The 60,948-nt window shown below is 42.9% G+C and overlaps 1 protein-coding gene across 1 annotated transcript; it reads right to left on the bottom strand.

Moving 5' to 3' along the window:
• Window positions 1-2,077: 2,077 nt before the first annotated feature.
• Window positions 2,078-53,775, bottom strand: ALPK2 (alpha kinase 2). Its single transcript, XM_075847591.1, has 9 exons — window positions 53,729-53,775; window positions 53,053-53,142; window positions 52,553-52,680; window positions 52,179-52,214; window positions 42,052-42,326; window positions 40,232-40,320; window positions 16,909-17,126; window positions 10,313-10,361; window positions 2,078-2,861 (listed from the first exon to the last, which is right to left on the bottom strand). Exons 1-9 carry the CDS (start codon window positions 53,773-53,775, stop codon window positions 2,648-2,650), a joined length of 1,146 nt encoding a protein of 381 aa, XP_075703706.1. The 3' UTR covers window positions 2,078-2,647.
• Between the last annotated feature and the right edge of the window lie 7,173 nt (window positions 53,776-60,948).

The raw sequence follows: 60,948 nt of genomic DNA, 5'->3' as shown, positions 1-60,948 counted from the left end.
TAACAAGTATGAGAGAGCTCTATGACTGCAGCAACAGGAACGAGAGAGCTCTATCACTGCATCAACAGGAGTAAGAGAGCTCTATCACTGCAGTAACAAGTACGAGAGAGCTCTATGACTGCATCAACAGGAGTAAGACAGCTCTATCACTGCAGTAACAAGTATGAGAGAGCTCTATCATTGCAGCAACAGCACAAGAGAGCTCTATCACTGCAGCTATGAGAGAGCTCTAACACTGCAGAAACTAGTATGCAAGCTCTATCACTGCAGAAACGTGTGTGAGAGAGCTCTATCGCTGCAGACAAGTATGAAAGAGCTCTATCACTGCAGCAACAAGTATGAGAGAGTTCGATCACTGCAGAAACAAGTAGGAGAAAGCTCTAACACTGCAGAAACTAGTATGAGAGCTCTATCACTGCAGCAACAAGTATGAGAGAGCTCTATCACTGCAGCAACAAGTATGAGAGAGCTCTATCACTGCAGCAACAAGTATGAGAGAGCTCTATCACTGCAGCAACAAGTATGAGAGAGCTCTATCACTGAAGTAACAAGTATGAGAGAGCTCTATCACTTAAGTAACAAGCATGAGAGAGCTCTGTCACTGGAGTTAGGCATCATTTACATGAGTGTAATATATGCGCGTGCGACGCGCGTGCTTTTCACGCGTGTCGTACGCACCTATATTAGTGTATGGGGCAGTGCAGACAGTCCGTGAGTTTTGCGCAGCGTGAGTCTGCTGTGTAAAACTCACGACATGTTCTATATTTCGCCGTTTTTCGCGCATCACGCACCCATTGAAGTCAATGGGTGCGTGAAAACCACGCATGCCGCACGGAAGCACTTCCGTGCGAACTGCGTGAATCGCGCAACAGCTGTCAAACTCTGAATGTAAACAGAAAAGCACCACGTGCTTTTCTGTTTACAAACATCCAAACGGAGTGTCAATGATGGCGGCTGCGCGAAAATTATGCAGCCGCGCATCATACACTGATGGCACACGCAGCTATTAGGTGCCTTTTGCGCACGTAAAACGCAGCGTTTTTTGGGTGCGCAAAACGCACACGCTCGCGTAAATCAGGCCTAAAAGTATAATAGAGCTCAGGAATAAGCTGAGCTTTATCACTGCAGCAACAGGAGAAAGGGGGCTGTATCACTGCAGCCAGGTATAAGAGAGCTCTTTCACAGGAGCAATAAGAGTATAAGCCCTATCACTGCAGTAACAGGAGTAAGATACTACTACAGTAGATATATCAGAGCTCTATTACTACAGTAGTTATAATAGAGCTCTATCACTGCAGCAGATAAAATAGAGCTCGATCACTGCAGTTGATATAATAGAGATGTATCACTGCAGTAGATATAATAGAGCTGTATCACTGCAGTAGATATAATAGAGCTGTATCACTGCAGTAGATATAATAGAGCTCTATCACTGCAGCAGATAAAATAGAGCTCGATCACTACAGTAGATATAATAGAGCTCTATCACTACAGTAGATATAATAGAGCTGTATCACTGCAGTAGATATAATAGAGCTGTATCACTGCAGTAGATATAATAGAGCTCTATCACTACAGTAGATATAATAGAGCTCTATCACTACAGTAGATATAATAGAGCTCTATCACTACAGTAGATATAATAGAGCTCTATCACTACAGTAGATATAATAGAGCTCTATCACTACAGTAGATATAATAGAGCTCTATCACTACAGTAGATATAATAGAGCTCTATCACTACAGTAGATATAATAGAGTTGTATCACTGCAGTAGATATAATAGAGCTCTATCACTGCAGTAGATATAATAGAGCTGTATCACTGCAGTAGATATAACAGAGCTGTATCACTGCAGTAGATATAATAGAGCTCTATCACTACAGTAGATATAATAGAGCTCTATCACTGCAGTAGATATAATAGAGCTGTATCACTGCAGTAGATATAATAGAGCTCTATCACTACAGTAGATATAATAGAGCTCTATCACTACAGTAGATATAATAGAGCTCTATCACTACAGTAGATATAATAGAGCTCTATCACTGCAGTAGATATAATAGAGCTCTATCACTGCAGTAGATATAATAGAGCTGTATCACTGCAGTAGATATAATAGAGCTCTATCACTGCTGTAGATATAATAGAGCTGTATCACTGCAGTAGATATAATAGAGCTCTATCACTACAGTAAGTATGATAGAGCTCTATCACTATAGCACCCGGTACGATAGAGCTCTTTCATTGCTTTTTACTCTTTACATTTAAAGTTTTCTCGATAACACCCTTGAAATGTATCATAAAATGAAAATAATATGGAATTTACATTCACCCACCAGCAATCATCACAGCTATACATCAGTATCAGAACACCACTTACTATACAGTCACTAGTCTAATGCAGCAATGTCTAGTGGGGCAGAAATGTTCAATACATTTCATATGTCCATCTCCTTATTCTATATATGACATTGATCAGTGCATAATACTTATTGTAATAGTTAGCAGACAGCACTACATCCATTCAGTTACTGTATAAGTGATTTAGAAGTGTCCTCTCCACTTCTTCGGTGTCCTGCAGGAAATGAAAGTCACGTAGTAGAGGACAGTATGAATAGACCGCAACGTCCAGGTACAGGCGCTGCTATGTCTTCTTTGCTTTGGTGATTTGGCGATTTTTTCGAGAGCTGGGCGGGTTCGGCTGGGCTTTCTCTTTGACAGGATTCGGTTTCTTCTGCTTTGAAGTGTTGGGCCTTAAAGATTTCAAACTGAGTATTTCGCAAAACTTGTTGCACTGGTGCAAGGCCTTGAATTGATCAATGAATGATACAGAGCAGTTTCCTCTAAATCCTTTGTATCTAAAACATATAGAAACAATGTGGTTACAAAAATTGGTCATGAAACAGTTAATAGTCTTCATTTATTAAAATTGTCCAACAAAAAAACCTTTCCTTGTTGACCATAGCAAGCAATCACACGGCAACTTTTTTCCACCGCAGGCTATTCACCACGCGTTTTGGCCTACATTTTAACATATATGCCAGGAAAAGCTCTCTAACATCTGTCCCCTATAGACTATGAATGTATCCATTCAAGTGAAACATCATAAAATCTCATGACCCCTTTTTATGATGTATACATTAGACAGATACCACTATAGCCAAAGGGTGACGGATGCCAATGTTCATAGGTTATAATGCCATCCGTTTCACTGATTCTTCATGAAAAGCTATTGAAAAGCTCATGGCATCCATCACCCATAGGCTACCATATTAAAAAAAAGTATGTTTTTAATGCGGGATGGAATAGCGTAGTATTCTATTCTATAACTTTTTTTTCACATTTCAGCCATACAGAGGCCAAAAGGACACTCTTTTGGCCTCCGTCTGACAATAAAGCCATATGGACATGTTTAATGTGTAAATCGAGAGCTATACACGCTAAGCGTAGAGCCAAAATGTGATATAAACAGCCCCAAGAAATGAAAGCTGTGCTCTGACTGGTTGCTATGGCCTACCGAGGCCCATCATGTAGAACAGAATCTGTTTGCTTCCCAAAATTTTGGCCAAATTTGGCAAAATTTTGGAACAATTTTAGGTGCAATTTTTTAAACTGTGCAATTTCTGCTAAAATCTGGCGTAAACGTAGTGATATATACAGTATGTGGGTCATTGGGTCTCCTGCCTCTTTATAGATTGCTTCTAGCAATGACTTACAAAAAGAAAATCTAATGTATAATGATGTCTTTATAGGTCATGGCAATCTCACATAAAACACATTAGACAGAGATATATTTGTCTTAGATAGAATCATAGGCAGTCGGACATCTGTTGACAACATGTAAAAAAAAACAACAATTTTAACAGGGTTGTCTGGGATTAGAAAAATAAGTTTGATTTTTTTGATTGCCTGAAACAGTGCCACACTTGTCCATGGGCTACATTTGGTATTGCAGCTAATTCCCATTTAAGTACGCACTGCAATACTTTGTAGAGCCCAGAGACAAGAATGGCAGTGTTTCTGGAAAAAAAGCTGTCGCTTTTTTCTAAATTTGGACAACCCCTTTAAGAATATGCAATATTATTAATTCCATATTAATTCCCAATGTGAAGATGTACTACAGGTCTGCAGGTTGTATGTAGTGATCTTCCAGCACAGGACTAAAGCGTAAAAAGTCCACGCCTCAATGGGTCAGAGCTATTCTTGCGGCATGAGGGAGACTTACACAATATTAGACGGGTGGTTTTGATGTTATTGCGGTATGTTTATATATGTATGTATATATATATATATATATATATATATATATATATATATATATATATATATATATATATATACATATGTATATACAATTTATTTATGTGAGGTCCATACTTTACCTTATTTTATTATGGAATGCTCTAAAATAATATTTTTCTTATATATTATACACCGGCATAGTGTGTGTTTTTCATAGGAGAATGGACTGTGAGCTCCACTAGAGACCGGGACTAATGAGACTATAATCTATGTACAGTGCTGCTGAATATAGTGGCGCTATATATATAAAAAAAAAATATTCCATACCTTATAACGTACTCGTCAACAGTTATGAGTTTCGTGGGACAGTCTTGCGAACCAGGTCGTATAAGGGCAGAGTTTATGCAAATGTTTATTTAATAGGGGGCGCTCCCAGGTGAAACGGGGTCCCACAACTTTTGGTTTTAAAGTTGGTAAGTATGTTATAAGGCCACTATCCCTTCCTTACTCTCCTATGCTAAATGCTTAGAAATTAATTATATAGAACAGAATTTCTAAAAGCCTCTGATGGATGTCGGGGGAGGGAAGGGGCTGAGATTGTAGTTTTAGTGTTTATGTAAAACAAAATAGGAATTTAATTGACCAACAAACTGATCATCAATGCGTCAGCTAAAAAGCCTGTGAATAGATAACATTACGTTTTAGTGGTTCTGATAATTGTCAGCCGTGTTTAGCGAGCGTTCATTAAACCCTCGCAACCGCTCAGTATTAGGAGACTTGAACATTTAGGGCTGGAGCAATTACACAGTCGTGAATCATAATCTGCTGCTTACATTAAAAAAAAATCATCAAATACCCTGCATTTCGCCCTTGGGGTTCACCTGAGCGATAAATCTCCACTTTTTATCATCATGTCGTTTTTAGATCGAGCGTTCTTTGCGGATTTATTTCTTAATATATCTTTATAGCAGTCAATACATCGCTTTTCTGTTATGAAGCTCCAAATCCTCTGCATTGACAGTTGCCACTAGGGGGAGTACAGGAGCTGACTGTTTTATTGTTGAATTCAATGTATAGACAGTATGAAGTCAGATCTGTATAATAAATTTAGCGCATCTTTAGAGACTTTTGTCTAACTTTAAGCCACCTTTGGATGTGCTTATTTTAGACCTACTTTTTTGTGCCAAAATGTTGGCGCAATGAGCCACATTTAAGCCACACCCCTTGTCAAGCGAGAAGCAAAAAGTGTCTAAAATGGTTAATAAACATGGCGCACAGATTCTGCGCTAGAATTCCGGCACATTTTGATTAGTAAATCTGCCCCTTTGTCTATACAGGGGAATAGAAATATCTGCGGCTGGCACTTTATAGATATATCTGTGGCCGGCACTTTATAGAGATATCTATGGCTGCCACTTTCTAGAGATATCTGTGGCTGGCACTTTATAGAGATCTCTGCGGCCGGCACTTTATAGAGATATCTGCGGCCGCCACTTTATAGAGATCTCTGCGGCCGGCACTTTATAGAGATCTCTGCGGCTGGCACTTTATAGAGATATCTGCGGCCGGCACTTTATAGAGATCTCTGCGGCCGGCACTTTATAGAGATATCTGAGGCCAACACTTTATAGAGATATCTGCGGCCGGCACTTTATAGAGATCTCTGCGGCTGGCACTTTATAGAGATATCTGCGGCCGGCACTTTATAGAGATCTCTGCGGCCGGCACTTTATAGAGATATCTGAGGCCAACACTTTATAGAGATATCTGCGGCCGGCACTTTATAGAGATATCTGCGGCTGGCACTTTATAGAGATATCTGAGGCCGGCACTTTATAGAGATATCTGCGGCCGCACTTTATAGAGATATTTGCGGCCGGCACTTTATAGAGATATCTGCGGCCGGCACTTTATAGAGATATCTGCGGCTGGCACTTTATAGATATATCTGAGGCCGGCACTTTATAGAGATATCTATGGCTGCCACTTTCTAGAGATATCTGTGGCTGGCACTTTATAGAGATCTCTGCGGCCGGCACTTTATAGAGATATCTGCGGCCGCCACTTTATAGAGATCTCTGCGGCCGGCACTTTATAGAGATCTCTGCGGCTGGCACTTTATAGAGATATCTGCGGCCGGCACTTTATAGAGATCTCTGCGGCCGGCACTTTATAGAGATATCTGAGGCCAACACTTTATAGAGATATCTGCGGCCGGCACTTTATAGAGATCTCTGCGGCTGGCACTTTATAGAGATATCTGCGGCCGGCACTTTATAGAGATCTCTGCGGCCGGCACTTTATAGAGATATCTGAGGCCAACACTTTATAGAGATATCTGCGGCCGGCACTTTATAGAGATATCTGAGGCCGGCACTTTATAGAGATATCTGCGGCCGCACTTTATAGAGATATTTGCGGCCGGCACTTTATAGAGATATCTGCGGCCGGCACTTTATAGAGATATCTGCGGCCGCACTTTATAGAGATATCTGCGGCCGCACTTTATAGAGATATTTGCGGCCGGCACTTTATAGAGATATCTGCGGCCGGCACTTTATAGAGATATCTGCGGCCGGCACTTTATAGAGATATCTGCGGCTGGCACTTTATAGATATCTCTGCAGCCGTCACTTTATAGAGATATCTGAGGCCGGCACTTTATAGAGATATCTGCGGCTGGCACTTTATAGAGATATCTGAGGCCGGCACTTTATAGATATCTCTGCAGCCGTCACTTTATAGAGATATCTGAGGCCGGCACTTTATAGAGATCTCTGCGGCCGGCACTTTGGAAACATTTGTGGATCAAACTGTATAAGGCATCTGTGGCAAACACTAAATAGAGCATCTGGAGCAGGTACTTTTGGAGCATCTTAGTGCTCATTCAGATAACGTCCGTTCGCTGCGCAGGGAAATCACGCGCAGCACACATACCCATTGATTTCAATGGGGCCGTTCACACATGCAAGAGTTTTCACGTAGCGTGTGTCCGTTGCGTAAAACTCATTGCATGTCCTATATCGGTACGTTTTTCACGCACCTACCGCCTATTGAAGACAATGTGTGCAAAAAAATCACACACCACACACGGATGCACATCCATGTCCTGTGCGTGATTTATGCATCAATTCAATTGAAAATAATAATTTAAAAAAAAAGATGTGATGTGCGAGTGCATGAATAAAGCCTGCCCCTCGCAAGCACACTGATGCATAACAGATCAGATTCATGCGCGTTTTTCACGCGGGTGAATCTGATACGCTCGTGTGAATGTAGCCTAAGGATGGCACTCTATGGTTGGCATATGTAAAAGGCGTTTTATGGTGGTATCTGTGGCTAACACTGTATGGGGGCATCAGTGGATCACACTTTTTGTGGGTATCTGTGGCAAGCACTGAATGGGGAGGCAGCTGCAGGATCCAAACATTATCAAGGAACCCACAATGTCTTACTCGCAGGAAAATCAGGTTAAAACACCTGTTTTATGTAGCTGTTATATTTAGCAGGTGGCGACCCTACTCCTGGATGGTGCACTGGTATGCCAGAGATTATTCATAAGGAGTTTGTGGCTTAAAGAGGCTCTGTCACCAGATTCTCAAATCCCTATCTCCTATTGCATGTGATCGGCGCTGCAATGTAGATAACAGTAACGTTTTTTTTTTTTAAAACGTTAATTTTTGGCCAAGTTATGAGCTATTTTATATATATGCAAATGAGGTTTGAAATGGACAACTGGGCGTTTTTTTTTCATTATATCCAACTGGGCGTGTATTGTGTTTTTAACTGGGCGTGTTTACGTGTATGTCGCTGACCAATCAGTCAGCATCATACACTCCTCTCCATTCATTTACACAGCAGCGATGTGCAGCCACATACACAGAGATTAACGTTAATCAAGTGTCCTGATAATGAATACACATGAAATCCAGCCTGGACGTCATGTGTATTCAGAATCCTGACACTTCTGACTCTTTTCTTTGAGATTTCTAGCAAGGGAAACGAAATCTCGCGAGATTACGGAGGTAAACGAGATTTCGTTTCACTTGCTGGAAATCTCACAGAAAAGATTCAGAAGTGTCCTGATAATGAATACACATGATCATCCAGCCTGGACGTCATGTGTATTCAGAATCCTGAGACTTCTGAATCTTTTCTGTGAGATTGCAGCAAGTGAAACGAAATCTCGTTTACCTCCGTAATCTCGCGAGATTTCGTTTCCTTTGCTAGAAATCTCAAAGAAAAGAGTCAGAAGTGTCAGGATTCTGAATACACATGACGTCCAGGCTGGATTTCATGTGTATTCATTATCAGGACACTTGATTAACGTTAATCTCTGTTTATGTGGCTGCACATCGCTGCTGTGTAAATCAAAGGAGATGAGTGTATGATGCTGACGGTCACTGATTGGTCAGCGTCATACACGTAAACACGCCCAGTTAAAAACACAATACACGCCCAGTTGGACATAACGAAAAAAAAACGCCCAGTTGTCCATTTCAAACCTCATTTGCATATATATAAAATAGCTCATAACTTGGCCAAAAATGAAAGTTTTTAAAAAAACAAAACACGTTACTGTTCTCTACATTGCAGCGCCGATCACATGCAATAGGAGATAGGGATTTGAGAATCTGGTGACAGAGCCTCTTTAAAACGATACTTTTAATATTCGTTCCATGTAGTCCCAGTGCCATAACTATAGGGGGTGCAGAGGTAGCAACTGCACCCAGGACTTGGTGCCTCAGGGGACCCAAAGGCCCATCAGCCACATAAGAAGACACTGGTATGTATGTCACATGGTAGGTACGGGGCCCTGTGATAGATAATGCAGTGGGGCTCAGGATCTTTTGGTTATGATTCTGAAACCTGAGCCCAATCCTGACATAGACACCAAGTAAGACCCCAATACATTATTAGATTTTTGTCATTTCCAATTTAAATAAATGTAATATTCAGAAGTTTGAAAAAAAAAAACAACAACTTGCTGCGGCAATGATTCACCCCGAAGACGTGCTCAAGAATAACTTGTATAAAATGTTAAATACGTTTTATTCTATTATGTGCTGTGATGATTTGTGGAAATTCTCACTTATAGAAGAAAGAAATGTTCCTTGCGTTAATGAATCATTAGGAGAGTCACGATTTCCAGATTTAGAATGAAACATCTCGGATGGTGGAAGTGCATATAACATCCTGACAGGGAGGATGAGGACATAATGAAAGCGCTATGAGAGACGTCTCAATAAAGACGTGAGAGAAGGAAATGAACTCTCCTTACTGTAGATGTGGCAATTACGAAGAGTAAAATTTGCCTTTCTGCACCTTACGGTATGTGGGGACTTAGATTACCGGCGTCTGTTTGCTTACAGCAGCTGGTACTCCGCCTGGTCAAAGCAGATGACAGACGTGTGCCCAGTCTTTCCCAGTATAATATTTCCAGACATTACCTGCCGATAATATTCTGCCTTCTCTAAAGGTTAGCAAGCCATTAATTAGAAATTTTCATTGGATATAATAAACCAAGAAGCTACTTATCTGAATCACTTACCAGGGAGGGAAAAGGGCCAAATGCCCTCTTAAAGTAACCTGTCACATTAAATCGGGTGTCAGATCTGCAGGCAGCAATTTATAGAGCAGTAGGAGCTGAGCAGATTGATATATAGTTTTATATGGGGAAAGTTTCAGCAGAACTTGTAATTTATTGATTACATTTATTAATTTACATCCCTGCTTATTATGGCCGAAGGAGTCCAGTGGGCGGCCCAAATTAGCCCACTTACTCACGAAAGGCTGTCAATCATTGAGTGAGACCGCCCACTGGGCTCTTAATCATAGAAAAAGCATTTCAAATCACATGGATTTCAATCAATAATTTACAAGTTCTACTGAATCTTTATAAACCAAACTATATATCAATCTGCTCTGCTTGTCCTCCTCTATAAGATACTGCCTGTAGATTTCAGCTGGATATGTAGAGCTCAGTTTTGTGTGTGTTTGTATATGATACAGGTAAACATTGGTGGAACTCTGCAGAGCAGAATGATTACCAATGATTACTACTCACCCCTTGCCCATGGTTGCTATGCCAACATCGGTCAGCTTCATTCCAACACCTGCGGGATAGAAAAAAAAAGGTTTTATATTAACAGATTCCTATTGCATCGTATCTGCACCAACCTCATTGTTGTCAATCTACTGCCATTAAAGGTGAGGAACAGTTCCTGGATGGAGGTTTCTTCACAGATTTCTGTGAATTTGGCCAAGGGAACAGTCTGCAAAGCTTTGCATTTTATATATATATATATATATATATATATATATATATATATATATATATATATATATATATATATATATATATATATATATATATATATATATATATGTGTGTATATATGTATGTGTGTGTGTGTGTGTGTGTGTAACAGCTAATTTTGGCATTTGATCATTTGAAATAACTCTTGCCTCCCATAGGCAATAATGGCATCCATATAACGTGTCCATCATGAAAAACTATTGAAAGCTTATTAGGTATACGTTATTTTGTATCCAGGGGCACATTATGGGGAATTTTTTTTATTCAGGGACACAGTATAGTGCATAATTTTTCTTCAGGGCGCACATTGTGGGGCATTTTTATACAGTGGCGCGATATGTGATCTTGTTATTTTCATGGGGAAAATTGTGAGTATTTGCAGCAAAAGTGAGGAGCAGAAGACATCTAAGAGGTAAACTCTACAGAGAAGAAGTCATGGTTGGGACTAGATGGGGAAGCAAAGGAAAGAGGACGACATCAGTCAGAGAAGACGTCACCTGTAAGTCACTTAATGTAAATATTTATTCTGCCTTCTGACCTTTGCTATGGGGCACTATGATTTCTATATACACCCATGCCCTAATGTGTATGTGTGTTTGAGATACTAATTATATTGTGAGCCCCACTGGGGACAGGGACTGATGTGAATGGTGACTCTCTTTGAAAAGCACTGCAAAATATGTTGGTGCTATATAAGCAACAGAAATAAAGTATTTTGATTTGTATAATATAATACTAAACTATAACTTCTTATTGTACTTATCTTCCAGTCTGTCAGTCAATGATCTATGCGAAGATAATGATTTATGATCTTTCTGTCTGGCAGGAGACCTAAAGATTCTGTAATTTATTAAATACATTTTGCTAGTCACATTTAATAGCACACAGATGGCTGAATGGTGACGATGTCTCTGGTGCCAGTGGTTTCTTTAAACTGATTTCAGAATGTTCCCCTGCTGTGAACATTATGTACTCAAATCCTCGTCTCTGCCTGCCAGATCACTCATTGCACTGATATAGTGGGTCCAGTACAAGCAGATTCCAAGAAGTAAGCCAGAAGGACTCCTCCATATGAGGGTAGGCAGGGCCGCCATCAGGAATTTCAGGGCCCCCTACAGCTACATTTTCTGGGCCCCCCTACCGTGGCACCGCCTGTTAACGGTACTCCGTCCAGTACTATATCATGGTACCCAGGGCCGCCATCAGGGGGGGTATTATGGGTACTGATGTGAGAGGCCCGGCCAAACCTAATTGAAAGGGGGGCCCGGCAAACTGCCGCGACTTGCCTTTGGTAGAAAAAAAACAGGCCCCTGCAATGGGGCCCGTTTTTTTCACCAAAAGAATGTCATGAGCTGCGGGCCCCCCTTTCAATTAGGTTTGGCCGGGCCTCTCACATCAGTACCCCTAATACCCCCCTCATGGCGGCCCTGGGTAGCATGGGGGCCGTCAAACACCGCCGCCTGTGCGACCGATCACGCGCACCCGCAAACTCCCGCGCATGCGCACCGGCGACCGCCTGGAACCGCGCACCGAATTTTGAGGCAGATTTTGACCTGCCCACACTATCTTGCCGCGTTTTTTGCCCACGGCGATTGAGGACAGCAGACAGAAAACGCAGCGAAAAATGCATTTTCTGACTCTTATTGATTTCGATGGCAGGTCAGAGGCAGAACCGCGGCAAGAAAGGACGTGCTGCTTTTTCTTTTTTCCGCGACTGGCTCCCATTGATTTCAGATTAAATCAATGGGAGGCGGTTTTGGAAGTTTTTTGGTGCTGATTCTGACGCAGTGTCCGAGTCAATATCAAGGCCCAAAAACTCTGTGAACTGGGCCTTATTGTTAGGGCTTATTCAGACGAACGTGTAATACGTCCGTGAAACGTGTGTGATTTTCACACGCCTTGCACGGACCTATGTTACTCTATGGTGCCGTGCAGACTGTCAGTGATTTTCACGCAGCGCGAGTCCGCTGCGTAAAACTCACGACATGTCCGATATTTGTGCATTGTTCGCGCATCACGCACCCATTGAAGTCAATGGGTGCGTGAAAATCACGCCCAGCGCTTCCGCAGCCGTATAAACTATGAATGAAAACAGAAATGCACCACGAGCTACAAACATACAAACAGAGTGTCATAATGATGGCGGCTGCGCGAAAATCACGCAGCCGCGCATCATACGCTGCTGACACACGGAGCTGTTATGGACCTTTTGCAAGCGCAAAACGCCACGTTTTTGCGCGCGCAAAAAGCACACGCTTGTGTAAATCCGGCCTTAGGGTAGGAACACACTAGGCATGAACGCTGCGGATTTTACATTTTATTGTGTAAAATCCGCAGCGTATTACAGTCGCAGCAGAGTGGATGAGGTTTGAACAAATCTCATCCACACGCTGCAAAAATAATGGACCTGCAGTGTGGCTTTTTGGCTTTTTAAGTCGCATGTCAATGTATTCTGTGGAATCGCCGCTCCTCTGTTGCAGAAATGCTGCGGTTCTGCCGCAAAAATCACAAATGAGAAAAAAAAAAAAAGGCACTTTTTTAAATTTATAAAAAAGTTTAGACTTGCCCCGGCCGTAGTCCTGGTGACGCGATCCTCTATTCTTAGCGTAGCCCCGCCTCCTGTCATGACGTTTCATCCCATGTGACTGCTGCAGCGGTCACATGGTCTACAGCGTCATCCCAGGAGGCGGGGCTACGTTCAGAAGAGAGAGATGCGTCACTTAAACTACGGCCGGGGTAAGTCTAAACTTTTTTTTCCCTGCAGGATTCCCGCAGCGGACACGCCTCACCAAACCTGCGCCACTATTTGGTGCGGTTTTGCTGGCGGAATTCCCTGTGGCTCCCGGGATAAGCTGTGTCGTTTTACTCAGCATATCCGCCTAGTGTGTCCCTTATGCTGTCGCTCCTGGAGCTGCTGCCGGTCTCTAAATAGGCAGTTGGTTCAGTAGAATTTGGAATTATTTTTTTTTGTGAACCAGCTTAAAAAAATACAAAACTTTTGTGTTAGGGCCTGTTCACATCACCGTTCGCTTCCGCTCCGGGGTTCCGTCTGAGGTTTCTGTTGGGTGAACCCCGCAACGGAAAGTTAAAGTGATAGCACAGCTTCCGTTTCCATCACCATTAGCGCAGTCGACTGCGCTATTAATTCCGTCCGAAAACCAGCCGGAATGGTGACGAACGGAAACCATTAGCGATGTTTCCGTCACCATTGAGATCAATGGTGACTGAAACGGAGGCTGTGCTGTCACTTTCACTTTCCGTTGCGGGGTTCACCCGACAGAAACCTCAGACAGAACCCCGGAGCGGAAGCGAACAGTGATGTGAACAGGCCCTAACACAAAAGTTTTGTATTTTTTTAAGCTGGTTCACAAAAAAAAATAATTCCAAATTCCACTGGACCAACTGCCTATTTAGAGACCGGCAGCAGCTCCAGGAGCGACATCATAAGGGACACACTAGGCGGATATGCTGAGTAAAACTCCACAGCTTATCCGCCCCGGTAGCCGCAGGGAATTCTGCCAGCAAAACCGCACCAAATAGCGGCGCAGGTTTCGTGAGGCGTGTCCGCTGCGGGAATCCTGCAGGGAAAAAAAAGTTTAGAATTGCCCCGGCCGTAGTCCTGGTGACGCATCTCTCTCTTCTGAACGTAGCCCCGCCTCCTGGGATGACGCTGTAGACCATGTGACCGCTGCATCAGTCACATGGGATGAAACGTCATGACAGGAGGCCGAGCTGCGCTAAGAATAGAGGATCGCGTCACCAGGACTACGGCCGGGGCAAGTCTAAACTTTATCAATTTAAAAAAGTACCTTTTTTTTCTTCTCGTGTGATTTTTGCGGCAGAACCGCAGCATTTCTGCAACAGAGGAGCAGCGATTCCACAGAATACATTGACATGCGACTTAAAAAGCCAAAGCCACACTGCAGGTCCATTATTTTTGCAGCGTGTGAATGAGATTTGTTAAAACCTCATCCACTCGGCTGCGACTGTAATACGCTGCGGATTTTCCACAATAAAATGTGTTGAATAAAATCCGCAGCGTTCATGCCTAGTGTGTTCCTACCCTAAGGCCGGATTTACACGAGCGTGTGCTTTTTGCAAGCCCAAAAAACGTGGCGTTTTGCGCATGCAAAAGTTCCATAACAGCTCCGTGTGTCAGCAGCGTATGATGCGCGGCTGCGTGATTTTCGCGCAGCCGCCATCATTATGACACTCTGTTTGTATGTTTGCAGCACGTGATGCTTTTCTAATTTCATTCATAGTTTATACGGCTGCGGAAGTGCTGGGCGTGATTTTCACGCACCCATTGACTTCAATGGGTGCGTGATGCGCGAACAATGCACCAATATAGGACATGTCGTGAGTTTTACGCAGCGGACACACGGACACACGCTGCGTGAAAATCACTGACAGTCCGCACGGCACCATAGAGTAACATAGGTCCGTGCGAGGCGCGTGAAAATCACGCGCGTTGCACGGACGTATTACACGTTCGTCTGAATAAGCCCTAACAATAAGGCCCAGTTCACAGAGTTTTTGGGCCTTGATATTGACTCGGACACTGCGTCAGAATCAGCACCAAACAACTTCCAAAACCGCCTCCCATTGATTTAATCTGAAATCAATGGGAGCCAGTCGCGGAAAAAAGAAAAAGCAGCACGTCCTTTCTTGCCGCGGTTCCGCCTCTGACCTCCCATCTAAATCAATGGGAGGCAGAAAATGCATTTTTCGCTGCGTTTTTTGTCTGCTGTCCTCAATCGCCGCGGGCAAAAAACGCAGCAAAAAAACGCGGCAAGATAGTGTGGGCAGGGCAAAATCTGCCTCAAAATTCTTTAAGGAATTTTGAGGCAGATTTTTTTTTGCCTGCAAAATACTGTGTGAACAGGGCCATACATAAACAACACTTTGAGATAATTTACTCACTGTCAGAAGAGCTGCTCCCACTCCAGTCCTCTTCCGGCGATGTCTTCCAGGGGAGGTCTTCGGTCCAGACGTCCAGTCCTTCACCTCCAGCCAGGCTCCAGGTAAGTTTTGTCCATGTGGGTCCGCGGCTGCGCGCGCTCCGTTCGCGGGTGCGCGGGCGGCCGGTCGCGGGTGCGCGGGCGGTCGATCGCGGGTGCGCGCGCGGGCGGTCTCCAGTGCGGGCGTTCGTGGATGCGCGCTCGCGAGTGCGCACGCGCGGGATTTTCATTGTGCGCGCGATCGGGTGCGCGCGCGGGCGGACGGTTTGACGGCCCCCCATGACGAGGGGAGGGGGCCCGCAGCAGCAGCAGCAGCTCACGACATTCTTTTGGTGAAAAAAACGGGCCCCATTGCAGGGGCCCGTTTTTTCCTACCAAAAGAATGTCGAGGCAGTTGCCGGGCCCCCCTTTCAATTAGGTTTGGCCGGGCCCCTCACACCACTACCCCTAATACCCCCCTGATGGCGGCCCTGAGGGTAGGTATCAATCACTTAATTCAGTATGTAGTTCTTAAAGGGAATAGCACCAAAAATCAGCTGAGATGTAATATAGACACATTAGAAGATATCAGTGGCCATCCAGACTAGACCTCCATTGATTTCCAAAATGGGAGGTATCTACAGCACTGCAGAATATATTGGCACAAAATAAATAATAAATACAGGGTTTTCCAGCTTCTGACAACTGATGACCTATCCACCGGAAAGGTCATGAGTACATGATCTGTGGGGGTCTGACACCCGGGCCCCGCAGAGATCAGCTGGTCCGGTGACTCCGTGCACCGGATATACAAGCCAGAAGCAGTTAGCTCCTGCCACTGAATAGCGGCCGAGCTGCAGTACTGCAGATCTGCTCCTATTGAAGTGAATAGGAGCGGACTTGCAGTTCTGCAGCACGGCCGCTGTGCTATGTACGGAGCCAACTGCTTCCGGGCTCCATACATAGCATCATGTGCCACAACATCCGGTGCCCGCAGGCCACCGGAGTGGCTTAACGGTGCTGGGTCCGATTGTCGGACCCACGCCGATGACATACTGATGACCTGTCCGGTGAATAGGTCATCAGTTGTCAGAAGGTGGACAACCCCTTTTGGAAAATAAGAAATTGACTTTAAAGGGAACCAATTATCATAAATTAATACGAATTAACTTTTTGTTTTAAGATTTTGTTGACTAGTCATATAAAAACGAAAAATAAAATATTGCAGTTTTAAGAATGACCACCAGATGTCAGCACAATAGATTTTAGTCTTTGAAAGCATCTCGGTTTACAGTCTACAGCAAAATGTATGCTATAATCTCATTATTATATATTGATCAGTAGATAATGCAATAAAACAAGACATTGACTGATGACACGGTCGGCAAGATCACCTCATCTCACCTTGCATATCTGTGACAAGCAAGTTTCCGTTGGTCCTCTCAAATACCCAGTGCTGAAAAGTGCAGCATTTCTGTCCAGCTTCAGAATCGTTTCTTAACACATTAATCTCCTTCCCGTCTTTGATGGAATACTTCACAAAATCTCCTATCAGTTCCTCCTCCACTGTGGCATATGGGATATTATTTGCAGGGCGGTGAATGAGAAAAATTGGGATGATTCTGAAAAAAGATTGGAGAATTAAAGTCGCATTGTAAATGAATTTCACTGACTGCTTTTTGCCCTTGTGGCCACTACTTGCCCAGAAATATAATGTTTCTCCAGGTGGGTTCACAAGGGGTTTACAAGGGTCTCACACAGCAGTATATTATAATGATCCCCTGAAGACATGTGTCTACATTTGAAATGAATAGGGAAACTAAACTAGGCAAAGGTTTTAATCTTGAGCTGCCATTTTCAGGGTGAATACTTACAAATGATGGCATATACAAGCTAGAATGTGCCATTACTTTTTGATCATTGGGGGTTTAATCAGTTGGATCCCCACCGATCCCCAGAATTTAGGCTTTGCAGCACTAGATTAGTACTACTGCTCCTTCAAAGTTTTCCCTTCATATCAGCACTGCCAGCAACCTTCGTTCTTGGGATTGGTAGGGTTCCCAGAGGTTGAACCACCACAATTTTTAAAGGGGATGTACAGGATTACGAAAACATGGCTACTTTCTTGCAGAAATAGCACCACAACTGTAAATGGGTTGTGTCTGGTATTGCACCTCAGCACCATTGAAGTGAATAGGGCTGAGCTGCAATACCACACACAACCTATGAACAGGTGTGACCCTGTTTTTTGAAGAAAGCAGCCATGTTTTTCTAATTCTGGACAATCCCTTTACTGTTGTGACAACCTAGAAATACGCTGTAACATTATGTTATGGGAATACCCCTTTAGCTTTACAGGGAACTTCTATATATGTATAAGGATTTAATAACACTGGATAATATACAGACTTGAGAAACATTATGCCTCCTGTTAATGGGTACTACAGGATGTGGCAATGGCGGATCATCATAGGGCATTTTGGGTGGCCGCCCAGGGCCCGAGGCTCCCGGGGGGCCCATGGCAACCCAAAGTACAATGTAGTTTTGTCACATTATTGCCGCGACAAATCGACATTGTATATGTCCTGCAAAAGGACCTTTAGACATAAGGTCACATGACCTCATCTCTGAAGTTCTTACTACTATTTAGAGACCTTCTGGTCACATGACCGCAGCAGCAGCAAGATTCCGCAGAGAAGACTGAGGAGAGTTGCTATGTAAGTATAAGGGGATGAATTTGTTTAAGGGGTCTGTATTTGGGGGTCTGGTTTGGGGACTGTATTTAGGGGGTCTGGTCTGTATTTAGGCAGTTTGGTGTCTGTATTAGTTTAAGGGGTCTGGGGTCTGTATTTAGGGTGTCTGAGTTCTGTATCAGTTTAAGGGGTTTAGAGTCTGTATATTTAGGGGTCTGTGTTAGTTTAAGTGGTCTGGGGTCTGTATTTAGGGGGTCTGTATTAGTTTGACATCTGGGGTCTGCATTAGTTTGTGGGGTCTATTTAGGTGGCCTGTTCTAGGGTCTGTATTAGTTTAGGGGTCTTTATTTAGGGGTCTGTATTTAGGGGTCTGGTCTGGGGTCTGTATTAGATTAGGGGATCTGTATTACTTGAGGCAGTCAGGTCTGGGGTTATTATTAGTGTAGGGGTCAGGTCTGGGGGTCTATATTTAGGGGGTCTGTATTAGTTTGAGGTCTGGGGTCTGTAATTAGGGGGTCTGTATTTAGGGGTCTGGGGTCTGTATTAGTTTATGGGGTCTGTATTTAGGGGGCCTGGTCTAGGGTCTGTATTAGTTTAGGGGTCTTTATTTAGGGGATCTGTATTAGGTTAGGGGGTCTGGTTTGGGGTCTGTATTAAGGGAGTCAGGTTTGGGGTCATTATTAGTGTAGAGGGTCGGGTCTGGGGTCTGTATTTAGGGGTCCTGTTTGAGGTCTGTATTTATTTAGGGTGCTTGTTCTGGGGTCTGTATTTGTTTAAGCTGGTCTGTTCTGGGGACTGCAATAGTTTAGAACGTCTGGGGTCTGTATGTATTCTATGATCTAGTCTGGGGTCCAAATTTATTAGACTGAGTAAAAGGGGTTGTCCGGGCACATCGATAGGTCACCAGTATAAAAACCGGTCCGTGCCCGGACAACCCCTTTAATGTATGGTTCTGGGCCTTGGTGTCTAAATTTGTGTGTTTCTATAGGGGCTGGAAATGGCTGCAGAAGTGATGGGCAAAGATGTCTCATCAGGAGAAGTCGCCATAACGGTCTGCAGAAGAAAAAAACGACTCCTATCAGAGAAGACATCACCTGTGAGTCACTGGATCTATAGGGGATCTGTCCCCTCTCCTGACATGTGTGTTGTAGGAAATCCTTGTATTCTACATATCTTTGTGTACCCAGGACTAATAGACAAATGCGTGTTACCATTCCCATTTTCAAGAGGAAGTGTGATACTGTCAGCGACGGTTGGAGACTGTCAGAATGTATGGACACAGCCCTTTGACAAGGGGAATCGTAACGCCCATTTGTCAATTCTCGCACAAAAAGGGGGTGTTCACTATAGACATGGCAGAGCGGCGGTGGGGAAGGGGGGCCCAAGTTTGGGGAACAGCCCAGGGCCTATGGTCTACTTAATCCGCCACTGGGCGGTGGCACTATTAATGAGAACCATTGCAATTAATTAGCACTAGCATTGGGCACCATTGTAGGGCATCCCTAGGCACTCCAGTATAACATTAACCAACGTATGGCCAAGGAGGTGTGGCCAAAGTATTCAGGGTTGTGGTTTATGTCTAGAAAAGTTTATATAGATGGCTCTTTCTTTTTATCAATCTCCAGAGGTAAGTGAATGGCATGACTGTACCATGTGTATCTAGCTTAAGAGGATTCATGAACTAGTATTAGCCTCCATTGAAGGGCCTCCCTGGGCCTGAGCATTGCAGTATAACATTGACCAGGGTATGGCCAAGGAGGTGTGGCCAACATATTCAGGGGTGGGGTTTATGTCTACAAAATTTGATACAGATGGCTGTTCCTTTTTTTTTATCAATCTCCAAAGTAAGTGAATGACATGACTGTACTATGTGTATCAACTTTAAGAGGATCCATGCAGTTTAAGAGGATCTCTGGCAATTAAAGGTGTTTTTCCAATTTGATGAAAACAAAGCATAACTATTCTATAATGAAAAGTTCTGCAATTTAATAATATATTTAGTATTTCAATTTCTCACCATTTTCAAGATTGCTGCTTGCTATCAGTGAATGGGAGCATTCTTGTTTACATCCAGAGGCTGAAATTTAATACTACTCTACTTCGCTGCTACAATAGTATCCACTCTAAAAAAAATAAAAATCTGTGAGTTAAATATATCAGATACAAACCTTTCTTCTGCCCTGAGTTTGCTACAATGCATCAGTGCAGACTCCTGTAGTCTAGTATAATTAGCTATACTTGATACAACTGTAGCAAACCCTTTACAGCACCTCAATGTAAACAAGAATGTTTCAATTCACTGACAGGAAGCAGTGATTTTGAAAATAACAAGGTATATTAGAAAGCGGCTGAACTTTTCATTACACAATTATTAAGACTCATTTTCCGAAAGTCTTATATAAATAAATCAGCGAATTAAAGGGAAAGCCCTGCTCGCGGCCTCTGCTATTTCAGTGCACAGTTGAGTGACAGCTCTCTATTCATGTGACCTTGGCTGGATAACTATGATTTTTCCTTCCTTTCTATAATAACTCACTGGCATAGAATTCTATTCCTGATTTATATTTTTTTAAATGCTCTGGAAAATTAAGAAAATAAGAATCTGACTGCAGCATGACAACTGTGACATCTGCAGGACGCAATAAGTACTGCGCGCCATAATAATACCAAATAGTAGAGATGGAAGGGAATAGAAATCACATCATGTCTGTCTCCTGTTGTTTACAATCTTCTAATTGGCACTAACTACTCATTGGTTATATTTAAAGACACATGCCAAGGGCACTACATGGATATCGGCTATGTATTTCCCCTTTAGAAAAAAATAGAAAAAAAAACCTCAGTAAATGTTTCTTTTATTCCAGTTGTAATGTTTTGGGTGAAACCAATATGGCTGCTATTAAATCTCTCACAGGTGTTGTTGACATGGGGCAGGGTTTGCCAGAATATAATTTTTTTTGCAAGAATTTTCCCTGTATAGTGTCCACTTTATAAGGACCTTACAGTAAAAACAGTATAGTGGGAGAGGAATGGGTGCAACAGTGATCTCAGATGCAATTTTCTGTTAAAGTTAAAAATTTGTATCAAGCTTGAATGACCCCTTTAACCCAGAGCAGACCCCAAAATTATTCCAAACCCCAAAATTCAGACCCCAGAATTTAGACCCCCAAATATATACCAGACCCCCCTATTCATACCACAGACAATACCCCAGACTGTCTACACTGAATATAACTGTAGCAAACCATCAGCTGTCAGAAGTATCAGATCTGTACAGGTTTTCAGCCTCTGAATATATACAAGAATGTTTCCATTCATTAACAGCAAGAAGAGATCTTCCACAAATATATTAGAAAGTTGCAGACCTTTTTGTACTACAATAATTATGTTTTATTTATATTAAATGAACAACCCTTTAGGGTACAGTCACATTTGACGTAAAAAGTATTTTTGCAAATTTTGGGGCATATTTGTGTTGCGTATTTCAGTGCGAATTTCACAAAGCATTGAAGTCTATGATTAAATTCTGCATCCAAAATTCGCAACACATACAGAATACTGTGGAAAGTATTTTCGCAGCGGAAAAGTTCTGCGCAGAAATTGAAACCATGTATGTGTTGTGGATTTTGTTTCCACCCATAGAGATACATGCTGTAAATTTCTGCAGCTTACTTTTCCGCTATGGAAAATTATGCCACGTGTGACTGCACCCTTAGGGTACGTTCACATGGCTTATTTTCGGCAAAAAGATCGGAAGCAGAACGCCTCCAAACATCTGCTTATTGATTTCAATGGGAAAAATGGTCGTTTTGTTTCGACGGGGCGTTTATTTTAAAAAAGCCTGTAATAAAGACATACATGTCACTTCTTGAGCCGTTTTTGGAGATTTTTTCATTGTCTCTATGGAAGAACAGCTCTGAAAACGGCCGTGAAACACGCGAGTTTGATTAAAAAACGGCTGAATATCAGGAGCTGCTTTCGCTTGGAAACAGCTCCGTATTTTCAGAAGTTTTTTGCTAAGCGTGTGAACATAGCCTAACAGGGGTTGTCTCATCGCATACAACCCCTCTAATCTGAAAGCCGCCGCAGCAGTCAGCTGTTCACAAACCGCTGATAATACCAGGGGATAATGTGGTCGCTGCAGGGAAAATGTAGTATTACATGGCGGCCATTCAGATGTAATAATTGGACGGCTCGATCCCTCCAGAGCGAGAGCCATTGCTTGTCAGTGGCTTTCCTCTTTACCTCATAGAGGGTGTCTAAAACAGGGGACCCCACTCTAAGATGTCTATAACAGGGGCGTAACTAGGAAAGACTGAGCCCCATAGCAAACTTTTGACTGGGGCCCCCCCTCCCCTGGGTGTCACACAACCCCCCCTTGTAGATAGTGCCTTTTTTACAGCCCCCCCTGTAGATAACGCCATACAGCCCCCCTGTAGATAACGCCATACAGCCCCCCTGTAGGTAACATCATAAAACCCCCCTGTAGATAACGCCATACAGCCCCCTCCTGTAGATAACGCCATACAGCCCCCAATGTAGATAACGCCATACAGCCCCCCCTGTAGATAACGCCATATAGCCCACCCTGTAGATAGCGCCATACAGACCCCCCTGTAGATAACGCCATACCGCCCCCCCTGTAGATAATGCCATACAGCCCCCCCTGTAGATAGCGCTATACAGCCCCCCTGTAGATAACGCCATACAGCCCCCCTGTAGATAACGCCATACAGTCCCCCCTGTAGGTAATGCCATACAGCCCCCCCTGTAGGTAACGCCGTACAGCCCCCCTGTAGATAACGCTATACAGCCCCCCCTGTAGGTAACGCTATACAGCCCCCCCTGTAGGTAACGCTATACAGCCCCCCCTGTAGGTAACGCTATACAGCCCCCCCTGTAGGTAACGCCATGCAGCCCCAACCCCCCAAAAAAATCCGACCTGTAGTGTGTCCTACAAAAAACATGTATCCCCTATCCACAGGTTAGGGGATACATGTGTGATCGCTGGCAGTGATAAGGAGAACGGGGGACCGAAAGTCCCCTTAAGTTCTCCATGACAAACCTCTGACTTCTGGAGTTTGCGCAGCTCAATAAAAATGAAAGGAGTGCTGGTCACGCATGCGCACAAGCACGACCAGCGCTCCATTCATGCCGACACAGACCCCGGAAGTCAGAGGTTAGTCATGGAGAAGTTCAGGGGACTTTCGGTCCCCCATTCTCCCTATCGCTGCCAGCGATCACACATGTATCCCCTATCCTGTGGATAGGGGATACATGTCTTATGTAGGAACAGCCCCTTTAATGGCAGAGCGGGGAGATATCTCCCTTCTCTGCGCGCTGTAGTAGCCATAGCGGCAGCTAGTGGATCCTGCGGCCATGGTGGGGGCCCGTGCCGGTGGGCGACACGGGCCCCCTCATGCCGCTGGCCCCGTAGCAGCCGCTACGGCTGCTCGGCTGCTATAGCGGTAGATACGCCACTGTCTATAACATATATAGACTATATGCCATATATATACATTTCATATATATATATATATATATATATATATACACACACACACACACAGAAATATATATATATATACACACACACACACACACACACACACACATGTATATGTATATATATATACACACACACACACATACACACACACATATGTATATATACACACACACACACACACACACACACACACACACACACATATGTATACATACACACACACACACACACACACACACACACATATATATATATACATACACACACACACACACATATATATATATATATATATCCACATATATATATATATATATATATATATATATATATACATATACACACCCATATATATGACTACATATGGACAGGAGTTGTCTCGATGGGATATCCCCTGTGTAGAGAATAGGCTTCACTGTCAGCCAATCAGATGTCCCGATGAATTGACCATCTCAGAAGAAACGTCCGCATGTGTATATATGTTTATCTGTGTGTTTGTCTATGGCGATAAGGAGGCCATGATAAAATACACAAAATGTATATGGTGGTCACAATGAGCTCCATATTTATCATTATCATGCACTGCGCAATTTTTCCCTGAAATACCAACAACTCCAATCATTTTCTGTTTTTGCACAACCCCCCTCGTGAGCAGATGTCGGTTCCCCCAATAGAGGGGGATTCTACACCCTTCGTCCTTCAGATCACTCACTGAAATGTTAGAAATTTGTTCTAACGCTTCGCTGCGATTTCCAGTAGCTTCATGTTGCTGATAAACAGGCGCAGGTGCATGTCCCACAGGCGAGTCACACACAGACTGAATTTCAACCAACCTTTACACATCTGTCATCTAAGAACAGCAAATCTTCCATGATCCCTCGGCAAAAAAAACAAGTCCTTCTACTATAGACAGATCTTTCCTGGATCAGCCGGCAATAAAAAACGCGCTACTGTGTACAAAGATCAAGGGCCTGCAGTATTACAGGGAGACTCACCCTGGAATCATCATTAACCGCTTAAGGTCGCCGCTATTTTGGACCTTAATGTCCGAGCAATTTTTTTAAAAAAAAATTATAATCGCATTCCAAGAGCGACAACTTTTTTATTTTTCCCTCAATGTCGCTGTATGTGGGATTTGTTTTTTGCAGGACGAGTTGTGTTTTTCAATCGCACCATTTTGGAATACATATCATTTATTGATTAACTAATTATTATTTTTTATTGGGGAAATGTAAAAAAAAATACCTATTCTGACAGTGATTTTTGTATTTTTTTTAATGCCGTTTACCTTATGGGATAAATAATGTGTTAACTTTATTTTACAGGTCGTTACATTTACAGTGATACTAAATATGTGTAGCTTTTTTATGTTTTGCTACTTTTGCAAAATAAAAGCTGGTCTTAGGGAAGAAAATATAATTTTATGTTGGTGCTTTCTGAGAGCCATAGCAATTGTATTTTTCAGCGATGTACATGTATGTGTTTTTTGCAGGATGATTAGTAGTGCTCAAATAATACCAACATAAAGTTCTCAAATAATACCAACATACAGTGACCAAATAATACCAACATACATCGCTCAAATAATACCACCATACAGTGCTCAAATAATACCACCATACAGTGACCAAATAATACCACCATACAGTGCTCAAATAATGCCAACATACAGTGACAAAATAATAACAACATACAGTGACCAAATAATACCAACATACAGTGACCAAATAATACCAACATACATCGCTCAAATAATACCACCATACAGTGCTGAAATAATACCAACATGTGGTGACCAAATAATACCACCATACAGTGACCAAATAATACCAACATGCGGTGACCAAATAATACCACCATAAAGTGCTCAAATAATATCACCATAAAGTGCTCATATAATACCACCATAAAGTGCTCATATAATACCACCATAAAGTGCTCATATAATACCACCATAAAGTGCTCATATAATACCACCATACAGTGCTCATATAATACCACCATAGAGTGCTCATATAATACCACCATAGAGTGCTCAAATAATACCACCATACAGTGCTCAAATAATACCAGCATACGGTGCTCAAATACCAGCATACAGTGCTCATATAATACCACCATACAGTGCTCATATAATACGACCATACAGTGCTCATATAATACCACCATACAGCGCTCATATAATACCACCATACAGTGCTCATATAATACCACCATACAGCGCTCATATAATACCACCATACAGCGCTCATATAATACCACCATACAGTGCTCATATAATACCACCATACAGCGCTCATATAATACCACCATACAGCGCTCATATAATACCACTATACAGTGCTCATATAATACCACTATACAGTGCTCATATAATACCACCATACAGTGAACAATACCACCATACAGTGCTCATATAATACCAGCATACAGTGCTCATATAATACCACCATACAGTGAACATATAATACCAACATACAGTGTTCACATAATACCACCATACAATGTTCATATAATACCAGCATACAGTGCTCATATAATACCACCATACAGTGCTCATATAATACCACCATACAGTGAACATATAATACCACCATACAATGTTCATATAATACCAGCATACAGTGCTCATATAATATCATCATACAGTGCTTATATAATACCACCATACAGTGCTCAAATAATACCACCATACAGTGCTCAAATAATACCAGCATACAGTGACCAAACACTAGCTCCATAAATAAACTCATCTAATATCAGTTCTATATTCGTAGTGGTCACAAGTTCCCTCTTCAGTAGGGTCAGTTGATGCGACCGCACAAGTCCCACACTTATACCCAGGGTAAGGGGCACCACTAGAAAAGACAATGGGGGGAAAAATTAAAAGGCTTACACAAGTTTCCTAGCATAAAGAGTCACAAAATGTAATAATTTACCATAACACGCTGGAAACCGGTGTAAGTTATGGTGCAAATCTACACCTTCTTGTCGTAGCTGTAGTAGATTTGCATTTCTGTTGCATGGAAAGTCAAAGATGCACCAAATTTATTAAGAGGAGTGAACTTCTTAATAAATTTCCTGCCGACGGAAGTTAGTTTAAGACTAGATTTTAAATGCCAGTCTTAAAGAGGCTCTGTCACCAGATTCTCAAATCCCTATCTCCTATTGTATGTGATCGGTGCTGCAATGTAGATAACAGTAACGTTTTTTGTTTTTTTTTAAACGTTCATTTTTGGCCAAGTTATGAGCTATTTTATATATATATGCAAATGAGCTTTGAAATGGACAACTGGGCGTTTTTTTTTTTCGTTATGTCCAACTGGGCGTGTATTGTGTTTTTTGCTGGGCGTGTTTACGTGTATGACGCTGACCAATCAGTGACCAGTCAGCATCATACACTCCTCTACATTTATTTACACAGCAGCGATGTGCAGCCGCATACACAGAGATTAACGTTAATCAAGTGTCCTGATAATGAATACACATGATCATCCAGCCTGGACGTCATGTGTTTTCAGAATCCTGACACTTCTGAATCTTTTCTTTGAGATTTCTAGCAAGGGAAACGAAATCTCACGAGATTACGGAGGTAAACGAGATTTCGTTTCACTTGCTGGAGATCTCACAGAAAAGATTCAGAAGTGTCAGGATTCTGAATACACATGACGTCCAGGCTGGATGATCATGTGTATTCATTATCAGGACACTTGATTAACGTTAATCTCTGTGTATGTGGCTGCACATCACTGCTGTGTAAATCAATGGAGATGAGTGTATGATGCTGACTGGTCACTGATTGGTCAGCGTCATACACGTAAACACGCCCAGTTAAAAACACAATACACGCCCAGTTGGACATAACGAAAAAAAAAACGCCCAGTTGTCAATTGTTTCAAACCTCATTTGCATATATATAAAATAGCTCATAACTTGGCAAAAAATGAACGTTTTAAAAAAACAAAACACGTTACTGTTATCTACATTGCAGCGCCGATCACATGCAATAGGAGATAGGGATTTGAGAATCTGGTGACAGAGCCTCTTTAATATATTGCCCCCAATGTCCCTCTGCAATGTTCACCTTTACCTTCATGTCATTTTTAGGTTCAAAATTCTGTGCTGATTAATTATTATAATATAACTGTATGCGGATTAGAGCTCTGTTTTTCTTCTCAAGAGCTCCTCTTCACACAGCCATAAAGTCATATCATACATTTCTGCCTGTCTACAGTCACCATTAGGGGGAACTTTCTGCATACTGTGTTATCATTGAGTTCAATGTAAAAGTTGTATGCAGTAAGCTCCAAAGCTCCCTCTAGTGGTGGTGGCAGGCAGTATTTTATTATTTACCTGTATCAGAAAACCAAAGCTCCGACCTACTTAAAGAGGCTCTGTCACCAGATTATCAAATCCCTATCTATCTCCTATTGCATGCGATCGGCGCTGCAATGTAGATAACAATAACGTTTTGTTTTTTTTTAAAAACGATCATTTTTGGCCAAGTTATGAGCAATTTTATATCTATGCAAATGAGCCTTTTTAGTGAACAACTGGGCGTGTATTGTGTTTGTAACATCGGGGCGTGTTTACTTGTTTTACTAGCTGGGCGTTGTGAATAGAAGTGTTTGTCAGCATCATATGTCAGCATCATCCACTTCTATTCACAACGCCCAGCTAGTAAAACAAGTAAACACGCCCAGATGTTACAAACACAATACACGCCCAGTTGGAAATAAGAGAAAACACACCCCCAGTTGTCCATTAGAAAGGCTCATTTGCATAAATATAAAATTGCTCATAACGTGGCCAAAAATGATCGTTTTTAAAAATAAAAAAACGTTACTGTTATCTACATTGCAGCGCCGATCACATGCAATAGGAGATAGGGATTTGATAATCTGGTGACAGAGCCTCTTTAAGGTAAAGCCAGAGTCTTGAAGGTATCAACAGCTAGGGAGGAACTTCAGGACTCAGAAACCTCAACTTTAGTAATATCAATTTACAATCAATTTACTGACTGTTGCCAACAGAGGGCAGCATAACTCTTCCGCACAGAAATATTCATTCTTGCCATGGGAATGGGGAGATGACTGCTCTGTGATAGGGGACTGTGTCACTGGAGACTATGTCGCCAATGTATGCCACTCTTGGCACTGTTTGGCACTACATGGACACTATATGTTAATATGTGGGCTCATTATGGCTTTCTGAGTGGATTGTATGATTATATGTGCTCTATGAGTAGTATTTGGCACTAAGTGGTCAGTGTATTGTTCTATAGGGCAAAGTATGACACTGTGTGAGTGCTGTTTAGATTTATGTGGGCACTGTAAGAAACATAAGAGGTATGCTGTACATGTAGAGATAAAGTAGTGATCATAGGGGCAGGGAATCTCATTGAAGAACACTACAAATAGCCTATCCTCTGAAGTGGCTGATAACAGGAAACAATAGAGTGCATTTAGCTAAACAGAAAAATTATGTAATACTGCAAAGACTTATCATTTAGTGTCCCATTAAATAAGGAGTACAGCTAAATCTATATTTAAACCTGTATATATAGTGTTGGGGGTGTGTCCCTACATAGTCTGACACTGTCCAATCAGTGCTTAGTGTCTCAGACTTTGTAGGGACACGCCCCTTTGACAAGGGGAGTGGTAACACCCGATTGTAAATTTATTCATACTTTTCTAGGAGGAATAACAGAGGGATGGTACAACGCAGAGGTGTATGAAAAGATGCTACAGAATTGAGATTTCATGGAGAATGCCACTGGCATGTCAGGAGAGGCGACGGCTCTTCGTTTATGCAATAATAAATGTTAAATAGCCGTAGTGGGTCCATTTGACAAATTATGAAAATAGGTGTTGGGCAATGGCAATTTTCATGCTACAAATGAAGGTTGTTGTCTTCATTAGAAAATATGGCTACCAATAATTCTATTATAACATGTTTAGCTGTAAGGGCATAACCAGACGTGGCGGAATTGCTCTGGAATTCCGCTGCGGATAGTCCGCAGCGGAAATCCGCAGCGTACACGTTTCTCCATTGCTTTCCACAGCTTTTTAGTTGGGTTCGTTTACACGTTGCGGACAATTCCGCTGCGGAGCATAGGCTGCGGTACGGAATTTGGTGTCCGCAGCATACAGTGACTGTTGCGGACGTGTAGCGGACTCATTGCGGAATTTCTCCATTGACTTAAATGGAGAGTCAAAATTCCGCAATGAAGTCCGCAGCTGTTATGTGTGCTGCGTAGCGTATTAGTATTACTAACATGACATTTCTTCATTCTGGCTGGACCTATGTATTTCTAGGTCTACAGCCAGACTGAGGCCCCATGCACACTAACGTAAAAACGCCCGTAATCACGGGCCGTTATTACGGCACGGGCAGGCCCATAGAAGTCAATGGGGCTCCCGTAATTACGGGTGACTACGTGTGTGCACCCGTATATACAGGAACGTTGCTAGGCGACGTCAGTAAATAGTCACTGTCCAGGGTGCTGAAAGAGTTAAACGATCGGCAGTAACTGTTTCAGCACCCTGGACAGTGACTTCCGATCACAATATACATCACCCTGTAAAAAAAATAGAAGTTCCTACTTACCGAGAACTCCCTGCTTCTTCCTCCAGTCCGGCCTCCGGGGATGACGTTTCAGTCCAAGTGACGGCTGCAGCCAATCACAGGCCAATCACAGGCTGCGGCGGTCACATGGACTGCCGCGTCATCCAGGGAGGTTGGGCTGGATGTCGAAAGAGGGACGCGTCACCAAGACAACGGCCGGGTAAGTATGAATTTCTTTTACTTTTACTAGGGAAAGGGCTGTCCCTTCTCTCTATCCTGCACTGATAGAGAGAAGGGAAGCACTCTTCCCCTCAATACGCAACGGCTAGTCCGCATCAATTTAATGCCCATTTTAGGCAAAGCCGCAACAGAATCTGCAACGCAGATTCTGTGCGGCATTGATGCGGACAGTATATGCAGAACTCCGCCACGTCTGGTCATGCCCTAAAAGGTTGAAGTTATGTATGTCTCTATTTATATTTTCATGTACTTCATTCAGTTACACTTCATTATTTTTTATGTGCTTACAATACAGCAAATGCTTAAGAAGTGCAAAAAAATTCAAAAAAAACACATGCAAATAAAAACGCCTCCGAGGTTTTAAGTTATTTATGGAATTGGTAAACATGTACTTTAAAATGTCATTGCTCTGCATAAAATGTCGAAATTATGTGGAAGCAAACTAGAAGAAAAAAGAAGCTAATAGAAATGTCAGAGTGTTAACGTGACAAATAAAAATAATATCCTAATGCAGAAGAGCCAACTGGCTAATAAGAATATCCGAAAATGGGTGGACCGAAAACGTATTCAATGAGCAACACCAATCTATTAATATTTTAAGGCTATGTACACTTTGTATGTATACTTTTGAAAAGTTTTTTTTTAATAATTTATTAAATCAATATTTTAGGTTATTCTAAACTTTTTTTTAATTACTTTAGTTTTTCCGATATACACTACCGTTCAAAAGTTTGGGGTCACCCAGACAATTTTGTGTTTTCCATGAAAACTCACAATTATATTTATCAAATGAGTTGCAAAATGACTAGAATATATAGTCAAGACATTGACAAGGTTAGAAATAATGAATTTTATTTGAAATAATAATTTTCTCCTTCAAACTTTGCTTTCGTCAAAGAATGCTCCATTTTCAGCAATTACAGCATTGCAGACCTTTGGCATTCTAGCTGTTAATTTGCTGAGGTAATCGGGAGAAATTTCACCCCATGCTTCCAGAAGCCCCTTCCACAAGTTGGATTGGCTTGATGGGCACTTCTTTCGTACCATACAGTCAAGCTGCTCCCACAACAGCTCTATGGGGTTGAGATCTGGTGACTGCGCTGGCCACTCTATTACAGATAGAATACCAGCTGCCGGCTTCTTCCCTAAATAGTTCTTGCATAATTTGGAGGTGTGCTTTGGGTCATTCTCCTGTTGTAGGATGAAATTGGCTCCAATCAAGCGCTGTCCACAGGGTATGGCATGGCGTTGCAAAATTGAGTGAAAGCCTTCCTTATTCAAAATCCCTTTTACCTTGTACAAATCTCCCACTTTACCAGCACCAAAGCAACCCCAGACCATCACATTACCTCCACCATGCTTGACAGATGGCGTCAGGCACTCTTCCAGCATCTTTTCAGTTGTTCTGCGTCTCACAAATGTTCTTCTGTGTGATCCAAACACCTCAAACCTCGATTCGTCTGTCCATAACACTTTTTTCCAATCTTCCTCTGTCCAATGTCTGTGTGCTTTTGCCCATATTAATCTTTTCCTTTTATTAGCCAGTCTCAGATATGGCTTTTTCTTTGCCACTCTGCCCTGAAGGCCAGCAACCCGAAGTCGCCTCTTCACTGTAGACGTTGACACTGGCGTTTTGCGGGTACTATTTAATGAAGCTGCCAGTTGAGGACCTGTGAGGCGTCTATTTCTCAAACTAGAGACTCTAATGTACTTGTCTTGTTGCTCAGTTGTGCAGCGGGGCCTCCCACTTCTCTTTCTACTCTGGTTAGAGCCTGTTTGTGCTGTCCTCTGAAGGGAGTAGTACACACCATTGTAGGAAATCTTCAGTTTCTTGGCAATTTCTCGCATGGAATAGCCTTCATTTCTAAGAACAAGAATAGACTGTCGACTTTCACATGAAAGCTCTCTTTTCTAGCCATTTTGAGAGTTTAATCGAACCCACAAATGTAATGCTCCAGATTCTCAACTAGCTCAAAGGAAGGTCAGTTTTATAGCTCCTCTAAACAGCAAAACTGTTTACAGCAGTGCTAACATAATTGCACAAGGGTTTTCAAGTGTTTTCTAATCATCCATTAGCCTTCTAATACAGTTAGCCAACACAATGTACCATTAGAACACTGGAGTGATGGTTGCTGGAAATGGGCCTCTATACACCTATGTAGATATTGCATTAAAAACCAGACGTTTGCAGCTAGAATAGTCATTTAGCACATTAAGAATGTATAGAGTGTATTTCTGACTAATATAATGTTATCTTAATTGAAAAAAACTGTGCTTTTCTTGCAAAAATAAGGAGATTTCTAAGTGACCCTAAACTTTTGAACGGTAGTGTATGTATCTTTTATACATAGAAGCTGTATCGTTCGCCATTAGCCAATTCTGTCAGTTCAGCTGACCTGACGCCTCGGCTGAAAACTGGCCCTGTGTGTCTAACACACAGGACCACCATAATATCGATGATATTTAGTTGATGAACATAGATGTGATTGATTTTATCATGAAAAATAGATGAAAAATAGGCAAGAGAAGTTGATAGAGCCACAACGTGTCACGGCCTCTTCACTTTAGCAGCTTGTGTGGTTTTAGCCAACAGATACCTTCTTCTGATATTTCTCAAGGACATGTCACAAGATATTTAAAGGCTAACCAAACTTTGAAAAAACTTTTGACATGTCATAGTGACATGTCAGAAGTTTTGATCAGTGGGGACCCCAACCGATCGCTAAAACGAGGTGGCAAAAGCACTAGAATGAGCACTGTTCCACTTCTTTTCTAAAGTACTTTTCTTGGAAAGCCGAGCGAGCAGTGTACGGGCTCAGTAGAAAGTCTATATAGAGAACTTCGGAAGCTTCGTTTTAGCGATCGGTGGGGATCTCAGTGCTCTGGCCCCACGGATCAAAACTTCTAACATGTCACTATATGTAGCGTCCATGGCCGCGGGCCGCGGGCCGTCGGGTTTACTCACCTCCCGACGCCCGCAGCCATGGATCTGTGAGCGCTGGTCCCCATCTCCTTCCTATGAGATGGCAGCGCTCACTTCCGCTCCGTTCGGCTGTGTCCCGTAGGGTGCGCACGCACGCTCATGCCCGGCCTTAAAGGGACAGCGCGCGCAAATAGGACGAAGTCATCATCATCAACTGCCACGATTTCCTGGTCTATAAGAAGGCCTTCTAATCCTTGCCTGAGCGTTGCTAGTTTTCCCAGTCTATCTTGCAAATAGTCCCTTAGTGTTTCCCGTTCCTGCTGTGACCCGTGCCTTGTTCCCAGTTCCTGTTTCCCGTGCTGTTCCTTAGTATCAAGTCGTGCAACATCCTGTGTCATCTGCCACGTCCGGAGGAATCCGCCACGTTCTGTGTCATCTGCCACGTCCGGAGGAATCCGCCACGTCTGGTGCAACTTGCGGCTCCTGTGTCATCCGCCACATTTGGCGCTGTCTGCTGCATCCATCTCTATCTGTGCCAGAGCTGCGGCCACCGTCTGGACTATCCAGGTACCCTTGTGTGGGGCATTGTATTTCTGGGGTTTCCTGTTGTTTGGCCAGCTGCCTCCCCGCTACGGCGGTACGGCCTAGTGGGTCCACTACCCGCTTCGTGACAGTACGCTCAGGCCATGGACCCCGCTGGTCAACCTGAGACTTTGACGACACAAACCATGCTGGCCGAGATGGAGGATCTCCAGTCACGACAAGACCAGCTCCTCCTGTCGGTGAATGCCATAGCCCATCGGATGCTTGCTCCAACCACAGTCGTCACCGCACCCGTTCCTTCGGTTCCCCCTGCTACACTTCCTGTCTGTACTGGTGCCAAACCCCTGTGTTTCTTGCCGCTACCTCCACGCTATGACGGAGATCCGAGGTCCTGCAGGGGATTTTTGAATCAGTGCCTGATCCATTTCAGACTACATGCCGGGTCCTTCCGTTCGGATGACGTCAGGATCGCCTTCATCCTCTCTCTCCTTACTGGCAAAGCCCTGGCATGGGATAATCCTCTGTGGAAACATCAGGGACCAGAGACCCGGGACTTGCAGTGCTTCTTGTGGACCTTCTGCTCGATCTTTGAGGAACCTGGGAGAGTTTCTTCGGCTGATGCATCCTTGCTGACCCTATACCAGGGAGACCTCTCCATGGGTGAGTATGCCATCCAGTTCCGTATCCTGGCTGCTGAATTGACCTGGAACAACGAGCCTTTGGTGGCTACATTCTGGCAGGGACTGTCTTCAGGGATCAAGGACGAGCTGGCTGCTTGCGATCTGCCATCTACCCTGGACGATCTTATCCTACTCGCCTCCCGGGTTGACATGAGGATCCGGGAGCGTTCCCAAGAGGTTCTCCGGGAGAGAGTACTTCCTAGGCTGGATTCTACTTTCCAGCAATCCTCCTCAGTCATCCCACCAGAGGACCCGATGCAGAGTAATTATGTCAAATAGTCTACCCAGGAGAAACAACGCAGACACACTTCTGGACTTTGTCTGTATTGCGGCCTCAGAGGCCATATTGTGCGTCTGTGTCCTCAGAGGCCAGAGAGACCCGATTGCCTAGGATTGGTTGGAGAGACAACCCTAGGTGGAACGAAACCTAACAGAGCATTCTGTTCCAAGTTGACTATTCCTGTGACCCTAGTATCCGGCGACAGGACGCATCAAGTTTCTGCCTATTTTGACTCTGGCTCTGCTGTTAACTTCATCCACAAAGAGCTAGTGGATCATCTTCAGTTGCCCACAGTTCCCCTAGAGACGTCTTTGGCTGTTGCCTCAGTTAATGGACTGCCTCTGCCTGATCCCATCGTTTCAAAAACCAAGCCGTTGAAGCTTCAAGTTGGAGTCCTGCATTTTGAATTAATTTCTTTCCTTGTTTTGCCCAAGGCCATCAATCCTGTTCTGCTGGGTCTGACTTGGCTTCAACTACATGCCCCAGTCCTGGACTGGAATTCTGGAGAGGTTCTCCAATGGGGCTCCAAGTGCCATGGTCGTTGTCTGTTGCAGATCCATCCTGTCCAGCCTCCTCTGCCTCAGTCGTTGGTGGGACTGCCTCCCCAATTTGCTCAGTATGCAGATGTTTTCAGCAAAAGGGAGGCTGAGACGCTGCCTCCACATTGGACCTATGACTGCCCCATTGAATTGGTTCCTAATGCCTCTCTCCCCCGTGGACGGGTATATCCTCTCTCCTTGCCTGAGTCTCTATCCATGTCGGCCTATATCAAGGAGAATCTGGAGAGGGGTTTCATACGAATGTCTTCCTCCCCGGCCGGGGCTGGATTCTTCTTTGTTAAAAAGAAGGACGGATCCCTTCATCCCTGCATTGACCACCGGGGCCTCAACCTGATCACAGTCCAGAACAAATACCAGTTGCCACTCATTTCTGAGCTGTTTGATCGCATACGAGAAGGCAAAAAAATTTCTAAGCTAGACCTGCGGGGGGCTTACAATCTAGTCCGGATTCGCCGGGGTGATGAATGGAAGACAGCATTTAACACCCGGGACGGGCATTACGAATACCTAGTGATGCCCTTCGGACTGTGCAACGCTCCCGCAGTGTTTCAGGAGTTCGTTAACGATATCTTCCGGGATCTACTCTATGTCTGTGTTGTTGTTTATCTCGATGATATTTAGATTTTCTCCCCAGATCCGACGACTCATCGGAGGCATGTCCGTCAGGTTCTACTACGATTGAGGGAGAATCATTTATACGCCAAGCTGGAGAAGTGCGTCTTTGAGAGGAATTCTCTGCCCTTCCTGGGCTACATCATCTCGGATCAAGGCCTCAAGATGGATCCTGAGAAAGAGAAAGCTGTCCTGGAGTGGCCACATCCTCAAGGCTTAAGGGCCATACAGCGGTTCCTGGGATTCGCCAATTTCTACCAACAGTTTATTCCCAACTTCTCTTCTCTGACGGCTCCCATCTCGACCCTTACCAAGAAGGGCGTGAACGCCAAAGTGTGGACTCCAGAGGCAGAGTCCGCATTTATTAGCCTCAAGAAAGCCTTCACTTCAGCCTCGATCCTCCATCATCCTGACGTATCTCGGCAGTTCTCTCTAGAAGTGGACGCTTCCTCTGTCGGTGCAGGTGCACTTCTGTTCCAGAGGAGCTCCAAAGGAAAGGCAGTAGTATGTGGCTACTACTCAAGACTGTTTTCTTCTGCTGAGCGCAATTACTCCATTGGAGATCGGGAGCTACTGGCCATCAAATTGGCCCTGGAGGAGTGTAGAGATCTTCTAGAGGGCGCTACTCATCCCATCCTGATCTTCACCGACCACAAGAACCTTACCTACCTTCAGTCTGCACAACGACTGAATTCCTCGTCAAGCCAGGTGGTCGCTGTTCTTCACCCGTTTCCAGTTTGTGCTCCACTACCGTCCCGCGGACAAGAATGTGAGGGCCGATGCCCTGTCCAGATCATTTGAGACGGAAGACACGGTGGAGTCCCTTCAGACTATCATAGACCCGCCCTGCATTGTCACTGCTAATCCTCTGCAGGTTAGAGACATCCCTCCTGGGAGGACTTTTGTTCGGTTGGTAGACAGGAGAAGAATTCTCCGCTGGGGACACCGTTCTAAACTTGCTGGGCACGCTGGTATCCGTAAAACCCGAGACCTGATTGCTCGTCACTTTTGGTGGCCCACGCTACCTAAAGATGTTCTGGACTTTGTCTCTTCTTGCACGGTGTGTGCCTCTAACAAAGTGACTCACTCCAAGCCTGCCGGCCTGCTTCAACCTCTGCCTGTACCCAGTGCACCTTGGCAGCACATTGCAATGGACTTTGTCACTGACCTTCCCCCCTCAGCAGGATGCAACACGGTCTGGGTGGTGGTGGACCGGTTCTCTAAGATGGCTCATTTTATCCCGCTGACCGGCCTACCTTCTTCTCCTCATCTGGCGAGTCTCTTCATGATACACATCTTTCGCTTGCATGACTTGCCTCTACACATCGTGTCAGATCGGGGTGTTCAGTTTACCTCTAAGTTCTGGAGAGCCCTCTGTAAACTCCTGGATGTGAGTTTGGACTTTTCCTCAGGGTATCACCCCCAGTCCAATGGGCAAGTTGAAAGGATCAACCAGATCATGGAAAATTATCTCCGCCACTTCATCTCTTCACAGCACGATAACTGGGTACAGCTTCTTCCATGGGCCGAGTTTTCATACAACAACCACACAAGCGAGTCCACCACTTCCACCTCGTGTACAGTCAACATCCCAGAGTCCCTCTTCCTGTGTCGACTTCATCTCAGGTACCCGCTGCTGACTCTGCATATGGGGACTTCCTGCAAATCTGGCAACAGACCCGATCCTCTATTTTGCTGGCGGTAGATCTCATGAAGTGAAAGGCAGATACTAGGAGAAGAGAGCTGCCTCAGTATCTTCCGGGGACTAAAGTCTGGCTGTCCTCTCGGAACATTCGCTTGAGGGTGCCTTCATACAAGTTTGCTCCCTGGTTCCTTGGCCCTTTCGAGATCCTGCAACAAATCAGCCCTGTCTCCTATAAGCTGCAGCTGCCTCCTACCCTCAGAATCCCTAACTCCTCCCATGTGTCCCTCCTGAAACCAGTGGTCCTGAACCGCTACAGCAAGACTTCTAGTTCCACAGTTGCTCGCAGCGGTCCTTCTGATGTATTCGAGGTAAGAGAGATCCTGGACTGCAAAAGGGTAGGAGGAAGGACTTTCTATTTGGTGGACTGGAGAGGGTTTGGTCCTGAGGAGAGGTCCTGGGAGCCAGAGGAGAACCTCAGCGCTCCTGCTCTTATTAAAAAGTTCCTCTCTCGCTCTGGCCCCAAGAAGAGGCGGCGTAAGAGTGGGGATACTGTAGCGTCCATGGCCGCGGGCCGTCAGGTTTACTCACCTCCCGACGGCCGCAGCCATGGATCTGTGAGCACTGGTCCCCTTCTCCTTCCTAGAAGACGCCAGCGCTCACTTCCGCTCCGTTCGGCTGTGTCCCGTAGGGCGCGCGCGCACGCTCGTGCCCGGCCTTAAAGGGCCAGCGTGCGCAAATAGGAGGAAGTCATCATCATCAACTGCCACAATTTCATGGTCTATAAGAAGGCCACTGGCCTTCTAATCCTTGCCTGAGCGTTGTTAGTTTTCCCAGTCTGTCTTGCAAATGGTCCCTTAGTGTTTCCCGTTCCTGCTCTGACCCGTGCCTTGTTACCCGTTCCTGTTTCCCGTGCTGTTCCTTAGTATCAAGTCCTGCCACGTCCTGTGTTATCTGCCACATCCGGAGGAATCCGCCACGTCTTGTGTCATCTGCCACGTCCGGAGGAATCCGCCACGTTCTGTGTCAACTGCCACATCTGGAGGAATCCGCCACGTCTGGTGCAACTTGTGGCTCCTGTGTCATCCGCCACGTTTGGCGCTGTCTGCTACATCCATCTCCATCTGTGCCAGAGCTGCGGCCACCGTCTGGACTATCCAGGTACCCTTGTGCGGGACATTGTATTTCTGGGGTTTCCTGTTTGGCCAGCTGCCTCCCAGCTACGGCGGTACGGCCTAGTGGGTCCACTACCCGCTTCGTGACACTATGATAGGTGAAACGTTTTTTTAAAAGTTTAGTTACAATTTAAAGTGCAGCTAAACATTGGACAAACTTCTGACATGTCATAGTGACATGTCAGAAGTTTGGATTGGTGGGGGTCCGAGCAATGAGACCCCCACCGATCGCTCAAACGAAGCGGCAGAAGTGCTCGTGTGAGCGCTCAGCTGCTTTGTGTCTGTTCGGCTTTTTCCGGAAAGCCGGTGTATTGTGTACGGACTCAGACTTTCTATTGAGTCCGTACACAGTTACATTTATTTCCGGAAATAGCCGAACAGACACGAAGCGGCTAAGTGCTCACACGAGCACTTCAGCTGCTTCGTTCTAGAGATTGGTGAGGGTCTCAGTGCTCGGACCCCCACCAATCCAAACTTCTGACATGTCACTATGACATATCAGAAGTTTGTCAAACGTTTAGCTACACTTTAAAGGTGAATAGCTACACTTTAAAGGTGAATAAGTAGTTCATATACTGTAGATGGATGCAAGCAACACTGAGATTTCAGTTTTTGTGGTTGTAACAGGACCTCATTAGTGGTCACATGTCGCAATACAGAAAAACTCATCATCAGCCATATACACATACATCAAATATAAAACCCCTTTACTTCTTTATGAAAGGGTTATATGTCATAGAACAAGTCATACGTTTATTTGGTGGAGGTCTAGGCAGTGAGACCCCGAGCGATTGCTAGACTTAACGAGCAGAAGCGATCACTGAAGACATTTTTCGTCTTTCATAGGAAAGCGCTGTATGTCACCCTCAACTATTTCTATCTTTGTGGGGCGGGACAAAAGAAAAAGAACGACAGCAGTCGAAGGATTACAGTGCTCCCTGACCATTTATAAGAATTTTTTTTATGGCGGCCTGGACAGAGCTCCCATTGAGATTGATGGCAGATCATTGTGCCCAATATTTTCAGTAAGTACCATGTATCTTCTATTCCCAAGAGTTAAGTTGGACGGGTTCTTGGTTTTCACTAACACGGACGGATATTTGGAGGGAACCCCATTTTTTAAGCTAAAAAAGCCCTTAAAAGACATATGTCAATCACCAGGAACATGAAGATATTTGCAGAATTGCACATATCGTCTCTTTATCTAGGCCTTATTGTAATTCTTGTACTGGGCAGTACTCAGGAATACTTGGTTTGTACACAAGTACGTGGTCATTATATTTAAGACATGGGTATCACTTACTCTGGAACTTTTCCAAACTCTTTCAGCTGTTCAGCTTCTGCTGCATAAATCTTGGCATATTCGCGAGCAGTATTTTGTACATAACATTCCTATAAAGCAAAGAAACATATGGTATTTAATGAAATATTATACATATACAATAATCTACAATTCGCGGATGGGAAGGATTATCTACCCACATTATACACAGGGGCAAACACAGAAATCATAGGACCCCATAGCAAAACTCAGAATAGGGAAAAATCAATCAAAAAAAGTAAAAAATATTGTGCTAATAATATTATAATATATCCTTAGAGCTCTGTTTTTATGGCAATCAACAGCAAATTCCCTGCTTTTCCTCTATTATAGAGTTAAATGATACAATTCTGACTGCTAGCAGCCACCACCAGGGGGAGCTCACTGCTTATGGATTTACGCAGCTCCCATTGAACTCATTGGATACTGTACATCTGTATGCAGGGTGCCCCCCCTAGGGGCAGATGTACAGAATTGTATCATGCTGGGAGGCAGGGGGAATAGCTCTCACACCAAGGACTGCATAGCTTTGTCATAGTCTGCCACTGTGTTAGGTACGCCACTCCTCCAAACAAATAAAGACTGGACCATCATTCACTATAGGGCTTTTTCAATGAAACCCGCTGCACCAAATCCATAGCAAGTTCATTATATATATATATATATATATATATATATATATATATATATATACATACACACACACACATATATATATATATATATATATATATATATATATACACATATATATATATATATATATATATATATATATATATATATATATATATATATATGTATTTATTAACAAAAATCAGGGTCGCTATGTGAAATATAGGTTTTGGCCATTTTCAGGGTCGTTTGCAACTGAACGTCTTTCCCCATTGATATTCAGTTCCCTATATGATTAACTTTAATGAGTTTTTCCACTTGGTAAATGTTGGTGCTGACTGCCATAAACATGCTGAAAAAATAGCAACTGCGGATAAACAGAGAGACTAGTTGTTGATTGCTGCTTTCCTTAAAACACTAAAGTATTATTCTGGGACTTCTTGCTGGGAGAGAGGTAAATAGAGCTTCCTCATTCACAGTCTAGACTCATATAAAGTATTTGCTGAAAACATTATATAAGAATGTCTTTTTATTTTAATTTTTTTGGTGCACCATTTTCCTGTGTACTACCTCTTCAAATACCTAATTGTTCTTTGTTAAAGGTATTGGTCTGGTTTAGAAAACCCATTTTCAATTACACTACTGTGAAATTCTGAGATAATAAAGAGGGGTCTCAGTTCAGAGTTTTAATCTATTAGCCAGAATGGAGAGTGGCTACAAAGAAGAGTATCACTTGCTCTGAAGCACCTGGTACACATATACATACACAGCCCGCTCCCTGATGGCCAATGTGTAATGCTTATTTTACCCTGTGGTGGCGCTGCAGGGAAATTTAACACTTGCTGTTGAGTTCCCTTACAGATTACAGCTGATTCTTGGGGTTTTCAGCAGTAGAACACCCTGTGATCAGCTTATCGTCATGGCTGGCACACATTTACAAATATTTTGTGCCAAAAAATTGTGAAAATAAATTTAATGCATGACTCCTCTCAGCCACATTCCTTTTTCTTTCCAAAACCATGCAGGTAGGCAATAATAGTGCCTAAATACAAAGTAAAGTTGGTGCATGCTATGTACTCCATTTTTTGGTGCAATTTGCAAAAAAAATTCTGCCGCACTTAGCTTTGAAAATCTCCTCCAGTATGCTACTGATTCATACACATACATAATACAAACATAGAAATAACCTGCACTGCCAGCTTGTAGTTCCTCTGCACCAGTTCATCAATGTTTTTTGTTCCGTATGCTATGGCATTGTGAACTTTGAGTACACACAAGTGTCCCGGGTTAAAGACTGGGAACAGTCCACACATGACTTTGCTCCGAAAAGCTTTTCGGTGGATTCCTTCTCCAAAGTGCAGGTCTTCTGTAGCGATACGCCCATGAACATTTCCACCAAAGTACATGTCCGTGATGAAATCTTCCCTGAAGAAAAGCTGGTTAAACTCAATCTCTTCTCCACCTAGAAAGATAGAGAATTATCACTTTTTTTTTCATGTTCATGCTATGGAATCTCCTGCTTATTTTTCTCGGTTCCTTTAGTCTTTATGGTTCCACACTGTATCCTTTATAAATACTTTTCATGTTCACAACTTAAAATTTGCACTGTCTATAGTATGTACTCTCCCAAAGGTGTAACTGGAAGCTCTAGGGTCCCAAATGCACAATTATTCAAAGGGCTCACAACTATCATTCATCATTTATAGTTCTGGTCTCACCCTTTGGGACAGAGGGACCTTTTAGACCCCTTCAGACTCTAATGCCCAGGTGTGTGTGCAACTGCTTCACCCCTTATACTTACACCCCTGTACTTGCCTTCAAGTCCTATAGGTACTCTTCATAGGACACGAACGCTGCCCATAAAATCTATGGAGAGGGGGTGGGAGCTGGAGGTGGAAGCAGGAGAGGAGACAGACACAGACGTTGCCCATAGAAGTCTACGGAGAAGGGAGGGAGAGCAGGAGGAGGGAACAGAAGGCGGGAGTAGGAGAACAGAAAGAGATATAGACACGCTGCCCATGGAAGTCTAAGGAGAGGGGTGGGGGGAGCAGGAGCATAGTGAGAAAGAAATACACAGATGTGCTGCAGCTTCCTGGAAAGATTAATATGTCACTCCAGTGCTGGATTATCAGATACACTGCTCATTACTGCTGTATAATGTGCTCCATGCTGCTGCAGCTTCTATATAAATGATAGAAAGAGATAGGATAGCAGAATTCTCCTCTTCTATGTGTGCAGTGTATAAAAGACATTTTAGTAGTTAGGCTCCGCCTACTAGCTCAGACACAACTGAGAATTAGAGGTAGAGCCTGCAGAGGGCTAAATAATGCAGAATACAAGTCATATAATGGAGAGAAATTGTGTTATTCCTCATGTCCACACATATGACAGCTTATTCTGAAAAGTCAGGTACGCTTTAAAGTAACCACTATGTCTCATTTATACTCGTCACACCAATTGTCCCCAAAATAAACCCTGCAACTCATGTTTCCTATAATTACTATTTATTTATATATCCCAACAATATAGCACCATGAACTTCCCTTGCGCTTTACATAGTAGAACTAGACAGGTGGAGGTGGCGTTGAAATACTGTTTGGGGGGCTGTATAGGGAAGGTTGTATCCATGTAGGTAGAGGTACTTTTTCAATCTGCGTTCGAAGGTTTGTAGAGTTGGAGAATGTCAGATGAAATGAGGGAAGGAGTTCAAAAAGAAAGGGGAGGTACTATTCATGGCCCCCAAAACAATTGTGTCCTATATATACCTTGCACAGTTACAAACCAATCTGTCTTATCTGTGTTCAATACCAATGATCTCAACAACTGTACCCTACATGTACTCTTCATTGTCCCAGTACCCACAGAATTAACAAGTTGGCAAAGATGGTGCAAATTGTTCCACATTTATATAACTGGTGCACATGGCATAGTATATTCTGTACAACTTACTATGAATGTTAGATATGTGGCGCTGTTTCTGGAAGAAAAAAAGCACTCCCCTTTTTCTAATCCTGGAAAACCCCTTTTACGTCATCATGGAATGTGAGGAAAAGTCACTAAACGGAACAAGATTGTCATCATCCATGATTTATAATGGTCAGCCCATTGCATGGATAGCGCCGCTGGATCCAGCTATTCCATTAAACGCACTGATGGTGAATTACTAGTTTTCGGAAAATGAAATGAAGCAGATACTTGAGGTGGCTCAGGACAGAGTACATTCTGTACACTACTGAAGACATGTACTGGGGGTAGTCTATATTTAGTACTGCGGAGATGAAAGCTAATAATGTATCTGGACGACTCTATCACTCACTTGTGTTATGGAGAAATAATATTCTTGGATAGGTTATCAGATTTATCTGGCAGAGATAGTCATCTGTCACCTTGTAAAATGTCCTTTTTTTTTTTTTTTTTATATATACTTTAGTCCATTCCTACTTCTCTCCAAACATCTACTGTCATGATCAAAGGACTTTGCCTTTTCCGGCGGCTGACAAATACTCCATGTAATATTCCAGAAAATCGTGCATGCAATTACAGATCCATCAAAATACTGATCCATTAATTTCTATGGAGACACCTTTCCATATATTTACAGGAAGGTGTCCAGGTCATAGAAATTATCCGCAAAAAATAGGACATGATTTTACGGACCGTGCTCCTATACTTTATAATGGCAGCATAGCTTGCAAATATGCGGGTGGCTGTCTGCAGCCGTCCGTTCCCGTAATCACAGACCATGATTACGGCTACAGCCGTGTGCAGGGGACCTTAATGAGATTTGTTTGGCTTTTGGATGATTCAAAAATACTATCCCAAGTCATAATCATAAAGCCCCATTCACACGAGTGTGAATCACGTCCGTGTGCTGTGCGTTGAAACAACGCACAGCACACGGACACATTGATTTCAATGGGGCCGTTCACACATGCGTGATTATTCACGCAGCAAGAGTCCGCTGCATGAAACTCACTGCATGTCCTATATTGGTGCGTTATCACGCACCTACGCGCCCATTGAAGTCAATGGGTGCGTGAAAACCACGCACCGCACACGGATGCACATGCGTGTGCGGTGTGTGATTAGCGCATCAATTCAGCTGAAAATAATAATTAAAAAAAAGATGTGCTTTGCGAGTGCGTGAATAACGCATGCCCCTCGCAAAGCACAGTGATGCATAACGCAACACACACGGACCCGATTCACGCATGTTTTTCAAGCGCGTGAATAGGATACGCTCGTGTGAATGAGGCCTTAGTCACAGCGTACCGTGCCAGCACATATCTCACATTTCCCACCACTGATCAAAATACCTGGAGATTTATAGTTTGGAAGGAACATTGAGTAATTTTTTTGCTAATTCAGAATTGTATCTTTTCCTGGGGTTTTACAGCATTGAAGAGGACCTTCAGCTCTCATGTTGTTCCTACTGTAAACGTATCAATTCATTTAGTATTGTTACAATTCCTCTAGTCAGTGGGGCTTATCCTAAGGCCTCATGCACACTTCCATCACCGTTTTCACGGCCGTTTTTCACGGATCCGTGTGTCCGTGATTGTATCAGTGTGGTTCCCGTGTGTACTCCGTGTACACTTCCGTGTTTTCGTTTCCGAGAGGAAACTAATTCCCATTCACACTATGCACCCGATATTGTGAGCGCCGCACATGGTACTCACTGTCCAGCGGTAGTCACTGTCCAGGGTGCTGAAAGAGTTACTGCCGATCAGTGCAGCCCCTTCTCTCTATCCAGCACTGATCGTAACTCTTTCAGCACCCTGGACAGTGACTACCGCTGGACAGTGAGTACCATGTGCGGCGCTCACAATATTTCTAAGGTTTCCTTCAAAAACCTGCAACAAAAAAAAGTTTATACTTACCGAGAACTCCCTGCTTCTTCCTCCAGTCCGGCCTCCTGCGATAACGTTTCATATCATGTGACCGCTGCAACTAATTACAGGCTGCAGCGGTCACATGGACTGCCACGTCATACACGGAGGTCGGACGGGATGTCAAAAGAGGGACGCGTCACCAAGACAACGGCCGGGGTACATATGAACTTCTTTTTCCTTCTATCGCTGTGTTCTGCTGCGAAAACTCTGCCCAAAAGGGCTGCCCCTTCCCCCTATCCGGCACTGATCGCCAGTCTCTTCTCTCTATCCAGCACTGATGGAGAGAAGAGGCTGCCAATCAGAGCTGGATAGAGAGAAGAGGCTGGCGATCAGTGCTCGATAGAGAGAAGGGGCTGCCCCTTCTCTCTATCCAGCACTGATCAGAAGCCTCTTCTCTCTATCAGTGCTGGATAGAGAGAAGGGGCTGCCGATTAGTGCAGTGCAATATATCTCTCTATGTGTACTTCTGCCCACCCGGCCATTTCTAGGCAACGGCTCCATCACACACGGACGGCACACGGATGCCTTCCGTGTGCTTTCAGTTTTTTTGACGGACCCATTGACTTGTATGGGCCCCACGGTCACTGAATCTCGGACCAAAGTAGGACATACAAACTGAAGTGTGCATGGCCCCATTGAAATGAATGGGTCAGGGTGCTAGCCGTCAAAAAAACGGCTAGCACCCTGAAGGAAAAAACGGAAGTGGGCATGAGGCCTTACACAGTCTGACAGCATCCAATCAGTGCTGACCATGTGTTTTTGAAAAGGGTAACAGTAAAGCCCAGTTGTTAATTTATTCATGTATTTCCAGGGAGAATAACAGAGAATTGGACCAATGCAGAGTTCTACAAAAAGATGCGTCAACTGTTACTTCATGGGAAATGCAAAAATGTACTAAAACAGACATGTCAGGAGAGCTGACAGGTCCACTGCAAACTATCCTTAAAGTGAATTGCTTTTATCATCATGTTGTTTATAGATCCAAAATGTTGCTCTGAATACTTTCTTAACAGCACAATGGAACAATTAAATGAGGGGGGGCCCCTGGGGGTTCATAACTCATGTGGAGAGGGCCACATATACGGGTGGCCACCTATCCTACTGTATGTGTGACTGTGGTAGGGAGTCAGATAGAGTCTGAGTCCTAGAGGTGGCATTGGGGTTCCCACCAATGTTTTTGCCCATGGGCCTCTGGGGTTATCAAATTAATAATTTTCATACTAAAAGTCCAGAAATGCTGATAATAGCTGTTAATTTGCAGTGTTTTTAGTGTAAAAAATAGCTAACATATATATATATATATTTTTTTTTTTTTTGCTTCCCTGTGTCCCCCTTGCTGCTGCTGATAATCTGTGTTGCAGGGGGGAAGGGCTCTGATCAGAATCAGTTTCCTCCACCCTCTGACAGCTGATTAAATATAGTACCTTATTACTTGGTGCAGATAGGTAGCATGGGATCTAGAGTAGTGAAGATATATACTGTGTGACATCCACAGTATGCACTCTATTAGAAACTAATGAAAATATAATGACATAAATAAATAATGGCCAAGTTAGCATGTGCAGTGTTCATATCTGCTTTCAGGATGCAAAGCTTTACATTCCTAACAAGCAGAGAAGAAGGAATCTCCTGAGGTATACTGCTATTCTACTGCAGAGGCTCTGCTCCTTCCCTGACAAGCAAGTCAGAAAACTATTTTTATTGTCCTCTCTGCAGTGAATAGAGGATCACTATGCAGAGACCTGGATGTGGGAAGAGTGACTGAGCATGCTTGTCTTCCAGCATTCGGCTCAGTAGGTGGATGTGAACATTTCTATACACATTCAAAACCGGGTGGCGCCTTACTATGTAAGTAAAGGTCATAACTCTTTACTGAATCGTTTTTTAGCAGCATGTAAATAGAAAACATTGTTCATTTTTTAATGATCTATACAAAGAATATGATATTTAAAAATGGGATTTAATCTTATTGCACCAAAAAAGAGAGAACATGGAGTCTATAAGTCAAGAAATAAAGTAAAACGGAAGCTTTATTTTACAAAATCTAAAAAGTCAATACATAAGCTATTTAAAAATGAATCACCACAGATGTCAAAAAGAGGACCGCCAAAAGATGAGACAATTGTCAGTGGGAGTTCACATAACAATCATATATCCACATTTTACATTGGTATACAATATAATGAGAAAGTGCATAGTGCAAGGTAAGTATTTAACCATTTGTATGTCTAGTTATTAAGATATGAAAACTACACTATTACCAGCCTCAACAGGAAAGTCAATAGAAACCCCCTTACCACTATTCCATTGTACTCCATTTAATAAAGTGCTAAGTGCAAACAATGAACAACCTGGAATAAATGGTGGACTACTGACCCATGTTGCTGTGTCTCAGAGATGGCGACCTGCCCCGACGCGCGTTTCGGCTTCCGCCTTCGTCTGGCGGTGGCACTCACTAGTTTCTACTTCCTATTGATCCCATAGGCTAACCTATTATAAGATGTTAAGCTCATCTGCAGAATATTGTTACCTAAGATGTCTCTGTCATTACTCGGCGTCATGACCGCGATTGTGAGTGAGTGCCACCCCCAGACGAAGGCGGAAGCCGAAACGCGCCTCGGGGCAGGTCGCCATCTCTGAGACACAGCAACATGGGTCAGTAGTCCACCATTTATTCTAGGTTGTTCATTGTTTGCACTTAGCACTTTATTAAATGGAGTACAATGGAATAGTGGTAGGGGGGTTTCTATTGACTTTCCTGTTGAGGCTGGTAATAGTGTAGTTTTCATATCTTAATAACTAGACATACAAATGGTTAAATACTTACCTTGCACTGTGCACTTTCTCATTATATTGTATACAAATGTAAAATGTGGATATATGATTGTTATGTGAACTCCCAAGACAATTGTCTCATCTTTTGGTGGTCCTGTTTTTGTCATCTGTGGTGATTCATTTTTAAATAACTTATGTATTGACTTTTTAGATTTTGTAAAATAAAGCTTACGTTTTACTTTATTTCTTGACTTATAGACTCCATGTTCTCTCTTTTTTGGTGCAATATATATAAGGAGCACAGTTGTGTTATATGGGGAAATGACTATGTAAAATTATGTATGTATATACCCTGTGGATAGGTTCTTATGCTTGTAAGTAGAGTTTTATTTGCTTTGTGGCAGCAATGATCTGATGTTTAACCCCTTAGTGACCAGCCCATTTTAGGCCCTAATAACCAAGCTATTTTATTCGTTTTTCTATAGTCGCATTCAAAGAGCTATAGCTTTTTTATTTTTTCGTCTACATAGCTGTATGAGGACTTGTTTTTTGCGGGATTAGTTGTGCTTTTTAATGGCACCATTTTTGGGTACATATAATATTTATATTAACTTTTATTAACCTTTTTGGGGGGGATTATAAAAAAAAACTGAAATTCCGCCATTGTTCTATGCGTTTTTAAATTGACGCCGTTCACTATGCGACGTAAATAACATGTTACCTTTATTCTATGGGTCGGTACGATTACGGTGATACCACATATGTAGAGGTTTTTTTTATGTTTTACGACTTTTGCACAATAAAAACACTTTTGAACTAAAATTATTTGTTTTTGCATCGTCGCTTTCCAAGAGCCGTAATTTTTTTATTTTTCCATCAATGTAGTGATTTTTTGGGCTTGTTTTCTGCGGGACAAGACGTAGTTTTGAATGGTACTGTTTTGGGGTGCATGGGACTTATTGATTCATTTTTATTATGACTTTTTTGGGGGGCAATGGAAAAAAATTGCAATTTCACCATGGTTTTTTGCGTTTTTTTTTTACGGTGTTCACTTTGCGGTTTAAATTACCTATTAACTTTATTAATGGAGTCATTACGGTCGCGGCGATACCACATATGTGTACTTTTTTTTTTTTTTTACACTTTTACTAAATAAAACCACTTTTTATGGAAAAAAATGGTTTTATTTATTTTTTACTGTACTTTTTATTAATAATATTTATTTCACTTTGATGACTTATTTTATTAGTCCCACTAGGGGACTTTACTGTGCGATATTCCGATCGCTGCTATAATGCTCTGGTATACTTCGTATACCAGAGCATTATTGCCTGTCAGTGTAAATCTGACAGGCAATCTGTTAGGACGTGCCTCCGGCGCGTCCTAACAGGAATATGTCCAGGGCAGACCTGGGGGCTTTTATCAAGCCCCCGGCTGCCATGACACCCCATCGGAGACCCGCGATTGCATTCGCGGGCCGCCGATGGGTGACAGAGGGAGCGCACTCCCTTTGTAAACAAAGTTAAATGCCGCGGTCGCTATTGACGGCGGCATTTAACGGGTTAAACGGCCGCGATCGAAGTAAACTTCGATCGCGGGCGTTGGAGCAGGAGCTCAGCTGTCATCAGACAGCAGAGCCCCGGCTCCTGCCTGCACGGGAGACCCGTGCAGGACTTAGACTAGGCTGACGTGAAAAGGCGTCAGCCTAGCCTAAAGCCCATTAGTGAATCACGTAAAAAGGCGTATTGGTGGTCACTAAGGGGTTAATGACCCTCATGGATTTAATTCTGGGCTTCTAGAATCTATCAATAAAGAGCAACTGATATTAAGTCACCTAAGGGTCATTACAGGAACATACAGTACTAAATAAGCAGAAATCATTTTTAATTTACATTTCTATAAGTAGCTACTGAAAATCTTGAGCAGAACATTCTTTAACCTCATTTCATTTAGACACTGACATTGGAAATTATGGAAATCAATTGAAATCTTAATTGAATTTCACACAGCATATAAAACCTCATCTTCGCTTCAAACACATCTCCCCCAAACTTACTGCTCAGTGCCATAGATAGCACATAACTATGTCTTGATTATTTTGACCCTATATTAAATTAATTCTTGTGTAGTCTTAATGTGGAGGACCCTAAAATAAATCTATTATCGGACAGACGACAGTCTATTGTATAGACTTGCAATTTCCTGTGAGAATTGTTTACATGTAGCTACATGTATGCAAATGGTGGTCACCCAGGTAAGAAGACAAGTTGTTGCTAGGCAACATGTACTAAAACATTTAGTGAAATACACTAAAGGAAGTCCATACAATGAGAAATAAACATATATTTAGTATAGTTATGACAAGATTATTATATTACAGTATGTGTACGCAGTTATTGCCCCAACATTTGTGTTTTTGGTAATATGCTATATATACTCTTAAATTGTATTTGGACCTATTCTATATTTCATAACTTATGTAGTTATAAATCTATTTTATTGTTCTATATTTTCAATATTTTTCCACAGATTGCTGGATCTATATCACAGTTAAAGCACATATCCCCCTAAAATAGCAAACATTAGTATACTATAAAGGACCAAATCTACAACTCAGCGTTCTACTCACTGAAATATCTCAACAAGGAGATGAACAACCGGAGCAGGTAAAAAAGAGGTGAAATCCTCAACACCACAAAAAACAGAGACAAATTGATCGTTTTTTACCGCTCAGACGGTTGTGGATTTAAAGTCTGAAGTATCCATCAAGGGTTTAACCTTCTACTATAAAGGAGTTGTCCCATCACGAGAACCCTATTTTAAATTAAAGCTGGCCCAGCCAATAACTCATCGCTGTGGGTCCAGCTTAAGAAAGCCCCTGTGATCAACCAGGAACCTGAGGCTGGTCGTACATTTCCCTTGCAGCGGCCACTGCAGGAGAAATGTAGTATTACATGCCGGCCATTCATATTAATGAGTGACCATGTAATACTGTAGGCCTACTCATTGTTAGTGATTCTGTAAACAGGGGAGGGTCCTCATCCTGAAAAGCCCGGTCAATAGAAGAGATCAGAACTGTCCTCATTTGAAAGCAGCTTCTGTGTCTCTTCTTAGAAATAATGGATATATTTCGTTTCAAGTAAAAGAGGCTTCCTATAAGACAAATCAGCAGCGATGAGACAAGGGTCACCTGCTGTGCATTTAGACCCTAAGTAAAGAGTATGTGGTCAAGAGACAAAGGCCCATAATAAACCATTGGGTCACAGATGTCAGGCTAATATGTCATTGGGCCACCATGCACAGGGCTACGCTATGTACTTTTGCTATTAGTGTTGAATTTCCTTCCTATGTCTGTCATTTTTTCCTATGTCCTATGTTTTCTCTCTTACAGTTACAGTAGCCATTTTTAGCAACCATGGAGCTATCATTTAGTCACACAGTCACCCAGGCTCCATAGAAATCCATTGTACTTGCCTTATTTTCTCTCTCTGTTGCTCCTTCTATTAGATTAGCTCAAGAATCACTTGGGAGGTTAGATATAGCTTCCACCAGTGAGGGGAAGGGTATGGGTCACCAAATAAACGGGTCTATAAATACAGTATATCCACACACATAGTAATTGACTAAGCACATAAGTTAGTTTTTACCTTCTACATCTTGATTGTGTGTCAGCTGATCCAATACTACAAAAAAAAAAAAAAAAGTATTTGTCATTGATACGAGCTTGTCTATGGAGTGTATTAGTCTAGACGGTATATACTGTACATTACACAGTAGTCAGCAATCTGTAGCATTCCATCTGTTGTTAATTGTGATCTATTTGATGGGAGTTGTAGTTTCACAACAGCCAGAAGGCCTCAGGTTGCAGAGCAGTTCTTTATGTACCAATCTCATGCTTATGGCTACACAGCGACATATGGTCGTCTGCAAGATGCTGTAAAAACCCAATATTACTGCGATCTGAATGCCGTCTCTTTTTGTATTAATGTATGTATTTCAGTGTATGAAAATGAACAATTACCTTCTGCTGTCAATTGGAATTCTGTGGCCACTTTTCCGTGGATGTTCTTCAGGGTGCAGTGATATAATCCCTGGTCTTTCTTACTGGTCTGCACTATAGCGAGAGATACAGGAGTATCATCTTTAGAACTGGAATGAGAAAGAATATTCTGTAATGCCCTAAACACTTCTTACGGAGAACACCCATTTATAACTATAATTCATGAACCATTGACTTATTTCTATGTGAAGGCCAGAAGCCTCAGATGTAGCAGAGATGATTACGTCAAACAACTCTTTGAGGTTGCTTCACATATTCTAGTAGATTTATTGTATCTGCAGTATATACAGATAAAGATAGATAGACATACTTGGCAATCATGAAACCCCTTCTATTATTTCCTATCACTGTGTGCTGTTTTTTCCAATGTCAGCCATTCATTCTCTTGACCCTCTTCTACTAGCTGAGTCTAGGAAGAAGCTAACTTACAGCGGCCATTTTAACGACTGTCACAGAGTCACCCAGGCTGCATAGAAAAACATAACTCCTGCTCTCCCCTTTCCCTCACTTTTTCTCTTTCTGCGGCTTTATTGTACTTGATATATGGCAGCCTAGAAGTAAAAAGTAAGTAAAATTACAAAGTACAAAATCAAGTGCCAAGTTGTGCCTAAATATTTCCACCATTATGCTGCCATATAGCACCTACCTAATAATGCCATACAGTGAACATAACCATGTCTTACAATGCACAAATAATACCACCATAATACTGCCATATCCTACCTACATAATAGTGCCATACAATGCTTAAATGAAACAATGATAGTACTGTCATATGATGTCTACATAAAAGTGCCATACAATGAACATATAACAGTGCTTTACAATGCACAAATAATACCACCATAATACTGCCATATGGTACCTACATAACAGTGCCATATTGTACCTACATAATAGTGCCAAACAATGCTCAAATAAAACAATGATAATACTGCCATATGGTGTCCACATAAAAGAGAACGCATAACAATGCCATACAATTCCAAAATAACAGTGCTCAAATAATGCAACTTTAACCAATGATGGTCACCTATCTTTCTACAGATCCCGAATAGTGTAAAGGCCTGCAGATTATGCAAGCATTACTTCCTTCCACTCCTTCACTGATATAGCACTGCCTGTGTCAGTCTTCACCGTATCTCTGTCATTCTATTCATGAACCATTCTGTTCTTGCATCCATGGAGAACTTTTTTGGTTATATGGTTTTATAGGTGACATTCAGGCTGTCAGGACAGCTATATTACATGGCTTATGATAATTCATAACACTTGAGTGACTTCTTGCAGCACATAAAACACATGGGATGATCTGAGGAGATGGAGTACTAAGTGCATCTTGAGAACCCTTCCAGCAGATGGTTAACCCATCTTCAACCTTGACTACTGGGTTTCATTAGCATCCGGCTTATCTGCCAATCACCTGTCATTCAATTAGATCCAATAAGCCACTCCCATTGCAGCGCTGCTCACAAATGATGAAACGCATGTGCCCGCTTTTTTAACGTGATATGACGTGGTCACCGACAGTCACTCCTGCCACTTACAGTCAAGGCTGTTACTTTCTACTGCCTGGTATGTGAGTCCAACGAAGTATGTATGACTAGTAATCGCAGCTAACCCTGGCATCCATAATATCCCATCAGTCACTGCCTATTTTTACTTCTAGAGGTCATTCAGAGAAACATAAAGCAGCAATTAAACAGGACCTGTCACCTCTCCTCACGTATCTGATTTAGAAAATATTTGTATTTCCCATGAAATAACAATTTTTCAGTATCTTTTCCCAGAACGCTACGTTGTGCCATTCCTCTGTTATACCTCCTAGAACTGTATGAGCAAGCTGACAACTGGGTGTTATCAGTTGGGGGCGTGTCCCTACACAGACTGACAATATCCAATCAGTACTGACAGAGTGAGACTGTGTAGGGACAAGCCCCTCTGACAAAGGGAATTGTAACACCCAGTTGTCAATTTAATCATACATTTCTAGGAGGAATAACAGAGGAATTGCACAAAGCAGAGTTCTAAGCCCTGTTAACACTGAGTTTTTTTGCAGGCAGAAAAATCTGCCTCAAAATTCCTTCAGGAATTTTGAGGCAGATTTTGACCTGCCTGCAAATTCTTGCTACAACGATCATCCATTAAAGAGCTGCTGAAAATAGTGGCTCCTGCTATAGAGAACTGGACGGAACCATGTATTAGATGGTCACCCACTCATTTGGGTATTGAGTAATAACACGTTTGCCAAAAGGAGGTTAATATCAAATTATCGTTGAGAAAGGGGTTACCCATTGGGAAAACCTCTCTGATTGAAATTTTATTTTCAAAAATATTTCTTTGCTATATATATTCCATAAACTATGTTAATCTACATAAATGCATAGTCATCTGAGGATATCTGTACAAACACCTACAAAGTTTTCAGGAACCTCCTGTTTTTCCAAGTTAAAGCTAAACAATGGCAGAAAATTGTAATAATCAACTCTCCTACCATAATAGACACATATAATAAATCAATAAAGCAAAATGTTACAAAAAACATCTAAAAACAAGTCAAAGTTGGGGGACCCCTATGGGAGCTGTAGTGTTGACCATTAGTTGCCACTCTGAATTTCAGGAAAAAGGAAGAACTTCGAAACAGCAGAATAGAATTTTTAAGAACTTGTCATAAGAGAACGTTTAGAAAACCCAGTTTTATATACCCTATTATACCCTAAACATACCAAGTACATCCCTTCATGTCAGCGGTATTTCCTAATGGCAGTGCCCTCTTTTACCAGGATAATGTGCTCTGCCATACTGCAACAATTGTTCAGGAATGGTTTGAGGAACGATGCAGAGTTCAAGGGGTTGACTTGGTCTCCAAATTCCCCAGATCTCAATACGATCGATGGGGATGTGTTGGAAAAACAAGTCTGATCCATGTAGGCCGCACCGCACAACTTACAGGAAATAATGGATCTACTACTAACGTCTTGGTGCCAGATACCACAGGAACCTTCTTGTGTAGTCCATGTCTCAGCGGGTCAGAGCTGTAATGGTGGTACGAGGGGGAACCACACAATATTAGGGCAGGTGGTTTTAATATTTACGCTGAACGGAGTACATGCTCTGGGGGGGGGGGGTCTATGATTCAAGAGAAAAATGTTCTTGACATTTTCCCCATATTCCTTGAAGTTTGAAAAAGTTTGCTAGTTAGGCCTAATTCACATGAGCGTGGCGCATATCTGACGTGAAAAACTGCAGATTTTCACGTCCGAGGTGCATCCGTGCTCAGCGCCGTGGGACGCGATGTCTCGCATCCCCCATAGATGAGAGTCTATGGAGGGATGTGTGATGCGTGAAAAGATAGGACATGTCCTATTTTCCCACAGACCCTTCACACGGTCCGTTGAAACAACGGCTGTGTGAACGGCTAGATTCAATAACATAGGCTGTTTCAACGGCCGTCTCACGGACGTTTAACACGCTTGTGTGAATTAGGCCTTAGGTGAAGAAAACTCCCCCTGCCACCCCCACATTTGTACAATTTATAAAAATAAATAAATGGCAAAGCAAATATTCACGAATACAGGATTTACAGTTGGGACCTATACGCCATCTTTCTTTTCCTGGCAGCAGGACCTTAACTTTCCCTATTAAGAGATTTTCCAGTTTTATATCAATAAATCATACCAGTTGTATAATACAAAGTTCTGCAAATTTCTAATATACTTTGTGTTTCAATTCCTCAACATTTTTAAGATCTCTGCTTGCTGTGAGTGAAAGGAATTATTCTTGTTTATGTACAAAGGCTTAAAGCCAGTACAGACCAAATACTTCTTAGGCTTCGTTCACATCTGCATCGGGGTCCGATTCGCGGGCTCAGTTATAGACCTTTCCGTCAGGGAAACCCATGAACGTAATCCAAACAGAAACCATAGCTTTCCGTTTGCATTACCATTGATTTAACTGGTTTCCGTTCGTGGGTTCCCCCGACGCAGATGTGAACGAAGACTTATAGCCAAAAGTTTGTTACAATTGTATCCAGTTTACACAATCCTCTGTAAGCTGAATATATCACACCACAAATCTCCCTCCTGATAGTTTGCTACAATGTATCAGCCTGGAGTCCAGGATGTTTAGTTCATAGAGCATTGTACAGATTGGATACAATTGTAGCAAATCCTCAGCTATGCAAAGTATTCACTTTGCCTTTGAGAGAAGAACTGGAGGCTCTGTCACTTTTGACAGCAAGAATAATTTATCATGCAGTGCTACTCTTGCTGTCAATATAATGAAAACCTCAACTGAATTTTTTTTGTCGGTCACCGTTTCCATCCAATGCATTGTCATGGCTTCCGTTATAAATGAGAGCCATGAAGCCAGTGTGAAAAGAGCCTTAATCTGTAAAGGTTTTCAGCCTCTGGATGTAAACTAGAATCTTTCCATTCACTAACAGCAAGCGGAGATCTTGAAAATGGTGAATAGAAACACATGTATTAGAAAGTTGCATACCTTTTCCTTATTGTCCTTAAACCACAAAAAAGCTATATCTCACTGCATTGTCTAATGTAGCAGTATTGTGTGTTTTCATCTAGAAGAATACAGAATGACAGAACAGGAGCGGCAATATTTGGCCTTGAGTGAAGGGCAGAGGTTGGCACAAGTATACCCCACCCATGGGAATATAACCCCCCTGCCGCACATGTTTACATTGGCAGGCTATTATAGGAAGGAATGCAGGGGTTGGAGCTCATGATCAGCTGGCACCATGCTGGATAATCACGGCTCTACCTATTTTCTTTCCTTATGTGTACATCTGATATGTGACTGACAACATGGAAAAAACAGGCGGCCACATATGGACTGTATACAATGACTGCGTGGTGCTTATGGGATAAAGGAAGTATGTTAAACACATGAAGGGGTTGTCTAAGATTAGAAAAAGAATATGTTTTTCAGAAACAGCGCCACTCCAGTCCATGGCAGTGTCTGATATTACAACTCAGCACCAATTCACTTGAATGCGCCTGAACTGCAATACCCGACACATTCCATTAACATAAGTTGTACAGTTTCTATAAAAAAAAAAAGAAGACCCTTATTTTTTTATTTAAATCTTAGGCCCTATTCACATGACAGGGTTTCCCGGCTGCGTTTTTTACTGTCGTTTTTGGAGCTGTTTTTCTATAGAGTCAATGAAAAACGGCTCCAAAAACGGCTCAAGAAGTGACATGCACTTCTTTTTCACCTGCGTTTTTTTACACAGCGGTTTTTAAAAAAAACGTCCAGTCGGAACAGAACGCCATTTTTCCCATTGAAATCAATGGGCAGATGTTTGGGGCGTTGTTTCCGAATTTCGGCTGTTTACAGGCCAAAAATCGTACGAAAATAAGCCGTGTGAAAATACCCTAAGTGTTAAATTTCTCTGCAGCGCCACCACAGGTGAAACTAAGCATTACACAGTGTCTATTCACATTAATGGGTTGTCTGTAATGCAGGACAGGACAGGTCCTCCAAAGTGAGAGACGCTCTTTGTAGCCGCTCTCCACACTGGTCAATAGCTGAAGATCCTGAACAGAGGACCCCCTCTATTAACTCAGAATTCCCAAGTAGTATGAAGGGGAATTACCCTTTGGATATGTTTACACGCACAATTAAAAACGGCTGAAAATTACGGCGCTGTTTTCAAGGGAAAACAGCCTCTGTTTTTAAGCCGTCTTTGAAGTAGAAAACGCATTTTGAGGCTTTTTTTAAGCCGTTTTAGGAGACGTTTTATGAAAAACAGCTCCAAAAATGGCTCAAGAAATTACATGCTCCTTCTTTTTATGCGGCGTCTTTTTACGCTCCGTTTAAAAAAAAAAAGCAGCATAAAAAAAGCCCCGTCTGAACTAAATGCTGGTTTTCCCATTGATTTCAATGGGAAGCTGTTCGTTAGCGTTTCACTAGCATTTTTCAAGGCGTATTTCGAGGCGTTTAAGCCCCGAAATACACCTGAAAACACTGTGTGTGAACATACCCTTTTTATTACTGATGGGTATAATATCAGTGGGTGTTGGTCTCACCTCATGGACCCACAAGGGGCTTTTTATGGACACCCAAAGTGCTGCAAAGAGCTTTGCATCATTCCGAATGTCTTAGAGTGAAATCAACGGCAGTATAGCACAATCGAGAGATGGAAGGGTCAGAGTTCTGCCACATTCACTAAAGCTACTCTTAGGCTACGTTCACACAGGGCAGATACGCTGTGTAAAATCACACCGTGTATCCGGCCTGGGCGCCGCAGGGAATTCCGGCTGAAAAACCGCACCAAATTGTGGTACAGTTTTTCGGCCGAAATGTTCGCTGCAGAAAACTGTATGTAGAAATAAAAGCAACACATACTTAGGCCCCATGCATACGAAACTGCTTTTGCGGCCGCAATTCCCCCGAAAATCCACGGGAGAATTGTGGCCCCATTCATTTCTATGGATCCATGCACACGACTGTCTTATTACGGCCGTCTCAGCGGTCCAGGCTCATAGACAATAATGGACGTGGCCATGTGCACGGCCCGCGATTTGCGGGCGGCTCGTGGGTGATACTCCGCGGCCGGCCGACCCGAAAATCACGGCCGTGCACATGGCTACGGTCATGTGCATGAGGCCTTACCTTCTGACGTCCTGCAGACTGGACTCCTGGGAAGACGTATCATTCCATGTGACCACTGCAGCCTGTGATTGGCTGCAGTGGTCACATGGGATGAAAAATCATCCCAGGAGGCCAGCCTGGATAAAGAAGCACTTTTTTTATTTTCTGAGTAGCGTTTTTTGCAGCGAAATCGCAGCGTTTTGCTGCGTGTTTTACCTCTATTGAATTCAATGGGAAAACCTGCAACAAAAAAGCAGTGATTACGCAAGTACAATTGACATGTTGCAGATTAAAAACGCACCGTAGATCAATTTCTGAGCGTTTTTTCCGCTTCTCATTTGCGCAGCGTGTGGATGACATTTGTTCAAATCCCATCCACTTTGCTGCAACTGCATTATGCTGCGGATTTTCAGTTGCAGAAAATCCGCAGTATTTACGCTACGTGTGAACTTACCTTTAGGGGGTGTTCACATCAGCGTTAGTTTTCCGTTAATGGGTTCCGTCAGACCTTTTCATCGGAGTAACCCATAAACGGAAAGGCAAACGGAAACCATAGCTTTCCATTAGAATTACTATTGATTTCAATGGTAATACCTCCGTTGCTAATGGTTTCTGTTTGTCTCCGTTCCGTAGGGTTTCCGTTTTTTTGACGGAATCAATAGCTCAGTCAACTACATTATTGTTTCCACCAAAACAAGTGTAAACCTTACTGAACAGAGACCATTAGCAACGGAGGTATTATCATTGAAATCAATAGTAATTCTAATGGAATTGATGGGTTACTTTTAATATTTTTTTACACTCCTGAAAATTGATCTAACTTTTTTTTTGGACACATTTCATTAGTCCCCCTAGGGGACTTGAACCAGCGATCATTAGATCGCTGGTACAATACAGTGCAAATGTATTGCAGTATATTGTCAATTTTACAGGCTTCTGCTAAGCCCTGCCGGAGGCATGGCTTATCAGAGGCAGACAGAAGGCAGACCTGGGGGCCTTCATTAGCACTCCGGGCTGCCATGACAACTATCGGCACCCCCCGATTGCATTACGGAAACAGCGTAGCTCGCATGCTACGCTGCTTCCGTAACTGCCATTCACTATCATAGTTGGCAACAATTGAATTTTTTTTTACAGGGACACTTAGCATGTGGCTTCTTTGGTGGGTGTGCCTTATGAGGGCATGGCTTATCTGATGGGGCGTGGCTTTACAGAATTTCTGCATACAAATAAACAAACAAAAATGTCTGCACTATTTTGGCTGACAACTATTTTAGTACTCAGTATCTCTCTCTGGTTTTCCGATTGTATACAAGCAGGTGATGTCTCACTTTATCACTAGGGCTAGGCAATATGTGCTGACTACTACTGGTAGTGTAAAAACCAGCGTAGATAGTGCCATACTCATTACCCCTTGTAGATGGTGCTCCACACTGCCCCCAGTAGATAGTGCCACACACTGCTCCCTGTAGAGAGTGTCACACAGCCCCCTGTAGATAGAGCCACACAGCCCCCTATAGATAGAGCCACACAGCCCCCTGTAGATAGAGCCACACAGCCCCCTGTAGGTAGTGCCACACAGCCCCCTTGTAGATAGTGCCACACAGCCCCCTTGTAGATAGTGCCACACAGCCCCCTTGTAGATAGTGCCACACAGCCCCCTTGTAGATAGTGCCACACAGCCCCCTGTAGATAGTGCCACGCACATCCCCCTGTAGATAGTGCCACGCACATCCCCCTGT

Source organism: Rhinoderma darwinii, chromosome 1 (genome assembly GCF_050947455.1).
Source record: "Rhinoderma darwinii isolate aRhiDar2 chromosome 1, aRhiDar2.hap1, whole genome shotgun sequence".
In the NCBI taxonomy this organism is placed as follows: domain Eukaryota; kingdom Metazoa; phylum Chordata; class Amphibia; order Anura; family Rhinodermatidae; genus Rhinoderma; species Rhinoderma darwinii.
This window is presented reverse-complemented; position numbering and strand designations above follow the sequence as displayed.

Excerpts from the sequence above, each read along its gene's own strand:
- ALPK2 (XM_075847591.1), bottom strand. The coding sequence starts at position 53,775 with ATGGATGCAAGAACAGAATGGTTCATGAATAGAATGACAGAGATACG. Across the intron at positions 42,327-52,178 it reads ACACAATCAAGATGTAGAAG|GTGGAGAAGAGATTGAGTTT; the intron begins GTAAAAACTAAC and ends CTATCTTTCTAG. Across the intron at positions 40,321-42,051 it reads ACTACAAGCTGGCAGTGCAG|GAATGTTATGTACAAAATAC; the intron begins GTTATTTCTATG and ends TTTGCTTTATAG.